The 60948-nt window shown below is 38.9% G+C and overlaps 1 protein-coding gene across 6 annotated transcripts; it reads left to right on the top strand.

Annotated features, from left to right (window-relative positions):
* Nucleotides 1-351: 351 nt before the first annotated feature.
* Nucleotides 352-53538, top strand: Akap11 (A-kinase anchoring protein 11). 6 transcript variants are annotated; one of them, XM_027390083.2, is made up of 13 exons: nucleotides 374-486; nucleotides 10558-10658; nucleotides 13049-13158; nucleotides 16587-16703; nucleotides 23490-23537; nucleotides 25458-25592; nucleotides 26867-27131; nucleotides 27662-32123; nucleotides 34784-34939; nucleotides 40231-40317; nucleotides 41018-41064; nucleotides 46326-46486; nucleotides 49839-53538. In XM_027390083.2, the coding sequence occupies exons 3-13, from the start codon at nucleotides 13099-13101 to the stop codon at nucleotides 49977-49979; spliced, it is 5679 nt and encodes a 1892-aa protein (XP_027245884.1). In that variant the 5' UTR covers nucleotides 374-486; nucleotides 10558-10658; nucleotides 13049-13098; the 3' UTR covers nucleotides 49980-53538. The 6 variants fall into 6 exon arrangements, with proteins under 6 accessions (XP_027245885.1, XP_027245883.1, XP_027245887.1 ...); XM_027390084.2 differs by lacking the exon at nucleotides 10558-10658 and having other exon boundaries at nucleotides 352-486; nucleotides 40234-40317; XM_027390082.2 differs by lacking the exon at nucleotides 10558-10658 and having other exon boundaries at nucleotides 352-486.
* The last annotated feature ends 7410 nt before the right edge of the window (nucleotides 53539-60948 follow it).

Raw genomic sequence — 60948 nt, 5'->3', positions numbered from 1 at the left:
GCCGACGGTCCAAGGCGAGAGAGCTGGGCTAGGGTGCTGGGCAGGACCAAAGGGTTAAGCCGTTTCCAAGGCAACGGACCAGGAAGCGCGCAAGACGTCAGCGGAGAGTTCGTAGGTCAGCTTCGCGTTAAAAGCTCCCACGGGCCGAGGGGCGGTTGGCCAATGGGAAGGGCGCCTCGGCGTCACGTGACAGGCGGCCCGCTGCTTTGCCCTCCGGAGCACGTGGGAAGGCTTTTATTTATTTATTTATTTATTTTAACCTCCCCCCCTCCCTTTCCTTTTGCGCGGGCTCGGCCACGGGGTCGTTCTCGCGAGAGGTGCGATCGCTCTCGCGAGAGTGAGTGGGCGGCGTGGGGAGGCGGCGGCGGTGGCGTCTCGGGCCGGGGCGGGCGAGGGAGGCGCCGCTGCGCTGCGCCTCGCGCCACCGGGCGTTGCGGGCCGTGACGGGCGGGTGACATGCCGGGAGCTGAGAGGCTGCGCCTCCGGGTGAGCGGGCGGGGAGCGGGCAGCCAGCGGGCGGGTCCAGACTGCGGCGGGCTGGCCGGCGGGCGGGCGGGCGAGCGGCGAGCGGGCGGGCGCTGTGGCCCTCCTGCGAGGGGCGCGGGCGGGAGGAGGACGGTGCACTTTGTCCGCAGCACAGCATCCTTCCCTGTCAGCGCCCGAGCCGGGGTCCCCGCGCTGCCCAGAGTTGAGGGGCCGCTGTTTGCATCGCTGTCAGCTCGCCCCCAGGCTGGCCAAGCTACCGGACAGATAGAAAATGTTCTGGCGAGACCACAGTGACAGTAGAGCCTAGAGCCCTGGTATGGCTGGGTGACAGTCGTTCACTCTGCTCACCTTCTTCATTAAACCCATCGGATGGAGGAGGCTTGAGGCGTTTGGTGGTGAGCAACACTGCCGAGACACATCGCCGATGGCCTTGGCGCATACCGGAATTTATATTCGAGGTTCTTGTCATCAGCTTTGTAATTAATTCGGTTGCTTCTGAAAGACGCCCGTTTCCTTTGCGTCTTCCCACCCACCGTGTTAGCAGCGTTATTGATGTCGGTACTCAAATTTGTTATATATCAGAATACTTGAAGCAGAGAGTATTCAGGAAAGATGGGAAGACGGAGTGTTTGTTTATGCGAAGATGATTTCGTTTTAATGTCTGAGCTTTTTTTTTTTGTTTTAATTTTTTTATTTTGTAAATGGCAGCCCAGTGACTGCTACGACTGATGTCATTTCAAATAGTGCCACCTAATCTTTCAAAATACGTGAGCACTTTTCAAGGAATATCCTGGTTATTCATACTCGATGTGTTGTTCTTCAGGAAGAACTGTGAACCATGGGTTGACAGTGATTTCTGCTGTCAGTAACTGACTTAGGAGACATAAAGGGCCGTTAGGGAATTGGGGAAGAAGTGGGTTCTCGCTCGAGCTGTGACTGACGTAGAAGGCAACAGAATTGCTTAGCTGATCAGAAAGGGAATTTGCAGTCTACACCGTGGCCAGACGTTTTTTCTTGATTGTTGCATATACTGCAGTCAAAGCCCCAGAACTGTAGTGAGATATTTTCTAGTCCTTTCTAGCTTCTGCATTCCAGGGCTAAGTCTAGAAGCAGAAGAAATCCTCTGGGAGAAAGGATGGTAGGTTTTATTGTTTTAATTCCATAGATTGAGTATCTGGAAAAGGAACTCCGCAGGTTCAAATCATAATGTAGCAGGTTGTGTAAAGGGAAGTTTCCAGTTATAAGTGGGGAATTTTAGCCACACAGGAAGACAAAGCTTAGGTGAATGGGCACAGGAGATAACATAAAGTTCTCTCCCGTTCATCTTGGCAAAGAGAACAACTATTTGTTGCTAGTCTTTCTGACCTTGTGGCCGGGGTTTCAGACTTTTAGGGCAATGGTTGCTTTGTCTTGTGTTTGATGAAAAGCAATTGGACTCACTTTGGATGGAGTAATTACTTATGTAGACTGTTTTTGTTGTTTTTTTTTTTTCCTTTTTTTTTTCTTTTTGTGAAGTGGCCCCAAGTAGTGAAAAAAAAAAATCCCCCACTTCAAGTGTTGAGCCAGGTTAGGAAACTCTAAGAGCCTAGCTCAAGTGTTAGTTGAGGGTATCCAGACTGGCACTGTTGGCACAGGGGATAGTGCTTTACAACTTTAAAAGCCAATGGGGCAGGTCCATGTATTTTCTTTTTTTCTGCTCATTCTGACAGAAAGAAATTAAAAGAACTTCCTGGAGCTAAGCATTTGGAATGTATGGACTATTGACTGGACGTGACAGGAGGAGGAAACTTAACAATTTTGTATTAGCCATTGCTTACTCTGTGTTTTTTCTTTGACCTTCCTTAATGGCTTGGGGATTATTTGGCTGCAAGAATCAAAAAGCCATTTGAATTAGCTTACTTGAAAAAGGCATTTGTCATACCGTTGGAACATTGCCTCCAAGGCCCAGTTTGTGATTCTAGCTCAGTGACCTGGGGACCAGAAAGTCTTCAGGATGAAACTCAACGAATTTTCTCATAGTTCTCTACTACTAGTTGCATGCCCTATTCAGTTTGTTAAATACTGTCCTCCTCTTGAAACCTCTTGGGTTTTGTGTCTCTGGTTTGCCAGATGTCCTCATCAGACCCACCTTGACTTTGCATGGAGGTTTCTAACAGACTTCAAGTGTCAGTTCTAAATGTCTCCGTATAGAGAGAATGTTGTGGTCAGCTTTCTACTTCTAGTTAAGTTGGTTGTGGGTGAGGTAGTAAGATGGGAATAGGAAATGGATAGTGGGGAGACATAGGTATGCCTGGTAGTTTCTAGGCCTTCAGCTTCTTAGAGTGCTACAGCAAGGTCTTTAAGACAGGGAAGGCCTGTAGACCAGGAGGAAGTGATAGCTACCTTTGGTGTACTGTAGTATCTCAAAGTTTGAGTTCTTCCCTTGAGCGCTGCATTGCACTTATCTTAGCTAGGTAGGGTTGTAGCTGGATTCAGTGGTCCCTTTTCAGGACAGATTCTCCTAGTTTGTAAGGTTGGGCAGGTTACTTTAAAACACTTTGCTTGGTGGGCATAATGATAACTTGAGAACTGTGGATTCCCACGTGTGAAGCAAATGGCAGGTACTTTGCAGAAATCTGATGGCTAGTGTCTGTTGCTGACTGTGCACTGGGCTTCTTGTGTGTTCAGAGATGAGAGTATCATTTTTCTCCTCAGTCTTAGAACATATTGAGAACTATTTCTTAAAAATTCTTCCGTCTGTGTTTTAGATTCCACATAATTGTGGTTCCCCACTTTTTTTCTCTTTTTATCTGCCCCGAACCATTAAATAATTCCTTTAGATTCTTGGTTAGCCTTACCTCCTACTCTCTTGATCAGCTTTAAACTCCAGATATATGGGTGACTTAGCATAACATTTCCAGATTTGACATTAACTAACCCTTTTTTATTAGTTGCGTTTTGGATAGTACCATAGTGATATAAGCATCATCTTCCAGTTATTGCATAATTGGTGACGGTGCTACCTTTCTTCTTTTTTTCTAAGTTGAAAACCTTAACTTTGTGTTTCACACTCTTTCTTTTTAATTATTCCGTATATATTGTATCAATGAATAGCCTCTGTGTGGGCTTACAGGGTTTTTCCTGTGAGCCACGCACCACACCTTTTGCAGATCCATTCACATTTTTTTTGCTTTGGGCAGCCTGGGGCAGAGTCTTATTGTATCAGTGCGTTTCACTAATGTACTATTAGAATCCAGGAGTTGCAGGTGACCCTGATAAAGAGAAATTTGTTCTCCGGGTTAAAATTTTAACATGCTTTTGTTTAGAAACAATCTTGAAGAGTGTTATGCATAATATTAAGAACCCAACTTTATGGTCATGATATTATGATCACATTGACAATAACTCTGAAGGTTTTAGTTTGTGTATTTTCTTTTTGAAATTGTATTTCCATTTGCTGTAGAGGGAGTTTGAAGTCAGTAACGAACAGTCCATACTTAGTATCTGTCAGTGAGGCCTATGCTGATACTTGAAATACTAATGACTGGCTGGGCTCAGGCATACTTTAGAAGAGAGGCCAAACCTGGAATGTGGTTGAAAGACCTGTGACATTTTTCTATTGCTGTTTAAGAAAACAAATGGGGGGTTACTTCAAACAGTTCTTGCCTAGGTGACCCTGCTCTTCATTGGATGATGTCACTTGGTAGCACGAGTTCCTCAATTTCAGGTGCTTGAAATTTTTCTTTATCTTATAGTTTGTTCAGTTCAATAAACAAAGGTTTTGTTTTTGATAAGGCCTTTGAGGAATGTAGAGAGATAACTAAGGCCTGGCCTTGGATTGTGAATGGACTCTTAAGCGCAAGGTTTTCTGCTGTTATAGCTTTACCCACTGTTACTTAGACACTTTGGGAATGGCAGTTGAATGTTGCTAGTACTTAGTATTAACCCAGGGTGTAGACTGTGTGTGCATTTAGTTGCACTACAAAGTACCGTAGTCTCAAGTGCTAAATTAGCTTTGCTCCACCAGGTACCTGTGATGACTTTGGGGGAGTTGGTTTTCACAGCTTGGGTAGATGCTGCTAGCATCCAGTGGACAACAGATCTGCCCTCATGACAGACTGGCATAGCCTAGTACTGGGGATGAGAACCTTATGGAGGCGAGAACACAGTGTATTGTACATGGAAGAATGGGCTGACTTAGGAGTAAATGTAAAAAGCCAGAAACTATCAGAAAGCAAGTGTCTTAGTCATTGTTAGGAACGCTCATTCTTCTTAATATAACTGGCTATTGTTTTGGAAGGCAGTTAGGATAGCTGTGATATTTTTAGATGTAGTAAGTCAAGCAGCAGGTCCGTACACGAGGGAGGAGCCAGCATTTGCATCCGACTTGCTGTACTATTGTCACACTTTACTGTGAGGTTGAGCCTTATCCTCTGCCTCTGCCATGAGAGGATGGCATCGGCCTGTATCCCACTGTTCATTATTAGTGTTAATTCTGTTTTATTAGGTCAGCACAGGCTTCTCACAGTACCGTTTCATATGTAATACAGACATCTGATGACTGACTTCTCACAGTACTGTTTCATATGTAATACAGACATCTGATGACTAACTTCTCACAGTACCGTTTCATATGTAATGTAGACATCTGATGACTTTCACAGTACCGTTTCATATGTAATACAGACATCTGATGACTGACTTCTCACAGTACTGTTTCATATGTAATGGAGACATCTGATGACTGACTTCTCACAGTACCGTTTCATATGTAATACAGACATCTGATGACTGACTTCTCACTGCCTACCCACCACATCTTTTGTTCTCTAGGTTGTGCATTTCACTTTTGTGTCTCATCAATTGCTATTTTTAAAGTTACTATTTTTTAAAGGTGACTACGAACTGAGGAAATATTCTTATGTTGGCGTTGTGTTGCTGTTTGAGGCTTTCATGGTTACTTTGGTAGATCTAGGTTCTATCTGGTATTGTTTTTGTTTGTCTGAAGAATTTTTTTCATAGTTATTCTCATATGATCAGCTGGTGAATCCTCACAGCTCTGATTAGTGAGAAGAAATTTGTCTTAATTTTTGAAAGCTTTTTCTTTTTATCATTTGTGGCTGTTACCACTTTTCCCTCTTTGAGTTGTTAGTGTTGATGATTATTGCTGGCTTCAGGCTGCCGAGGTGTCTGGTCTGCTGTCTTCCTCACTCTCTGCATTAGGGGCTCACCCTTTCCTGATTGGCAGGATTTTCTCTTGTTTCTAACAATTTGGTCGTGTTTCATTTTGGTGGTTTTAAAAAATGTTTTTCTTGTTGATATTTATTGGATTTTCTTGGGTCTGTCACTGTTTTCATTAGATTTGGTGCATTCTGGACCATTTGCCTTCCTTTTTTTGGTTCTGTCCCCAACTGACTTGGGACTCTGTGTCCATATGTACATACATGTATGTATATATAAATAATTAGGTCGGGCTAGTATTTGGGCTAATGTAATATCCATGTATACATCAGGTACATATATATGTATATATATACATATACATATATACATACATATATATATTATGTAATGCTTATTAAGTTCTGATGCTGTGGGAGTCCTGTTTTTTAATCCCTATGTTTTGCCTTGATAGTTTGTATTATATTACCTAGAATTTCTCTTCAGTATTCAATCTGATGTTATCTCTATCTAGCATGTTTTTCATTTTAGCACTTCCCTTATTTTTAATGTTTTTTGGTTTTTCGAGACAGGGTTTCTCTGTATTGCTTTGGAGGCTGTCCTGGAACTCGCTCTGTAGACCTGGCTGACCTCAAACTCAGAGAGATCCACCTGCCTCTGCCTTCCAAGTGCATGCATATACTGAATTAATCATATTCACCCCGTTACCTTATTATGTCCTCCTCCTATTTCTGGCGACACTGCCTTCCACTTTCCAACTAGTCTCTTTCTACTTTGATTTTTTTTTTTTTTTGGTGACCTAGTGAATCTAAGTAGGGTTGCTTAAATAATATAGGTGAGGGGTTATTTCCAGGAGCATAGCACCTCACTAGTGGCTACATCACCAGAGGGAGTCTCTCTCACTCTCTCAGCAACCATTAAGTGTTTAATATTCAAGCATCTGTACTGGCCTGCCCTTGGGGTTCTGACAGGATATGCCCTCAGCTGCAGCCACTAAGAGCACCACCTATGCACATTCACTATGTAGCCTTTTAAAAGGGCCCTGCCCACCTCCCATTTTTCTTTCTTTCTCTCTACTTCTCTGCCTCTCTCTCTCTCTCTCCCCCTCCCTCCCTCCCTCCCTCCCTCCCTCCCTCCCTCCCTCCCCTCCCTCCCTCCCTCCCTGTCCTGTCTCCCCATTCCCATGCACTTTCTCCTAATTAAAAAAACAAAAAACAAAAAACAAAAAAACCTCCACATGAGCTCTGTTGCATAGCGTCTTTCTCATGCACTGCTTTTTAAAATTACAACACTTACTCTCATAGCTACTTTTAACTGTCTATATATCCAGACAGATGCTAATGGGCGCAGTCTTGTATGGGTCTTGTATAGGTGATTACAGCTGCTTCGAGATCAGGAGTGCCATGCCAAGTCATGTAGGGAACACAGCATTCTACCCCATCCCCTCTGTTGATGTTTCCTGAATTAGAGGGATAATATAGGTCTCCTGAGCATTCACTAGCCAGTTATTCTCATCACTGGCTGTGTTTTAGTCTGTATATACCACCGCCCATTGCAAAAAGAACTGGTCTAATCAAAGTTGACAGCAGCCTTGATCCATGGAGCTAGACATAGTAATTTAGAAGATAATTTGGTGGGCACATCATTCAGTAAAGCTACAGCTGTGGTTAGCACACTAGGACCTGTGACCTCACAGCCATGGGGGCCTTTTACCTGTTTAAAGTACCAGATGTGAACTCCCTCTTGTTCTAATTAGAAAGCCATTGATTGTTCCCATAATTTGCCTCTATTGCATCAGTGGACACTTCTTGCCTGGCAGATGAGTAATATAGTAAAATGAGTAAGCCTGTTGATGACAAGCCCCAGCAACCTGCATAGTACTTTCTAGCACTATGAGGGCTACCCAGCAGGGAGGAAGCTTCCACATCAATTCCTGTGATCAGACCATGTGGTGTCTCAGTAACAGGTTCTACTATCTAGTTCTGGTGGACAGCCACAGCATTGCAATTGCCTGTATTGTTTTGGAGGCCTCAGGGACCTCCCTGAATAACAGCCCATTAAGGAGGTATCCCACTCTGTCACTGGACTTTTAATAACCTGTGCAGGCTTCATTCTTTTTTTTGTTTTGTTGTTTTTTTTTTTTTTTTTTTTTAAAGTTAGCCCACCAAGTATTAGGAATGTGTATGGCTTTTCATAATCCTTGGTTTTGGTTGACTCTTCACCTCTTCTCTCTCCCATCTCCTTACCCCCTCCTATCTGCTTATCCTACCCCCTGCAGGGTTCCCCTTGCATTCTTTGAAGTTCTGTTTTTGTCTTTGGTATCTTGTGTTTCTTCCTTTATCATGATCATATTTTCTTCACCCTTGAATGTATGGAGTACAGTGCCTTAGTCAGGATTCTATAGAGGAATAGAACTGATTGAATGTGTTTATGTATATTAAAAGGGGACTTATTTTTTCTCCCAGTTCGGGTCAGACTCTCCTCCTTTGCATGGTCATCATCTTTTACTGTCTCCCAGCGTTGAGTTTTCCATTATTGTCTGCTTGATGTGCACCTTTCCAGAGAGCTGGCTGTAGCTGGGGTACACAGTTAGATTATTTGAACTCCATGGGGTTGCAAGGCTCACACTGAAGTTTTGTTAGTGATGATGCTTGGATTCCCTAGGTGGGAACTATCTGTTTCCTATCTGTTGCCTGATGGGTCACACAATAGGACTTTTTGCTTTTCCCTACCTACTCTGCTTAGTGAGAATGTGAACTATTGCAAATCCTGTTCAGTCTTAAATACTACTACACTGCTCTCTGGTCAATTCCCCAACCTCAGGTGCTCAGTTTGTATTTAGCTAAAAGTTATAGGAAACCCCCCCTCAGACCTCTGCAGCTCTTACTGTCATTGCATTCTTCCTTTAAATATGAATGAGCTCTGTCTCCAAAACTCACTGTGACTGCCAGATTAGACTGGCTTTGCTGTATTGTGTTGTGACCTGGAAGTAGCTGGCAGGCAATGTTTACTCTCTGAGGTATCAGTGACACCCTTGCATTGCTGTTGTCTGCTGTTTGAAAATCAATGTTTCGTATGAACGTTGTACTGTTTTGTTGTAGTTCAATGGAAAGTTAATTTTTAACACTTGGCCATTTGGTTGTTTGTTAAAATATATTTGGAGCATTTAGTACGTATCTCAAATGAGATTTACTGTATTTTATTTGCTTTTATTTGGAAGTCTTGCCTAGACCAGCCTTGACCTCTTAGTCTTGCCTCAGCCCTGAACCTAAGATTACAAGTGTGTACAATCATTAGATTACCTTTTATTTAGCAAGTGTTTGGATCCTGCCATGTTCAAATACAAGTCTGAGTTCACAAATGTATGTTAACAGTGGCACCTGAAAATGGAAGGACAAACCACTTGGAAAGCATAAAGGAGATGTTGAATATTGGGAAAGGAGCAGGGAAAGACAAGAGATGAGTCAAGCTTTCCTTAGAAAGATATTTGAAGATACATGAAGAGTGAGTGCAGGTTAGCTGAGTGAGTCGCCTTAGAGCATGATGTTGATTTGTTGGCTTTTAATGAAATAGAAAGGAGAGTGTTTAGAGAAGCCTTAGTCCATCTCTCTCTCTTTTTTTTGAAGATAGGATTTTTCTGTGTAGTCCTGGCTGTCTTAGAATTCCCTCTGTAGACCAGCATGGCCATGAAGTCAAAGATGCACCTGCCTCTAAGTTAGAGTGCTGAGATTAAAGGCATGTGCTGCCACATCCAGTTTAACCATACTTATTTTTACAGTAACAATACTTGGTTTAGTCTGTTTTGTGTTGCTGTAACAAAATACTTGAGGTGAGCTATTTTCTAGAGAGAATAGATTTATTTAGCTCACAGATTTAGAGGCTCAAAGTCCCAGATTGCGCAGCTCCACCTCTTCAGCCTCCACCTCATGGCTGTAGATGATACCATGGCCCAAGTTTGTGCTATAGGAAGGTGTTGCAAGGTGGGACTGGAAGCCAGACAGCTGGAAGGAGATGCTTTACAACAGCTCAGGGGTGCTTAATCTAGTCCCATGGGAGCCAGACTGCCATGGAGCAACATTAATTTATTTGTGAAGGCTGTGCCTCCAGGGCCTAGAAATCCCCAGAGCCACAACTCTTTAATGTCCTAATATCTCTGTCATACTGATGACCAGATCTCTAGGACACGAGTCTCTGGGGGCAGGCCATATCCAAACCCTGGCAGAGATGCCTAATTGTAAATGTCTAGTAGTGCATTTAAATAAGAGAAATTGAAACCAAAGGATAGGAACTGAACTGAAACTCTAAATTAGGAACTTCATTGTGTAGTTCAAACCACAGGTAAAGTATCTTTGGAAAACTAAAAAGGAAGAAAACCAGTGAGGACAAGGATTAAGGAAAAAAAAATAGTATTAGTAAAGCTGGATCTTCCAAGTGTGTGGCTTTTGAAATAATCTGATTTCTAAGTGGTGATTTGAGAGCTAGTGTAGAGGGTGAGTCATGGGGTGCAATTACTGTTGGGAAGGTGTTTTATGCCTGAGTCCTTTGATTATAAAAAAGGTCAAGTTACAGATGGTGTGCAGTTGAACAGTTCTCAAGCTAGAGATGAGGTAGGAAAACTTGATAAGTTGTGAGGTTTTTTTATGATTAAATAATTCATGTGCATCTAGAAAAACACAAGGTAATTATCCATGATAAACCCACTATCTGTAACCTATTATATGTATGTGTATTTACATTTATTTATACACACAGTTACAGATTTTACGCTGAATGTGATAATGCATACATGCTGGAACTGGCCTTATTTTATTTGATAATTTATTATAAAATCAGATAGATGGCATTTTGTAACATTAAAAAAATCCTTGTTATCAGTTTCTGGCACTGTTTTCAAGATGTTTCCTTTCTTAGGCTTGTGCAACTGCCTTTTAATCTCAAGTCATTTGCAACATTCTGCAAATCTGCTTCTTCACTCAAGTGTGATTATTCAAACTCATCATTTCCCACACTAGGTAATAAGTGAATTTATTTAAATCAGGAAACTTGTGGATTATTTTTAGTTTTTGTTTTTGGTTTACTAACTAGTCTTGCACTATTTTTGTGAATTTTGTGGAAGCATGTATGTAGCATGAATTCTAGTTGTCTAATAATAAAACCCGTAGTCAGATATTGGGGTTAAAGCTGAAGATCAGAGAAGCAAAGCAGCCACTAGAGAGTTCTCACCTCTACAGTACTCAGAGTGAAAGGGCAATCCCGTCCTCGGACTGCATCTCCAGACTGCACTGTCTCCACCAAACCTCAGACTACCATTTGTTCCCATCTCCTCCCGCCTTATATTCCTCTCTAGTACTGGGATTAAAGGCACAAGATACCAAGTGCTGAGATCACCTTTATGTGAGCTCTGTTTCTCTTTTAGACTGGATCAATCTCATGTAACACAGGGTGGCCTTCGATTAAAAGAGATCTGTCTGCCTCTGACTTCAGAGTGCTGGGATTAAAGGTGTGTGCCACCACTGCCTGGTCTTTGGCTAACTAGTATGACTAGCTTTGCACTCTGATCTTCAGGCAAGCTTTATTTGTTAGGTCATAAACAAAATATCACCACAAATATATGCAGGGAGGTTTTGAGACGTGAAGTTGCAGGATCAGAGGTGTGTATATTTGTTCAGCACCCTGGATCTCTGTTCTGTGTTCTTTATAGTTGTTTCTCTGATTGTTTTTATGTCTTTATGAATTTTGTGATTTTTTTCTTCTAGATATGTATGTATGGTTATTTGTGTTAAATCTGTTTTTCTTGATGCACATTGCTTTTGTGCTGTTCCTCAAGAGATTTACTTTATTGTTGATGTTTTTATTTCCTATTTCTTGTCTGAACTCTAGCCACTCTACTTCCAGCTGTTTGCTTTCTGCTTGGCTTGTCTCTCATTACTCTCTATCTTTTCAATTAAGTTTCCTCTTATTTCTTTACTACACTGTGATTCCTTGCTTAGGATTCTTTATTCATCCAGAATATTAAGTGTGTTACATTCATCCAGAATTGAAGCAGGTGTTTAGTGTGAAGCTTGTTATGACATTATTTTATGGGAAGATGTTGTATGTTTGCTCTTGTGCAGTTGTTAACTAGAGTAATCCCCCCTTGCTGTTTTTCTTCGTCCTCCACCTGTCTTTCCATTTCCAAAGTTTGTTTGTTTTCTTCAGAAGAGTGCCAATTCATTCTCTACTGATTCTCTTTTACATTGCACAGTTATTCTTTTGGTAGGTGTTTGACCTAAGCTAAATACAAAACAGCATATCTCTGTGCTCCCTGCCATGATGATGGTGGATTAAGTCTCTGAAACTGTAAGCAGGCACTCAATTAAATGCTTTGTTTTATAAGAGTTGCTGTGGTCATGGTGTCTCTTCACAGCAATAGAAGTGACTAAGAGTGATGGTGTGTGACATGCACTCACACCTCAGTTTTATTTCTGTAGTAAAAGTATAGAAATAGAGTATGAAGTTAGAACTTTCCTAAAATTTAGTCTTTTTAAAAATCTGAGGAAGAGACTAGAATGAAGTTGTGCTGAAGTGAATGACTTAGAAACCTCAAGTAGGCATGCCTTGAAGAGACCAGCTTGATTAACTGAAGATACTGAAACTTAAGTAAGATTTCTTAAATATTTATTGTTTTAAATTTTTGTTTTTGTTATTTAGAATTCAGTTCTCAGCTTCTACCATTTACTATAATCCAACAGTTCCCATGAGGCTTTGGGTCCAATAGGACCATTGTTTTCTCATTCTATATAAATATAGCAGTTGACTGGCTGCTTAATGTTCTTAGTTGGTTGAAGTCCCCAAAAGTTTTTATGAAAACATCATTAAAAAGTTGAGTCTGAGAGCTTTGTGTGTAAGGTGTGTAATCCTACTACTCCTTTTCTGAACTCTAGTCATTAGGCCACTCTGAAACTTCCAGGTTAGAATTTTGCTTTTGTTCATCTGCAATTTTATAGTACATGTACAAATTTTACATTCTCATTTGTGTAGTTTTAAAGCCTTCTGTTGAGGGGGTAATAATGCCTGAGCATTTAGTGTTGCTGCAGGGATAGATGAGTGACTCTGAGCTATGGAAATGGATTCCTTTTGTGACAGTCCAAGTTTATAAATGTTTTCCCAAAAATCTTTGTTGAGATTATACAGTTAAGAAGGACAGTGCAATTGAACATAATAGCAAACTATGATTGTTAGTTTAAAAGGATTTTGTAATACTTTTATATCTTACTGAGGTGCTCATATTCACCTTTTTTTACCCCCCCCAGCATATATATGGTTGCTAAATACATTTTGAGAAATTACTTAGTATAAAATGCTTGCTTGAATCACAAAGATGAGTAAATAAGTTGTTTTCTTTTTAATATGTCTCCTTTAGGTGTTCTGTGAATTTTCTCTTCAGCAATTACATACTGCAGTAATACAGTTATGGCGGCTTTCCAGCCTTTCAGGAACAGTCACATAAAGAATAAAGCATCTGTCCGAAAAGTAAGTCCATAGTATTAGGTTCCTTCAGTGGAAATTCAAAACAATATGTGGGTTCTTATATAGTTTTTAAACGAATCGTAGTATTTAACTTATAACATTGAAATACTGCAAAGTCTATGAAAGTAGTGACATAAAGTCATGATTGTAATGATGTTAGTCTCTGAAGTCTTCTCAGTGCACATTGCCTCCTCCTCATCTCTTCACAGACATTTTCCATCTGGTCTTTTCCTCTTTTTCTTTTCTTTCTTTCTTCTTTTATTTTAGTTAACTATCTTACATACTTTTAGTACTATCTTAAAGGTATATAGGAAATATTAACCACTCATTTATTCAGCATAATGAACTTGAGTGCTTATTGTATGTCAGGACTATGCTAGATGTTGAATAATTTGTGAGCAAATGAGAAATTGCCTTTCTTGTGTGTATGGGGTTGTGGATTGAGCCCAAGGATTTATACTTGCTAGGTAAGTTGCTCTAGCACTGAGTGGTATTCCTCGCTGCCTCCCTTCATATCCTCTTCCTGCCCTTTAGCCTTTTATTTTGATATAAGGTCTCAGTACATTAGCTAGGCTGGCTTTGAAGTAGCTTTATGTGCCTGATAGGCCTTGAGCTTGCCACTGCTCCTGCTTTATCCTCTCAAGTAGCCAGGATTTCAAACCTGTACTAACAGATGTAGTCATTATTTCTTGTCTGAGGGAGAACCTCCTACTCTTAAAACAGTTTAGTTAGTCTGTATCCCGGTTTTGATTTTTGTCTTTGCTACAACTTTGGGTCATCACTAGAGGAAAAGAGAAGAAAGGGGACTAGAGGATGTTGTCTGTTACTTAGTTCCTACACTTTAGCCTCTTTTCATGACACTGTTGACTTTGCCCATGAAGACCATCTTTGCGTTCACTAAGGTGTTTTCCTTGCTTTTCTATTCTTTTTTGATAACTCTTCTCTCTTTTGATAATGCTTATATGGGGAGAAGATAATGCAAGGGTGAATGAGGATGGGTAAAGGCTTTTTCATTACCAGTTGTCAGCTTTATGACTTGTATGATAGTCATTTCCTATGGTGGCAAGTATATTATTTACTTCACTTGTTTATTATTTATTTTTATTCCTCTGGACTCACAGTTTTTTTTTTTTATAAACTCTGTACTTTACCGAGTATTTTCTTTGTAGTGACTTCTGCCTAGAAATGCCATTTGCTCTTAGAATGTCATGAGTTTATATTGATAGTTCAGGCTCATTTATATTTTTCCCTTTTTTTTTTGTTCACAAGTTAGTGTGAAAACCTCCATTCATTAATGAAAACAAAACTATAAATTTTGGCTGTTTTGAAGTCTATTGAATAGTTGGAAAGAAAACTCAAAACAATAAGTTACTCATATATTTTCTGCTTGGATTCACCTTCTGTTAGCATCTTGCTAGATCCACCTCATATTTCTCTTTATAATCGTGTGGAAAATGCCCTTTGGACCTTGTTTTATATGTTAGTGTGATTACCACTCACTCCTAAGAAAACCATTTGTCTGTATAAATTCTCCCAGTTGTCTCAAATATCCTCAGAACTTTTTCTTGTTTCTTACCTAGAGTCTACTCAAGGTTTTTCATATACTGCATTTGAATATTTCAGTTACCACCATTCTAGACCATTCCAGTGGTCTAGATTTTTTCTCATGATACCACATCTTTGGAAACATCTGAGCTAGTTGTTCAATAGAACATCCCAAGTTGGTTTTCTGTGTAATTCTGTTTATCAGGAGTATATCAAAGGCTTTGTTTTTTTTTTTTTTTTTTTTTTTTTTTTTTTTTTTTTCATTGCTCTCTGTCAGATCAGGAGAAGCATATCGTTGATGTTTTTGAGGAAGTGGCTAGGATTGTAGACATCTGATGTCTCCAGTATAAATGCAGAATAACTTTGATTAAATGCTTAGCAAGGAAACTACGTGGCTATAGTTTGAGAATGTGAGTAGCCTGTTTCCCAGAAGTTTTTAACCCAGTAGGTTTAGGATACATTGATAATTCTTTCCAAATCAATAATTATGTTGAGAGTTACAAAAAGGATTTTCTAATGGAATCAGTTTGTCCATATTTGTCAACCTGTAATTGTAGAAGAAAGCTGAATAACTGAATGCAGTAGTTATGATGCATTACCGTTTCTGTTCTTTTTTGATGCCCTGAATATTTCAGAATTAGCGAGTGGGGATTCCTGGCTAATACACTGACTTCTGTGTACTTTTGAAATTGCCCAATTAGTCTGTGAGCACTTCCCTGTAGTCTGGCACAGTTAGATGGTATAGTCTCTTTTGTATGTTCTCTGTCTAGGATCTGGAACCAGGCATTTTTTCAAGGCGCTCTGGTTATTTTAATTGATGATTGGTATTTAGAAACCAAAATCTGGATATGGGATCTGCTCATTGCTTCTTAGGCTGGGGGTCACTGCTTCCAAGTCCCTTCAGTGGAAAAGGTAGTATATGTATGTGTATATATATATATATATGGTTTCATATTGTTAGGTGAGATTGAAATTTAACATAACATACTTTTTTCTCAAATTCTTCAATAGTATTATCTATTAGATTATAGATTTGTGTGGAACAAATTTTGTATAGTTAGCAACTGTTTGTTGACTTCATGTAAAATGTGAGGGGATAAAATGAATGGAATATGGTTTCCATGATTTGGTACAATGGGTAGAAAAGATAAACATGAATATTATATCATAATATGACATACATCAACTAACCTTAATCTGCAAATAGCATAGGAGAAAATTAGACTAAGGGATGGGGGCGATCTTTTTCAGACTTGGCATGGATAGGGTTTCTGTAGGACAGGATTGCAGAGTAAGGCATTCCCATAGACTTGAAGAGCAGATTACATTCCAGCAGAGGTAATGGAGGCAGAGGGAAGGGAGTGTTGCCTTTCCATCTGACTGCAGTGTTCATCATTTCCTCGGTGTCCTCTTCCTTCCTCAGGTTCTTTGCATTTGTGACAACTTCCTTTCCCAGACATGGACTCTTTCCCTTATTTTCATCATACAGCTGTCTTAAGACTGCTGGAAAATCTTATTTTTAGCTACTGTCTGTTTTTCTTTGTCTCTTAAGGAAAGAATCATTGATGCTAATGTGTCATTTTCTGGCTCCTATATCATCTCACTCATTACATGAATTGTGTATGTTCTGCTAGTGACTTGGAAATAAGATATACAATTTGTTCATTTTAGTGTACGGTAAGTATAAATAAATATGGAGCATGAGGCCTGTGTGGTCTTTGGATAGCTTGACTTTTTCTTAGCTGAACTGAGCCCAGCAAATAATATGAAGAAGTGACAAATGAATTAATTGGAGAATGAGTAACTATGTAACTATGAAAAACTCAGTATCTGCAAGCTCTCTCCCATGTCTTGGAATTAAATTGTCTTATTTATTTATTCCTCAGAGCTTCAGTGAAGATGTGTTCCAGTCTGTAAAGTCTTTATTACAGAGTGAGAAGGAGCTATGCAGTGTATCAGGAGGAGAATGTTTAAACCAGGATGAACACGCCCATTTGACTGAGGTTTGACATGTCACTTCTTGAACCCTTTCCTAGTCAAGTACAGTATGTTTTCATGTACTTTGTAGGACTGCAGGATCTTTAAAAAAAAAAAAATCTATACATAATACTAACACAGGTATTGATAGCAGTTGGTTTCTTTGAGGGTGTGACCTGGTAGGTTGACCATGCTCCAATGCAAGCCTCATACCTGAGAGTGTTTAGGCAACACAAATTGGACCTGATTTAAAAGAAAAAAAAGAATGCAAAGTAGGGTGGGTAGGGGGGTAAGGATGAGTCTGGGATAAATTGGGGAGAGTGAGTATGATCAAAATACATTGTGTTAAATTCTTAAATAATTAATAAAATGTTATTTTAAAAGAAGTGCATGTTTTAAATTGTAGCTACCATCATTGGCTGACTGTTATCAGCACAAGTTTTACTGGCCTCTCATTGGACAGGTAGAGCCAATTCAGCCAATTCAGTGGCTGCTACTTTAATACTGTTTCTTTTATCCTAAAACATAACAAATACACTTATTTCCTGTAGTCATTTTTTTAAGTTCCTTCTTGACTGTTTTAGGGCTTGGATTTAAAAGTATGAAGTGTTAAGTTTGTCTTTGGAATTAAGATACTTACCACTTGGGAATGGGATATTGATGTACATACATATATACATACTTACATACATATATATCTTCCTCACCTGTTTCTCTGCAATAGCCAGCATTTTCATCTTTGTTTGAATTTATTGTTATTAAAAGGAGTGATATTCCATGGGGAAGGGCCTAGGCCTGGCCCAGGATGATGTGGTAGACTTTGGGGAGCCCCTTTTGAGGGCCTTACCCCGCCTGGGGAGTGGAGAGGGGATGGCTAGGGGCAGGTGTTGCAGGGGAGGGGGGGAGAGGGAGAAGGGATTGACATCTGAAGCAAGCTTGTTCCTAATTTGAACTAATAAAATAAAATATAAAAAAAAGAGGGTTGGGGAATAAAAATAATCAGAATATATTATATATTCCTATGAAATTGTCAAAGAATAAATTTATGTGTGTGAAAAAATTAAGAAATAAGGTATTGGGAGCCAAGGGTAGCTTAAGGTTTGATCATTTGCCGAGCATGTGCAAAGCCTAGGTTTAGTACCCAAGCTCAAAAAAAGTGATAAAAATGGTTCTCATACTTAAAACTGCCCCCCTTTGTTGTTGTTGTTGATGTTATTTTTTGTTTTATTTTGTTTTTTTTCAAGACAGGATTTCACTGTGTAATAGTCTTGGAGCTCTCTTTGTAGACCAGGCTGGCCTTGAACTCACAGGGATCCCTATTGCTGGGATTCAAGGCTTGTGGCACCACCGCCCAGCTGAAGTGAGGCTTCATAAGCTTTGTTTTCTTACTTGGAGATGGGAGGCTCCTATACTGAGGGCTCTTTACTCGATGTGCCCTAGAAAGACGAGTGAACCTGTTAGGTGAGGAGAGTTCTGCCACCTGACTCTTCCCCCCTTGTGGGACAGCTACTTGTGGCACTTGATTTATCTTCTTTGCCTCCCTCTTTCACTTTGTCTTAGTAGGGCAGAGCCACTCTTAATTCACTCAGTTGTTGCTGTGTGTGATTCTAAGCTTTGTAGCCCATATTCCCTGGTTGTTTACATGGCCACGTTTCCCGCCTGTTGCTTCATGAGGTCTTCCTTGTCACACAGAAGTAGCAGACTTTTGGTATCTCCAGGACTTAATGACAGATTTTTTTTTTCTCTTTTGTGTTTGGCAAAGAAACTTGAAAGAACAGAAGAGATTTCTGTCCCTTTCTGTTCCACTTTAGGGTATGGATAGCTCAAATATCTGAGTAACATACATACATACATACATACATACATACATACATACATACATACATACATTTGCCTCTTCCCAGTGTACTGGTTCATTTTAAGACAGGTATTTCTGAGTATCAAATACTGTTGGAGCTTGGCAGTGACTGACTTAAAATTTTGTTGTTGTTGTTTAACTTTTCTTTCTTTCTTTCTTTCTTTCTTTCTTTCTTTCTTTCTTTTTTTTTTTTTTTTTTGGTTTTGTCGAGACAGGGTTTCTCTGTAGCTTTGGAGCCTATCCTGGAACTCACTCTGTAGACCAGGCTGGCCTTGAACTCACAAAGATCCGCCTGCCTCTGCCTCCCGAGTGTCGGGATTAAAAGCGTGTGCCACCACTGCCTGGCTCTGTTTAAGTTTTCTTACAGGAATATATTGTATATCATATCTGTTCCCCTATACTCTAGTATTTCCCTTTTTACATCCTTCTCTACTGTTAATCTCTGTTCCTCTAGACAATTTTACTTCTTTTATTTAATACATAAGTGCATGGTTATATGATTGTATGAAATCTAGGAACATAAATATCTGTTTGAAAAAAGGAAAGAAATAAGTGCCCATGTTTTAGGGAGGGAAGCTATAGTGCCTGGAAATGTTATAAAAGACAGGCTTCTACAGGTTAACAGTTTGCCAGATACCTAGAGGGTACCTAACACTCTACTGGATTAGTAGCCATAATTAATTAGAGTTAAGTGCCAGGGTAATTTTAGATTCTGAGCAGCTTCTGTTCTGTGTCATCAGAAAGAAATTAGGGTATTCAGTGTAGTCTTACATTTTAAGTATCCCACTTCTCCTCAGTGTGTTAATTGTTGTTATTTAAATATTTTGTATTTCTAGACACAGCACTAACTTGGTAGATAATTCACTATTTTTTCCTAAAGGGAAAGGTGCTAGTATGATGACAAATACATAAATATAAGTTTAAAAAATAAATTTTCAGTCTGTATTCTTTATGGAGACATTAGAGTGCTGAAATTTTTAAAAAGAAAGTGTTGTTTACCCTGTGAGTTAGAAAGAAGGGTAGAGGATGGAAGTGAGGAAGAAATACGGTCACATGAAACTCCCCAGTTAATCACTGCTAACTAATTTGGTTCATTGCTTTTCAATATTATTTTTCATGCATATGTTTTTAAGAATAAGGAAGAAGTTATGTGTGTCTTATGTGTTTTTTTTATAATTTGTTCTTTTTACTTAACAGTATATTTTCTCATGCCATTGGAGAGTCCATAGAAATTCCATTTCTATGAACTTATGTAGGGAGTAGTAGTACGGGGTTGAAGGGAATGTTGGTAGAACCACACCCAGTGAGAAAGGAACCTGAGAGATCTACACAAGGAAGGTTTGTTTGAGAAGGCTGCTGGAGTAGGAACTTGCAGAATAAAGAGGATCCAGACCTAGAAGTGTCCAAGGAAGAGAGCCATATCAAGGGGGTACACTACAAGAGCCTTAAGCAGTCATGTACAGGGCACATGCTAGACCTAGAAAGGGGGACCATGAGTTGAATGAAAATGAAGGCAGGCTGAAGGCATCCACTAACAACCCTGGGAAGCATGGGCAGATGGCACGACAGTGGATGAGTACAGTGATAGTGGAGTAAAAGGGCATGGCAGTGGGGATGGGGGTGAGTAGGGATGCTGAGCTATGCTTCAAGGGTGCACTTGGTGAGTTTGCTAGAGGGAAAGGAAGGTGAGTGGTAGATGAGGTTCAAGAGCTATAATGTGTTAGAAACTGGCGGGATTTTCTTTGAACTGCCAGATCTCATATAATGACACAGAAACTTCTTTTAATTATGAAAGCTTGACTTTAGCTTAGGCTTGTTCCCAGCTAGCTCTTATAACTTAATTTAACCCATTTATGTTAATCTATGTTCTGCCATATGGCTTGTTAACTTCTGCTCAGTGCCTTGTGCCCCACTTTCTTCTCCATGTCTGGCTGGTGAATTCCTTGCCTCTCAGATTCTTCCCTCAAGTTCTTCTCTCTCTCCTCAACTTCTCCCAGAAGTTCCACCTATCCTCTCCTACTTAGCTATTGACTGTTCAGCTCTTTGTTAAACCAGTCAGAAGGTGTGTTGGCAGAGACACATCTTCACAGTATATAAATCACTTTCTATTGTAACTTAAATTCCTTTTTGACCTTAAAACATTTTCTTAGAAGAACAACTTAAACTCTTATATCTCTCAGCCTTTATAAATTTTACATTTATTATGTAAGTTTCTTTTCTGAATTTGGTAACAAAGATGGTGTAACTATCTAGTCTTCAACCCAAAAAGGATAAAATATTACCTAAGTAAACAGGAAGTACAGAACAAAACAACTTCCAAAATTAATGACAGAACAGCTGGCTGCCTGGACAGTCACCGAAGATTTCTCTACAATGTTGGGACACCCATCTTCAGCCTACAGGCCTAGATTATCTTACAAACTGTTCTGTGAAGCAAGAATTTTGAAGGACTGGCCTACCTTGTTTTGGCAGTGTTTGGCAGTTGGCATCCTTTGATTCCTCCTTTTCCCCTTTGGACAATATACTGTCAGCAGTCAAGGCAAGAGCAGTTTTTTGTGTCCAGTAGATAGCTTTTCCACAGAGAAAACAAACTCCTTATGGGGGTTCTTCAATGCACATCATCTTTTTTTTGAAGTAAATTGGTGCTGCCAGGAGCAGGCCTGTCTCACTGTTATGAAAAGGCTTATGTTATTGAAACATCTTAAATGCCATATTCTGTAGATGTCTGAAGTGTTTGAAGACCACCTATCTATCTGAAATGTATCTGTTTAACCCTGAAAACATACTAACATGAGTATAAGTTTGATTGTTATAGATGACTAACTACTAACCTGCATTTTTAATTATTCTAAACAATTTGTAATGATAGCTTTCAAGGACTAGAACTTTACATTACATTGTTAAATAAGCTGTATAGGTATAACACCTTAAAGGAGAAGAAACATACAGTATGTTATTAACAAAAATAATCTTGAATTTATATCAATACACAAAAATACATTAAACAAGAGTAGAAACATAAACAGTATAACAAAAATAATCTTTAATATGTATCAGAATACAAAAATAAATATCAATGTAAAATATTTAAGACTAGTAGTTGCTTTTATAGTTTAAAAGTAGATCCAATAATCTACCATTTTTGCTATCATTCCTGTATGTCCCCTTTTACTTACATAAGAAAGAAGGATAGAGAAAAAGAAAGGAATCCCTTAGTCTAAACTCCTTTGTTTAGCTTCTTCTCTGACCATGACCATAACAACCTGCAGTTAACCCCCTAAACAATTTCAAAATCCTGGCTGGAGTAGTCTGTGAGGCTGGACCATCTCAGCTAGCAGCTTTGATGTTGTTCTGGATGCAGATTTTTGAGGAAACTGCAACAGAGGCATTCTGAGAGGGTGGCTCACCCAGAATATTTGTCTTCATTGATGTCTGGACTTTTTTTTTCTGAAAACACAAACTGTTAATGGTAACGTGCATATTTGCATTAACACAAGTATGGAATGTACAGTGTGCACAAGTCAGCTAAAGATGATTTTCTGTTCTGTTTGAGGTAAAAGGCATGTGTCATCTTTATAAGTCTCTTTGGACTGCATAACCAAACTAACATCAGTCTCCATCTGTGACATAAGAAAGGATGTCATGAGTAGACTAGCCAACAAGATTTATTATGTCACCTCCAGTCTCAGAGTTGTTCCTGTATTGAGAGATCAGCTTATACAAATCAGCTTACTGTTTTGTAGTTTTTTCTTGGTTTCTTCCTTAATGTCTGCAGCCAAGATTTTCAGGTTTTCTCTGGTCAAATCTGATCCTCATTAATTTTGAAGGAATCCATAGGTTTTTGTTTCCTGTGGAAACAAAATCATAACCTCTCCAAAACAACACATTTCCTGACTTCCATTCTGAAGTTACAACATCCTTAAAATATATAAGCTGGACCAGGCGTTGGTGGCGCACATCTTTAATCCCAGCACTCGGGAGGCAGAGGCAGGTGGATCTCTGTGAGTTCAAGGCCAGCCTGGTCTACAAAGCAAGTTCCAGGATAGAGCCTCCAAAACAGTACAGCGAAACCCTGACTCGAAAAAACAAAACAAAAACAAAAAACCAAAAAAACCCCAACAAAAATATAAGCTGGTTTAATTCAGCAGTGTCCATTATCTAATGTCTCTGAGCAGCTGTTTTTTGCTTATTAGTATTTAAAAATTTTAAAATAAAGCACTATATAGAATCCAGATGTTCTGTGTTATAATATTTCCCATCCTTATATAGCTTATTCTTCTTATATTACTTTATTTTCTCTTTAAGGACTTCATTGTTTTTAAACTATTTTTTCTATGACTATCTATACCCATTTTCTTTTCTTTATTCAGTTTCTAGGCACATTTTTAAAGTTTTTTTGTTTGTTTGATTTGATTTTGGTTCTTGGCTGCAGCTGCTGTTTGCCTTTCCATGAGAGTCTAACCTCATGCTGTAGGCAGCATCCTGGAGCTGCATTTACCTGCTCCCATTCTGGAACTTGCTGAGATGGTACTGTGGCAGGCATTTCTATCCAGTCTCCTGCCAGGTAGCACACCAGCTGCTCTGTGCTTAAATATATGTGCCCCACATTGTGGCAAATATTGTTTTTATGCTAAGTTCTGTTACCAATAAAGACTCAGGAGTCAGATATTGTGGTGAAAACCTGATAGATCAAAAAAGTGAAGGAGTGACCAGCTGACACCACCCCCCACGCTTTTTTTTTTTTTTTTTTTTTTTTTTTGAGGGTAAAGTTGGGTGAGTTTGCTAGAGGGAAAGGTGGATGGGGGAGATGAGGTTCAAGAGCTACAGTGTGGTGAAAAGCTTGGTCATTGGAGACACTGCCTGCTCAATATACTCAGCATGCTTACTGCGCTTAGTCAACACTCTGAGAGAAGACTTTAAAAAGTAAACTCATGGAGATCTCTCTTTTATTCAGGTTACATTTCTGGGCTTTAATGAAGATACAGATGCTGCTCATATACAGGTGTGGTCAATTTATTGAATTTGCAAAGTCTTTGGGACACTAAAAAGTTTTGGAGACTGAAAATTTACTTTAATGTTCAAAATTTACAATAATTTTAAAGTTAAAACATGAAATTTGAAGCTAGACTTGGTGGTGTGTGTCTTTATTTCCATAACTCAGAAGGCAAAGGCAGCCTGATCTTGAGTTCAGGACCAGCCTAGTGCCAGGTTGGTCTATATAGTGTGTTCCAGGCCAGCCACGGTACATAGTAAGTCTCTCCCCTTCACCCTGCACCCTATCTCCCCAAAACAAAAATGACATTTGAGATCAATGTTTTAATTGTGACCTGTACATTTTCACTTTCAATATTTTTACTAAGGATTCTTTTGTTGTTGATTTTGAGACACATCCTTGATCTGGCCTTGAACTTGTAGAAATCTTCCTGCTTCAACCTCCCACATGCTGGGATAAGTGTGTGTGTGTGTGTGTGTGTGTGTGTGTGTGTGTGTGTGTGTGTGTGTGTGTGTGTGTGTGTGTGTGTGTGTGTGTGTGTGTGTTTTCGAGACAGGGTTTCTCTGTGGCTTTGGAGTCTGTCCTGGAACTAGTTCTTGTAGATGTAGATTAGGCTGGTCTCAAACTCACAGAGATCCACCTGTCTCTGCCTACCGAGTGCTGGGATTAAAGACTGAGCCACCACCGCCCAGTGAAATACGTGCTGTTATGCCTGGCTTTTTGTTGATAATTCTTGCTATGTAAAGGAGCTTTAGGTTTGACTACCAAAATCATTTTTCTTGTAAGCTTTAAGCTACAGTCTTGTTTCTGTCCATTATATATTGCATATAACATTTGTATATTTTGATGGTTTTCATAATTTGACTTTAGCAGTAAAATTTCTTGTATTTTTATTTAAGTAGAATTAAATATAACAGATCAAATTTGTAAAGTCTCAGTTTTTACACATTTATAAGTTTGTGCAAAAGTTTCTAGCCTGTTTTATCTAGACATTTATAGAGTGATTGGTATTTGAGGTTAGGGGCAAGGAAGGAAAGCTACAATTGTACAGGTCACTGTAAATATAGTTTTTCCCTGTGCTGCTGTTAGAAAACTGCTGACATTAGTTATTTCTGGTGATTATGCCTGAAAACACTAGTCTGTCTTGATTTTCTTAGCTGGAAGGAAATAACTTGGGCAAAAGAAACAGAGAGGGCACACTGTCCAAAACGACATACAAATATATAACTGGATGTGCAAGGCTGATGTAGGAGTGTCACTGTGAGTTAGAGTCCAGCTAGGGCTGCACAGTGCCAGACCAGCCTGAGCTGCAGAGTGTGACGACTGTCTCAAAGTCAGAACAAAGCCCACAGATTTCTAAAGTGTTGTGATGCCCTCAGGAGCTTCAGAAAAGACCACATTTCTAAAGCCTCTATTCTCTGCAGGGCAAGGACTTGAGTGATTCTGGAACTGGAAAAAGTAGTTATTAAAAAAAAGAGAGAGGAAGCAAAGCTGGCTAGGAAGCTAGCTTTCCTTTAACCTTCATAAACTTTCATAAAAATGGAGTAGTGTTTTACAGAGTTCTCAAGCTCTGAAGAAGGGGTTTCAGCAGCATGAGAAACTCCATAGTCAAACCAGAGGCTTTCTGGATGACAGTTGCTAAAAACAATTCTATGCTAATGGTCATGGATGTCTGAGTGCCCTCTTCAAATTATTAGGGTAGCTCAGCAGCAGCAATATGCTTGAAAGGCTATGAAGCAGTACTAAATAATCTTAGATTGCTTTATTTTTGAGTTTTAAAAATGACTACCTGTAGATAAACTGTATGTGTGAGCTGTTAAGAAGCAGACAGTTTAATGTTTTTTTTTGATATGGACAACATTATGGATACCTTGACAATGGTACTCTGTAGTGTTTCTCATTGTTGTCACTGTTATTATTTAAAATTAGGATCTAGCTGCAGTTTCACTGGAACTTCCAGACCTTCTGAATTCGCTCCATTTCTGCAGTCTAAGTGAAAATGAAATCATTTGTATGAAGGATATGAGTAAATCATCAGATGTAAGCAGTAGTCCTCTAAATCAGGTAACTGATGGATCATTTCTAATCAAGTTTTTCAGGGTAGGATTTTACTATATTTGCTTAGTAATAGTAAACTTTTAAGTGATTGAAGTTTCCCTTGTTATTTTAATTCAGTCTCAAGAAAATGGTATTGATAAAAAGTCTCAACAAAGCAATGCCAGCCTTGAGGCATAGAATAATTTTGATCATGGCTTATAAACCAAATTCCTGCCTGTGAAGTTCTGTTAGTAGTATGCAAACACATACTAATTTTTTTAGTGAAATGTTACTGTTCAGATTTCTTTGTATAGCCCAAGTGATGGCTCCTGCTTTATGACTACCCCATATTTACATGTGTTTCTGCTGGGTGTTCTAGCAAAAGGACTTCCAACTAGCTTTCTGGTTAAAGATTTTCTATGTAGAGTGGACAATGACGTTGTTTTCCTAAGACAGTCTTTTGTTATTAGCATTTTTGATTACGAAAGAAAATGTTTTGCATTTTAGGAAGTATAACACTTAAAATTGTATGAATAGGTTTACAATTTGAAAAACTTATTCCAGCTATAAAATGGTGTTTTGAGGTCTTGTGATTAGAATTATACCTGTTTCTTAGATCATGTTGTTCACTCAGTTATACTTGCTTTATTTTCTGGGACGTGAAGGGTGATTATCTGTTATATTTGGTTTCTCCTTTTTAAAAACAAATCACTTATCAATTTTTGCATTTAAAAATACAGTGTGCATAGGGAAAACTAATGGCTTGTGTTCTTAATCAAAGCTATCAGCATGATTGTAAGTTTTAATACCTGAGAAATAAATGTTAAAAGATAAGAATAGTTCTTTTTTGGTAGGAGGGAAGGTAACATGCTGGGAGCTATAGGAAAATGGAATAACAAGTAAATTACATCCTGGATCCTGTTCTCAAGCATTCACAATGTAGTGGGTGAGTTTGGTAAATGATTAATACACATTACAAACATCATTACAAACATATACAGTAATATAGAAAAAATTGCACAAGAGATAGTAGTGAGAATTTGAATACATGGGAGAAAAAAAGATTGGTAAGGGAAAAAATTAAAATGAGATTTAAATAAAAATAAATATATTTCTTTAGATAACTTTAGGAAAATTAAATACTTAAAATCATTAAACATTACAGAATGAAGGACCCTTCCAGGATGCATACATTTCTTGCAAACCCCCCTACCCTGGGCTTATTTCTAGGCTTCACTTCCAGGTAATGTTTTATGTTTAAACTTTAAAACTGATTTTTTTCATCTTTCATCTCTCCCAAGAGTCATCATTCTGGAATGCTTTGTGTCATGAGAGTGTCTCCTACATTACCAGGACTCAGAATTGATTTTATCTTTAGTCTCCTAAGTAAATATGCTGCTGGTATAAGACATACCTTGGACACACAATTGCATCAGAAGCACCACCTTGAGACCACTGATGAAGATGATGATGATACGAACCAGTCTGTGTCTTCCATAGAGGATGACTTTGTCACTGCTTTTGAGCAGTTAGAGGAGGAGGAGAGTACAAAGCTATATAATGATGGTGTGTGCCTTTTACTAGACTTTTTCCTAGAAATAGATTGAAGTTGAAAGTTCAATTTTTGAAGTTTTAAAGGAGACTTAACAATTGAAATTTATTTTGAAATTTGATTCAGTTTTAATAATTTTTATTACATAGGAATTAATTTTCCTGTGATATTTAGTTTCATTATTAACTACTTTTTAATTTGTTGTTTCTCTTCTTAGGTAATGTTGTTCAAGGCTTATTTATTTGATAACCTAGTATCTGGAACTTTGCTGTGTTCAAATGTCAAAACAGCTGGCAGTAACTACTATTTTTTCAAAAATAAATGGCAATGTGCTGAGCATTCCATAGGTCATGTATCTGAAGACAGGGTAAAATGGGATTGTTTTATTAAAAGGTGCATTTGCTCCTGAATATTACTGGGTATGAAATTTTTGTTAAATACTATAGATTAGGAAACATTTGTGATGTAAGTATTTTATGTTTAATATCAATTTTTTAAAACAAGTTTTGTAGACTAATGGAAGATTTTTATACTTTTCCCTTAGAAATAAATATTGCTACACTAAGGAACCGCTGTGATGCTGCCTCTCAGACTACTTCTGGTCTCCATTTAGAAACCCATGATTTTAAAGTACTGGTCAGTTATGGACCACAGAAGTCATTGGCTAAGCCTTCATCTTCAGTACATGCTCTGGGACGCAAAGAAGCATCTTCTGTGAAAACATCAGTTACAACATCAGTTTCAGAACCCTGGACCCAAAGGAGTCTCTACAGGTCACCCAGTGCTTCAGATAAAGGCAGGGACACACAGGAGATACTCTTTCCTTCTTCTCCTGCCCACTCCTCAGAGTCTGAGTGCTCAAGCCCAAGTCCTGTAATTTTTTTGGATGAAGAGGGATACCAAAAAAGTTTAAAAGCAAAACTTGAACTGCCTGAAATCCCTGTGACAAAAGATGATATAGAGGATTCAGACTCAGAAGTGAGTGAGTTTTTTGATAGCTTTGATCAGTTTGATGAACTAGAGCAAACTTTAGAGACTTCTTGTCCATTTATGAAAGATCCTGATATAGAGAAGTCATTGCAGAAGATTGGGCACAAACATGAAAAATCTTGTATGAATCCTCAGAAATTCAAGTTTGAGCGTCCAGCTCTTCCAGCTAATGTTAGAAAGCCAACTCCACGAAAACCCGAGTCTCCATATGGACACCTGTGTGATGCTCCAGATTCCCCTCGTCCAGTGATGGCATCAGAAGACAGTGGCTTGTTTAGCCCTATTCGAGCCTCTGCTTTTAGTCCTCCTGGAAGCTGTACTCCTGCTGAATGTTTTTGCCAAACAGATATTGGTAGAGATAGGAGCTATGAAAACCAGGATCCTATTTATTGCACTTATGAAGATTATGCAAATAATCTTTCACATGAAGTACTAGGCTCAGTTCTTCATACTCAGTGTGTAAATGCAATGTCTGATACTAATAGTATTAAAAGGGGAGAAGATTATCCTGTCGCTTTTAAGCACGGGAACTCTGATCAAAAAAGTAAATATAAAAACAAATCTTCAGTGATTACAGACAGCGTTCAGAAGTTTGCAGCAGATCTTGTAGGAAGAAGTTTTGGCAATGCATTTAAAGACTTACAGAAAGGAGTTTCCTCATGTACCAATGCATTGTGCCACTTTGCTGTCAAATTGACATCATCTGTTTTTCAGATGGCATTTAACGAACTTAGAAGGCAGTGTGCATTTTCACTGAAAGAACGAGCCATTGGTAGCCTGGCAAGTCTTTTGGTTAGTGAAGCCTTATCAAATGCCTTGAAAGATTTGCAGTACGTGAAAAAGCAGATGTTTACAAACACAGTTGCTAGGTTTGCCGCGGACCTTGCAGAAGAGCTTGTTTTTGAAGGCATCATGGAAGTGTGTCAGTTTTCATGTCCTCCAACACCTGCATCAAAGTGTCCATCATTTGACTTTGAAGACAAAGTCGTGAAGTCATATGCCAAAGATTTGTCTGAATCTGTAATACAAGAAGCATTCATAGAGCTGTCACAGACTGATGTGACCTTCACAACAAAGGCAGCAGTTAATGTTTCAATGGGTAATGTTAATTATGCGAGTGCAGAAAGTGGAGTGCTGCCTACACAGACCTTCACATTTTCCTCATCCTTCAGCAGTCAAGCAATTATGACAAAGCCAGTGCAGGAACATAAGAAGGAATATACAGTGCAGCAGGCCTTGTTTTGTACTTCTGGAATTGTCACTTCCATACCAGTACCTTTGGCAGGTAGTGCTCTTCTCCCGTATCATATTTCATCTACTTTGTATCAGTCTAGGTCTCATCCATCATCTGAGCATAGTAAAGCAAATGATGGTTCTACCCAAGAGCACATCACCACAGAAAGCAGTGAAGAGGAAGTGGATTGTCTCAGAGACATTGTTCTACCATCAGAACTCAATCCATGTAACCAGAATGACTTCAAACCTACCAACGGTGATACTGACATACAGAGTCCTTCAAAAATAACTAGTGGCTCTATGATTATTAGCAACTTTTCGGCAGCAATGGTACATTCAATAGTCAGTGAAACCTTAGAGTCCATGACAACCTTCAAAACTACAAAAACTGTTGATGCACATTCAGATTATTTAACTAAAACAAAGGAAAAAGTCTGTCCTCCTTCCATTTGTGACCAAGTAGCACCACAACAGAGCAAAGCTAGCAGTAAGGACATGTTTGCTGAGCAGTTATCTAAGTCAATTATTAAACATTCCCTGGATAAAAGCAAATCAATGCTTCCAAATATAGATAACAAAACAGTTAGTACGGAACTTGTGCCTATTCTTGGGGAAGAATCTCAGTTGATCTTGGAGGAATCTCCCAAATTTCTTGGCTTTACAGATCACTTACCTCACTGTTCACTCTTGGCCGGAAAGCATTGTGTTCCAGAATGTAAAGATTCTGTGGGGTTTGGATTTTCTTTAGAGTCACTGCCACCTTGCTCAATGATGTCAAGTCAGAAATCTGACTTGAAGGAACTTGTGAAGGATAAACCAGTGAAAAGGCATAATTTGAATAATACTACACTTGAACCCTTGTCTTTTGGGCTGGAAAGCTCTTTCCGTCACTCACATGCTTTATCATCTGCAGTGCTCACCTGTGTAGATGGTTTGCATGTAGAAGACAAACAGAAAATCAGAGACAGAAATGTAATACCTGATACTCCTCCATCAACTCCTTTAGTACCATCCCAGACTAGTTCTGAATGGGACATAAAAAAGTTAACCAAAAAGCTCAAGGGGGAGTTAGCCAAAGAATTTGCACCTGCAACACCACCTTCTACACCTCACAACTCCTCTGCTGGCAGTTTGTCTGAGAATGAACAAAATCCTATAGAAAAAGAAGAGTTCATGTTGAAGCTTATGCGATCTCTTTCAGAAGAAGTTGACAGCAGTGAAGGTGAAGAGCACCCAGAAATGGATGTGAAGTCAGAGTGCTCAGGAAAGAAAGTACACTTTGCAGAAGCATTAGCTACCCACATCATTTCTCTTGCAACTGAAATGGCAGCCTCCCAGTTAGATCATGAAATCACTCAAGAATCCAAGGCTCAGAATCCTCACTTGAATGTGCAGAGTCAAAGAAGTGTGTTGTCTGCTTCTTTAAATCATTCTGATGCAAACATGCAGACATGCAGTTTTGCAAGTGTTTTGGCAGCTGATGTCATTGCAGAGGCCGAGAAAATTGCAAACGCTAGAAGTTGTATGCTTTTCAGGCAGGAGAAGAGCAATTGTCATGTTGATGTTGACCGTGATAGAGCAGAAGAGAAGCTGGATATGGAGGATGTTGCGTATCCAAGAGAAATAGACCCGTTTGTTCTTTCATTACCAAGTTGTGTGCCAGGTCTGACATACAGGTATCCCAGTTGTGAAAGTGTGACTGATGAGTATGCAGGTCATGTTATCCAAGTGCTGAAACAGGAAGGTGGCAATGGTGAACTACTCATGGACCAGTATGCCAGTAGACTGGCCTATCGATCTGTCAAGTCTGGAGTGCAAGAAGCAGCTAAGACAGTAAAAAGGAAGTGCAGTTCAAAAATGTTCCCTTTGCACAGCTCTGATGTGAAAATAAGCAAGGAACTGTTGACCTCAAATAAAGAGCATTGTCAGGAAGTAGATAAAAGACAAAGAAGAAGAAATGGCAGCCATCTTTGTAACTACCAACCTTGTGAAAGGACACGGGATCCATGTGGAAATGAACTCTCTGAACTGCACAGCTTTTCAGCCTCTCTTGCTAGCATCATAACAAGAGATGTTAAGAAACAGCTGACAGCACCTACAGTTGACTTGCCACAGCCCTCAACAGATTCTTGTCTTCGTGAAAAATCTGGATGTATTGACAAGGGTGAGGGTATTATTGAACCAGAATTTTCAAAGTCTCATCAGCCTTTACAAAACCATGGATTCTGCCAGAATACAGGCACCTTAAGTGGACATAGTCGTGGAGAGAATGCTCAAGCTTTAGAACAGTATGCTAGTAAAGTAGTGGATGACACTTTAGAGCTAAGTTTAGGACCTACAGTTTTCCACATTCCAGAGACCACAGCATCAGCAGATAGAATCACTTATGCCGAAAAATTGTCACCACTCATGAATGGAACTTGTAGATACTGTGACCTTAAGGAACGCCATGGTTGTGCCAGAAGTCCCTCCCAGCCCCCTTTAAAACAGAGTGTATGTGCTAGTGCTAAGCCAGGTTCACATCCAAAACTTGGTAGTATCCACCAGAAATCGAGAATTTTTCATCTTGATGTGCCTCAAATTCATGTTAATCTTGATAAAAGGGCAGTGCTTGCAGAGAAAATAGTTGCTGAAGCTATTGAAAAAGCAGAGAGAGAGCTGAGCAATACCAGTCTGGCAGCCGATAGTGGAATTGGACAAGATGGCATTAGCTTTGCTGAGAGCCTTACCACAGAAATCATGACATCAGCTGTGACAAATGCTGAGCATGTTGTTAGCAGGTACGTTTCAAATTCTCTTTGGGATCTTGTGAAATGAAAATGAAAAGTTAACTTTTTTTGTGTGTATGGCTTCATATCCTGTGCATGGTTTTCACATGAAATATTTGTTTCCCAATCCCTTTTGAGGGACATTATCATCCATTTACAGGGCTGGAAGATGAGAGTTAGAGAACAGTGACCTCAATTTCACAGAACTAAGACACAGGTAAAATTAAAGAAACTGGTGAACTTTATTCACAGATTTTAAACTAGTAATATTGACTACTCTGAGATTAAAGTCTGTTCTGTGGTTGAAGCAGCTTTGTATATGTAGTCTTGGACTATTTTTATTCTTTCTCCCCTATGATAACATCTTCAGAGGAGCCTAGGTGGAAGTTCCTAAGCCCACAGTCTAGGACCTAGCAAATAACTTTGCTATTCATTCTTCAGAATATTCATTTTCTTCTTTAGACCTGGTCGATAATAAGCCTTGAGTTCTTCCTGTAAGTTTGTGGTTTATCCAGGCTGATTTTTTCACAGACTCTTCCTTTGTACTTCTGTTCCTGTGTCTCTTATAGCATTTGTGCCAGTCTTCCCTAAGTACAGTTCAAAGTCCATGCAGTTATATGGAGTTCTGCTTCACATTTTGTAAAGTTAACATGATTTAAGGTTGAAGAATGATTGACTCAAATAGATTATTTGCTAAGATATTAACTGAATGGTTTCACTAATGTCGCTTTTCTCATAAATGTATGATTAATGCAAGTAATCATACTAGTAGAATATATAGTAGAATGTAACAAACCCATAATGCTCACCCGGGTGCTATATGAATATCAAATAGGAAAGCATACTGTAGAGGAGTTTTAGAACATAATATATCTAGACTTTATTTTCAATTACTGTGAGCCCAGTTACCTAGCAATCATTACAAACCCTCCTTTTAACCCCCTCCTGTGGACCATTTTCTTTAAAAAAAAAAAAAAAAAGAAAGAAAAAGAATTGGTAGGTAAATGTTAAATAAAAATAAAGTTGTGGCATAGGATGACTATGTTTGGAATATCGAGTTTAACTGAGTTGTTATGTCTTAAATAAAAAGTGAGAATTGCCTAAAAAGTGGGGAGGGCAGGGGCAGCTCAGGGCTGATTTTAGGTTTTAGGGATATAAAAGAAATGGAAACAGGCAAAAAAAAAAAAAAATGTGTGTTCTCCAAGAGCTTAATATTATAGTAGAATAAGACAAACAGCAGATACATGAGCTGAACAGGACAACAGGGGACATGCTAATGTGGACACACAAAAGCCTATGAGACCTCAGCCCTACACAGACAACTGCGTGAACTCTGGGAGTGGGGGACACAGGCTTCCTAGGGAAGAGCACACCAAGTGCTTGTCCAGTACTAAATGTCATCCCTGAAATATACAGCAATAGTATGTAAGCCTAAGCAGGCTGAATTTCTGTATTTAGGAATATATATGTCTTTCCATATACATATGTATGTGACAACAATAAATGAAAAAAATGGTCATGAATTTTAAAGAGAACAAGGGGGGTTATATGGGAGGGGTTAGAGGGAGAAAAGGGGAAGAGGAGAGTGATGTAATTATAATTTAAAAGAAATAATTTTAAAAAAGGGAGTATTGTTAGCAGAGGTGAGCAAGAACTGTTGGGGCTGGCTTGCATTTTTGAATTGGATAGCAGAGAAACAAAACTAATGGAGTAACACTTAAGCCAAGAACCAAAAGTGAAGATAGAATAAATGATTGGGAATCTGGAGGTGCTGGGATCCAGGCAGAGGGGTGGGAATGCATGTGTGTGACACAGAGAGCTTGTGTTGCTGTTGAGTGACTTGGGGAGTGTAGGTGAGAAAGTGGGCAATATGAGGGGCCTATACATCATGATTGCTTTGAAGCCAAAGGAAGGCTTTGATCCAAAAACTGATAGTTTTTTCTCTTCATGCTTAGAGCATCACTGTTTAGAAATATGTTGAAATAGTGTACATGTATGTATATGTATGTACATGTATACTTATACATACATACAGATGGGCCAAGTAGTATAGTTGCTTTAAATGAGCTTTATTTTTTGACTGTGTCATAAAGATATAAATGTCCCTTCATTAAAAAATAATAAAAGAATTGGGCTGGAGGGATGGCTTGGCTGTTAAAGGCAAGGCTCACAACCAAAGAAATACAAGAATTATTTTTTTTTTAAGGATAAGCCTGGGCTCTCTTAGAACTATGTAGACCAGGCTGGCCTTGAACTCACAGAGATCCGTTGTCTCTACTTCCCAAGTGCTGGGATTAAAGGCCTGTGCCATCATTTCCTGCTAAGAAAGATGTTTCTGATTCATGTTTGAAGAGATTTGTCTAGTTTGAATGTAGGTTTGGTTGACACCACTAGAATTTCAAACTGCCAGAAGGAGGCTCCTTCAGATGCAAATAAAGGTGCTATATTTTTACAGGGCCACTGATGTGTAGACCTTGTAGGAAGGCATGCTTTCTTTAGATAGAGTGTAGATAAACAATACATAAGGACATCTCCACGTAGCAGATGTGGTTCTTGCTGTGCTGTTCTTCAGTCTCATTATTTGCAGATACAGTGAAGTGTTCATGGGATCATTTTATTTCCTGTGATGCTTCAATTATTTTTAAAATTACCACCATGTGCTATTTTCTTAGTCCAAAAGAAATAGAAGATTTTCAGTCAACTGAATCACTTGGCAGCCAGCAGCTGAATCTGAGTGTTGGTGAGGACAGTACTGGTAGCTGGTCCAACTTAAGTTTTGAGGATGACCATCAAGATGAAAGCAGCAGTTTTCATCATCTCAGTGAAAGGTAACTCTGATTTTATAATTAATTATGTTATAAAGGATTTCATTTATATTATTATTATTATTATTATTATTATTATTATTACATTATTATTTGAAATGCTCAACCTGGCAATCTGCTCATACTTCTAACATTATTTTTATTATTCCAGTGTGCCTTTTTGTTTGAATTTATTTTAATTCTTTTTGAGGGGATGGTTCGTCTGGTGTAGCTCAGGCTGGTCTTGAAGTTAAGTTTCTCCCTCAGCCTCTTGGGCTCAATTATAGGCTTGAGGCTTGTATTGCTGTGCCTGGCTTCTAGATGGTTTTGTCATGTATTAAGTACATTGGGAGCAGAGCTGATGTTCTTTGGGTGTGCTGAAAGCTGACTTGAAAAAATATTGTAGATACTGAATTTATTTGCATCTTAAGGTGCTTTAGGAGTATAATTTATCACTTTAAAGAGCATACCTTCTTTCATTAGTGAGTGAGAAAAAGGACAGGTAGGTAGCCGTAAAGGCATCAAAATAGCCCCATAGTTTTCTTGATGTAAGCTAAAATAAATAGTATCTTTAGGGGTGGGAAGAAAGGGTCTTTAGATTTGTTCTGCTAGGAACAAAACAGTGATTCTTTATGTAGCTTCTTAGATCGAAAATACAAAAATTGAATCTGTGGTAAAATAAGAGTTTTATATACCAGAAGACATTTACTTCATATGTAAATTTTCTTGGCTAACTTTGTTTATAACAGTCATCTTTGAAATACTTTATTATGATGTAATTGTTTCTTATAGTCTCACCTCTGCCTAAAGGCATTCCTTCTTAGCTTAAGAATTCCTATAAAGTTTTTACCCACATTAACTGAAGCAGTAATTGCAGCAGTAAGTAACATCCTTAGTTGAATCCTAGGGAGGAGAGGCTCTCAGCATGCTTCTACACGAGGTGTGAGTGGAAAGGACCCTGTGAGGTTCCTGTTGATAGAAACCCTTGAATATGCTTGCTGGGAAGGGAAGGAAGACAGCTTGAAGTTGGAGGAGAGGTTAGGGTGGCAGAAGGAAAGGCGGTAACTGCTGGCCTGTTAGAGCACACCACACCAGCTTAGCCTAAAACTTAGGGTTTGTTTTCAAGGTGGATACACAGTTGTTTTTGTTTTTTTTTGTTTTTGTTTTGTTTTTTTACTTTTTCTTAGTTATTGTATTTCTTACGCAATGGGAATCATCAATATTTACAATGTAGGTACAAGTAGTAGTTTTTAAGATGGGTACAGTAGAGCAAGGTTGATCTGCCCTGTCTGGAATGCTATATTAACATTTAAATTCCTTCTCTTCTTTAAGAAGAACAAACTTCTGAGACCTCAGCAGAGCTCGACACTGCTGTCTGGGAAATCTCCACATCAGTTAAACTGGGGAGAAGCCAATGGCCTTAGGAGGATTTGTAAAGAGCTGAGTAACTTAGAGAGTTAACTGATTTGATATGAGGGGAAGCATTTACTGGGCTCTAACCATCATTCTGCCTGTAGCATTAGTTTATGTGTAGTATGGATGACTCAGAAACAAGGCTGAAATGACAGCCTCATTACTAATTTATACCTAGTATGAGCAAAAGCATTTAGGTGCAGAAATTAATTATGTGAACTCAGAAAGGGAGCACATCTGGCCTGAGAGTATTTGGTAAGAAAAAGATTCGTGTTTCACTTGTCCACTGTCAGTATGAATTAGTGATGCTACATAGTGTTAAAATTTGGACAAGAAAGCAGCTCCTGGGTCTCATCCTGGGTTGATAGTGTGCTTGTTGAATACAGGTTTCCAGAGCCCTGCCTCCAGAAATTGCCTCATAGGGCCAGGCAGGGTCCTGGAAGGCTGTGTCCTTGATAAGCACTGCAGTGATTTCAGCACAGTACAGGTTACATACCTTTCCTTCCTGTTCATTCAGGTACAGAGATCAAGGTGGGCAGTGAATACCTTGAACTTTCACTCCAAATAGGAAGTTTAGTAAAGATCAACAATTTTAAAAATTAGACTTTAACAAAGGTTAAAGAAGTATGTGCAATTAGCTTGTATATGTGAATTTCTTGTGCCTTTTGAATTGCTTGTGACTTTTTTTTTTTTTTAAGAAGTTATATATTAGAGGCAAATGTGTTGTTTTATGTCTGTAACCCTTTGGAGGCTGAGGGAGGAGGATTATAAGTTCATGGCTAGTCTGGGTATGGTGATAATATAATTATTGTACTTATTTTCTTATGTTAGTTGTAGTCTTTTTTGTATTAGACAAAAAAGGGGGATTGTGGTGATATATTATTTATGATTTAGTAAAAATTGCCTGGGGATCAAAGTGCAAAGCTAGCCATAGCCGTAGAGCCAGGTAGTGGTGATACACACCTTTAATCCCAGCAGCCATACTAGCTAGCCATAGAGGAGAAGTGGTGGTGGTGGCACACACCTTTAATCCCAGGATGCAGGAGACAGAGGCAGATGGATCTCTGTGAGTCCAAGGCCACCCAGGGCTATGCAAGAGTGAATCAGTCTAAAAAGAGTGACAGCTCACGTCTTTAATCCCAGCACTAGAGAGATATAAAAGGAAGAAGCAAAGGGTCTCATGTGAGATTCAGTCTCCAGACAGGGAACATTGCACTCTGGGGATTTGTGGAGACAAGATCACCCATTTCAGTGTGAGGTAGAGGTAAGAGCTACTGGCTTGGCTGCTTTGCTTTTCTGATATTCAGCACCTTTATTAGATTATAAATAATGTATCACCACATCTAGGCAATTTAGCAAGACCCTGTCTCAAACAAAATCCAGTTTAGAGTTGTGAGATTATAGCTCAGTGGTAGAGCACTTGCCTACATTTGCAATGTTTAGGTTCAGTTCCCAACATATCACACATACAAAATTTATGTTTAGATGAGAGAAGAGGCCATTGGACAGTTCTTGAGGTAATTTTTGTATCAGAATATGTAATAGTCATGAATGGAGTCAAAGCTATAATAAAGAATCTCAGTATTTTAACTACCACTGCCTTGAGAGTATACCTGCTCTAGAAACAAGCTATGAAAAGAGAAAAGAAAAAAAAGTGTCAGCAGCACAGTGGTTCAGGAATAGCATAGGAAGTCCACTAAGGCTTTACTTAATATTTTCACATTGGCTCAAGGTAAGGTGATAGCTCATGCTTTCTGGTTTGCTTGTGTGGCTCTAGTAAAATCAATCATTCAACAGTAACCCCTTCCATTGGAAGTGTTTTGCTTAGATGAAATGTCTGTTAGCTAGAGGGTGTAGGGGATGCTGTAGCCACGCCTGCTTAGGCGTGGTCAAGGGACATTCAGGTGGTGGGTTTCTGCTTTCGGTTTCGCTTTCGGCTTGCTGTACAGACTGCTGCCCGCCGGCTGGCTAGGTCGCTCTGTAAGTAAGGCTTTTCCCTATTAAAATCCCTTGTATTTTTACCTGGCTCCATAATGGTAATTTCCCACATTAAGAGGGAGGTGGTATTCTATAGATATCTGACTTCAAATATGAACCACTTTGAAAAAACAGGAGCAAGATGAAGCTAGAGAGATTTTGCATTTATTCTTTCTGTTACTTAGCTGTTACTTCTCATATTTATCTAATACTTAAATGATGGATTTTTATTGCTAACTAGATTGAAAAATTATTGCTAATAGAATATGGGTAAGAATTTTAATTTTGGCTGGGTGGTGGTGGCACTTGCCTTTAATCCCAGCACTCGGGAGGCAGAAGCAGGTAGATCTCTGTGAGTTCGAGACCAGCCTGGTCTACAAGAGCTAGTTCCAGGACAGCCTCCAAAGCCACATAGAAACCCTGTCTCAGAAAAAACAACAACAACAACAACAAAAAAAACCCAATATCCTTTTAATTTTGTGTTTTTCTTTGTTTAGAAAATCATTTTCTTAAAGCAGATAGGGTTTGAAATCATTAATCTCTCCCTTTTTTGTTTATAGTTGTCTGTCCTATGCTACTGTGTTTTCTGTGCTTTAGTTTGGCTAATGACAGACTGATGGTAAAACTTTGGTTGTCTTTATGGTTTTGTAATAGAATTGTATTTGTTTGAATATATGTTGAAAAGATGGCTTAGTTTTACTTTTATTCCTTAATGCATTGTGATTTGTAAAAGTTTGGTACTGTTAAAGTGAAAATGGGTAAGTCATTACTTGAGAATGCTTAGAAACTTCTTAGAATTTTAGGTAATCATGACTTTGATTACCTTGACAACATTTACTGATGTACAAGAAGTCAGTTCATGTTAAAGAATTAAAATTTAAGTTTGTATAGATGATAACTTATGATTGACTAGCTGAGAATGGGAAGTAAAGCTGCTTATCACTGCGAACTAATGTGCTTACTAATTATCTTAATAATTAGGAATGATTAGAATTTTTAAGCTGCATCTTGAAAATTTTAATCAGAAAAGGACTATAATTTTGTTTTTGAAAATGGTTACTTTTTCCCCCTCCAAACAATGCTTTGCTGTAGTTGTAGATTCAGTTGCTTCCTTCTTCTTTTGTCTAGGGAATAGAAGAAGTTAGAGCTGTGTGTGGCCCTGCTTATAGCTTTCTTCTCAAGAAAATGTGTGCTGTTTGCCATCTGCTTATTGTGTATAGTGTAAGAAATAAAGATAATTGGCATATCAATGTAATAAGATCTTTAAAATCAGAAGGCAAGCAATGTTTGAGACAGTCTCCCTCACACCTTAATCATTGTTTTGTACTACTTGGGAATCCCAGAAGATCTCTGTTAAGGTCCCCTTTCCTTTTTAAATTTTATCCAAACTGAGGATTAGGAAAGTGTATTGCCTTTTTTGCTCTTGTTTTTTTTTTTTTTTTTTTTATAAATTACCTGCTAAGATTTGCCATATTAATTTTATCATGCCGTCATTTGTCATTCTAAAAATTCTGTTGCCTTAATCTGCAAAAACAAATGTAAATTTAGAATAATTCTGTGATGTTTTGAGACAATGCAAAGAATCACTAAACCAGCGCGATGATGGCACAGGTGTTTAATCCCAGCACTCTAAAAGTAGAGGCAGGTGGATCTCTGTGAGTTCAAGGCCAGCCTGGTCTACAGAGCAAATTACAGGACAGGCTACACAGAGAAACACTTGTTTCTGGGGTGTGGGGTCTGGGGAATCCCTAGTCTGCAGCCCTGTCAATTATCTATCCTTTATGGAATAGCAGTGACAGTCTCTTGTCTCCTTTGTGGATGCTCTACTCCACTGTGACGGCTTTAGGACAGAAGCTGTCCCAAGGAAACACAGGTAGTCTTCACTATTCGTTTTCTAGTTCAGCTCTGTTCTTTTCTCCCTCCAGCAGTAATGGTAACAGCAGTAGCTGGAGCAGTCTTGGTTTAGAAGGAGATTTGTATGAGGACAATTTATCCTTTCCAACATCAGACAGGTTGGTCCAGTTTAGACACTTAAAAACTGATGAGTCTTTCTTTCACCACTAATGCATGATGTCATGTTCTTAAGAGAGCCAATATGTATCAACCTGCTTTTCTCCTGAATTTTGACATGATTCTGCTCAATACATTTACATACAATGAAAATTTCAACTGGCTAAAATATGACTGACATCTAATTGCAAAATGTATGACTGTTTGCATGAATTGCTCTGCTTGCTATTTTTCATTCTATCAATGATTTCATTAAAAAGAGCTTGCTTCCTACAGGATTTCTGTTGTTTTCTTTTTTGTTTTATTTTCCTGTATAGTTTAATTTCATATATAATAAGAGAAAAATTGTTTTAAACATATTAAATGGCATTAGTAGAAGCAGTACTACTTCATTATTCATGACATTCTATGATATTCAAATAGCATATTACTTAAAACCAAATTAGAATATTTCACCTTCATTTGAAGTAGCTTGGCTTTAAATGTCATGATAAGGAAGGGCTTCTGTAGGCACTGTGTGCAATCCCGATTTTAACATGAAATAATGTGAGAAGCAAAGCTTCCTTTGTCATTTTCTCCTTTCTAAATGTCACATGTCATATTGTAACATTTCATTCCTTAATACTATTCTGAGAAGTGATTTTAATCCATTACTAATTAATCTTTTTTTTTTTAACTACCTGTGTTGTTTTCTTTGAAAAGTGATGAACCAGACGATAGAGATGACGATCAAGAGGATGGTGCGGAAGGTTAGTCACAGTTTGTTTCTCTAAACCTTTGTTTGTGTAAGTCTTATGGTTTGTATTTATGCCGAGTATAGATAGGTTTTCGATTGTTGCCATCAAACACCACAAATCACCCTAGGATATGTTTTCTTTTCAAACTTAAGTCTAAAATCCTTATTCGCCTTACAAAAATAATTTATAATTATAGCATATTATTTATGACTCTGTAATTAGTTGTACATTACTTTTCCTGTAGCTGTGACACAGTGCTTGCAGAAAGGGAAAGAGTTTCAGGCAGGGAAGCATGTCAGTGGGAAATGTGGCCGGAGGAGGGGCAGGCAGGCAGGAAACCAGCAGGAACAGAAGGTTATTCTACTTGGAGGTCCACCCTTAGTTACTTGCCTCTGTCACTTCTGTACCTTACCATTTAGTATTTCTGTCAAACTTAGATGAGCTGAAAAGTAAACACAGAAAGGCGCTTTAAATGCCACTGCCCTCCTCCCTCTTCTATTTCTGATCCTGTACTCACACATACACATGTGAAGGAAATAGTCCTTCCTTTAGTGAACACTGGCTATCATTGGCTACGGAGTTTTGAACATGGTTTACCATCTTAATTCATATATTGAAATATCCAAGTGAGCCTAGAGACTTCATTCACGCCAAACCTGTTTTCATTGTATTTAGATAGTTTTTGAATGTCCTCCTCGTATCTTTTTTAAAGTGTGAAAATGATAATACTTTCTATAAAACAGCACATTTGAATTAAAAATACTGTTTAATATAATTATTTTTGAACTAGTGAATTTTTGGTTTTTTTTCCTTTTTTAAATTTAAATTAGAAACAAGCTTGTTTTACATGTCAATCCCAGTTCCCTCTCCCTCCCATCATCCTCTGCCCCTCACTGACTCCCATCCCATCCCCTTTTTGCTCCCCAGAAAGGGTGAGGCCTTCCATGGGGGATTCCTCAAAGTCTGTCATATCATTTGGGGCAGGGCCTAGACCCTCCCCAGTGTGTCTAGGCTGAGAGAGTATCTCTCTATGTGGAGTGGGCACCTAAAGTCCATTCGTGTACTAGGGATAAATACTGTTCCCCTACCAGAAGCCCCATAGATTGCTCAGGCCTCCTAACTGACATCCTTGTTCAGGGGGTCTGGAACAGTCCTATGCTGGTTTCTCAGCTATCAGTCTAGGGTCCATGAGCAACCCCTTGTTCAGGTCAGCTGTTTCTGTGGGTTTCTCCAGCCTGGTCTTGACCCCTTTGCTCATCACTCCCTGCTCTCTGCAACTGGATTCCAGAGTTAGCTCAGTGTTTAGCCGTGGGTGTCTGCTTCTGCTTTCATCAGCTACTGGATGAAGGCTCTAGGATATAAATCAATCTCATTATTGGAGAAGGTTATATAAGGTAACTTCTGAACTATTGCTTAGATTGTTAGTTAGGGTCAATCTTGTAGATCTCTGGACATTTCTCTAGTGCCAGATTTCTCTTTAAATCTATAATGGCTCCCTCTATTATGGTATCTCTTTTCTTGCACTCCTCTGTTCTTCCCCTGACTAAATCTTCCTGCTCTCTCATGTCCTCCTCTTCTCTCCTTCTCTTTCTCCTAACTCCCTCTCCCCTCCCCCATGCTCCCAATTAGCTCAGGAGATCTTGTCCCTTTCCCTTTCTCTGGGGACCATGTATGTCTCTCTTAGGGTCCTCCTTGTTTCCTAGCTTCTCTGGTGGTGTGGATTGTAGGCTGGTAATCCTTTGCTCTATGTCTAAAATCCATATATGAATGAGTGCATACCATGTTTGTCTTTTTGTGATTGAGTTACCACACTGAGGATGGTTTCTTCTATTTGAAAGCATCTTCAACACATGGTGCTGGCACAACTGGATGCTGGCATGTAGAAGACTGCAGATTGATCCATATCTATTGTCATGCACAAATGGATCCAAATGGATCAAAGACTTCAACATGAATCCAGCCACACTGAACCTCTTAGAAGAGAAAGTGAGAAGTACCCTTGAATGAATTGGTACTGGAGATTGCTTCCTGAACATAACACCAGTAGTACAGACACTGAAATTGACAATAAATGGGACCTCCTGAAACTGAGAAGCTTCTGTAAGGCAAAGGACACAGTCAACAAGATAAAATGGCAGCCCACAGAATGGGAAAAGATATTCACCAATCCCACATCTGACAGAGGGCTGATTTCCAAAAGAAAAAAACAAACAAAGAACTCAAGATGTTAGTCACCAAAACACCAAATAATCCAGTTAAAAAGTGGGGTACAGAACTAAATAGACAATTCTCAATAGAGGAATCTGAAATGGCTGAAAGACACATAAGAAAGTGTTCAACATCATTAGCCATCAGGGAAATGCAAATCAAAACAACTCTGAGATACCATCTTCTGTTAGAATGGCTAAAATCAAAAACACCTATGACAGATTATGCTGGAGAGGATGTGGAGAAAGAGGAACACTCCTCCACTGCTGGTGGGAGTGCCAACTTGTACAGCCACTTTGGAAATCAGTATGGCCACTCCTCAAGAAAATGAGAATCAGTCTACCACAAGATCCAGCAATTCTACTCCTAGGCATATACCCAAAAGAAGCACATTCATACAACAAGACATCTGTTCAACGATGTTCATAGCAGCACTATTTGTAATAGAAACTGGAAGCAGCCCAGATGTCCCTCATCCAGAGAATGGATAGAGAAAATGTGGTACATTTACACAGTGGAGTACAACTCAGAGGGAAAAAACAATGGAATTTTGAAATTTTGTTGTTTCTTTAGAAATAGGAAACCTGAGGGTTAGGGATGGCTTAGTGTTTTCTATGTTGGGAGTAAAACTGTACCCTCACACCAAAAATGTAGGCACACTGAGACACTGACAAAATGTTAAAGAGAATTTCTTGAGATATAGGATACAACCCCTGAGTTTTCAGCCAGTTTATCCACAGTATTCTTGTTCAGGGAAGTTACATAATAGTTGTTAAGCTGAAACTCTCAGTTTCAAAATTACTGCTATGTAAAAAATTTTATATTACATTTATTTGTTTTGTGTGAGTGCATGTGCATGTGTGTGCATACCTGTGAACACATGCCCCTATTCAGGCATCTCACATGGAGTCTGTTCTCTCCTTCTACCATGTGGAACCTACTATTCAAACTCAGGTTGTCAGGCTTGGCAGCAAGTGCCTTCAGCTGTGCCATCCCACTAACCCAGAGTATTCTATGTAAATACTTCTAAAGGTCTGTCTTTATTTTATGCAAATGGATGTTTTGTCTACATCTATCTGTGTAGTATGTCAGAAGGGAGCATCAGGTTCCCCTGGAACTGGAGTTACAGTTAAGAGCTACCCACGTGAGTACTGAATGTCAAACGACTTTTCTGCAAGAGCAGCCAGTGCTCTTAACTACTAAGTCATCTTTCCAGCCCTTATTATAATTTTTAGAGTTAGTGATGCCCCAGGCACTGGTGGTACATGCCTTTAATCCCTGCACTCAGGAGGCAAGGCAGGCAGATCTCAGTGAGATCGAGGCCAGCCTGGGTTCCAGCGTAGCCTCCAAAGCTACAGAGAAACACTGTGTCAGAAATCAAAATAAATAAATGAATTAGTGCTTTTTCTAGGTAATGTTTGGTTTACTTTTGCTCATTAATGTGTTGGTCTTTAAAAGTCATATATTTCTCCCTAGTAACTCTCATGAATACCATTATTTCAAAGGCTATCCATGTATACATGCATGCCGTGTTTTTACTTAGATACTATTATTAGTTATTACCTAGTTATTACTTAACTACCTTTGCTGAAGAATGATTAAGAAAAGAGATATAAGTTAATATAAATAAAATAATTCATTAAAAGAATTTATCAGTAGGCATGAGAATTTTTTCTATTAATATGTAGAAACCAGGAAGTTAATTATATACAGTTGTGCCATTCCTGAGCTCTTGACATGATAGGCATCTCTCATATACAATGTTACAGCAAACTTTTAAATTTGTTCCATAAATTAGAAGATAGATTGGTTTAGATTTACAGAAAGCCTCAAAAATGAGGCAGTTTCTACAATAACAGGTATCTGTTTTTTAAGCCTCCCTTTTTTTCTTTCTATTTGTTTTGGTTAGGAGGTATTAGCCCTAATCTCTGTTAAAGTTTCTCATCAGGCCAGGCAACCAGCAGGTCCTAAGTGAGGAAATCCTAGCAGTGTGGAGAAACTTAAATGGCTTAGCTTCCAACTCCAGAAATATTGCAGGGCTTTCTAAGGGCCTTAGACACTATGTCTTGTTCCAAAGTATATCAGACCTCTTTTAAAGTAAATAGATATACAAGCCATTTCCTAAATTAATTTTTGATGTTTAGCATACAAAGTGATGGATGGATTTCATGTTTTCTGGATGTATATCATTATACTTTCCTCTTACTCATTCCTGTCTCTCATTGTTCCTCATTCTCCTGTGCTGCTCTCTGGCTGGTCCTTCCCCATCACATAGTCTTCCCATTTGCTCATGTCACTTGACTCCCATTACCCTTGCTTCCCTTACCCTTAAGATTTTTTTCCTTTTCTCTCAGGTGTCTTCCATCTACTTTCATGGCCCCCACAAACATACATGTGTATGTGTATATGTACATATATACACATAAGTAATTTTCAATGTTGATTCTGCATATGAAAGAAAACATACAGTAGACCTACTTTTGATTGAGACTAACTGGCACAAAAGGAGAGAAAAGAAAAATACATGAGAATACCAAGGATCAAAATTTTCACATTAAAAATAAAGGGCCAACACAAATTCTAAAAATGATTAGTAGTGGTCTGGAGTTCCTTATATACTGTAACAGAAAGATGTCCATCAACAACAAAGAAATCCATCAATATTTCTGTCGTTAGTACATACTGGCTTGGGGACTGTTAGCACACCCTAACTTCTTGTACTCAGTCATCCTTAAGCAGGAGTATTGAACATGATGTTGGTTCACAGGCTCCATCAGCCAGCTTGGATATCTCCTTTGTGTTGAAAGCATCATTCTCATTAACAAGAAAATAAACTTGAGAGCACTGCCTTTTTGTATTACATTTAAATTCACTTCAGACAGTACTTTACAATTGTTTCATTAGTAAATAGTCAACGTTATTTCTTTGAGTTAGCATTATTTTGTCCTTAGGAAATGCTTTATTTAGTATTAAGGAAAGCATTCGCTGGAATCTTTTAATTGAAACCAGAGTTTTGAAACTTGAGTTGATGAAATTCACTTCATATTGTTTAAATTTACTGTTAGATTTGCGACAAAATGGGAAGACGCTGCTAATTGTGAACATTGACCTGGAGCCGGGAGCAGTAGATCCTCAGCTAAGGGTTCTTCTTCAGTGGCTCGTGGCCTCTGAGGCTGAAGTTGAAGAACTTTATTTCCAGGACTCTTCGAAGAAGGAGTTTATATTAGTAAGTACCTCCCCTCTAGTGCAGTTGTGAGGAAATATTAACACTGTGATAATCTTACCTCATTGTTGGTTTAGCACAATGCTTGCTGATTGCACAAATTAATATATAGGCTGTGGAGTCTCACAGATGGTGTTCAGATGTCCAGAAGGTGTAACCTTGGACAGATGAGTCAGTGAATGCCTTAGTTTTCTTAGTTGCCTTGTGGGATTAGAGAATATAGGATTTACCTTGCAGGTTTGTGAGGATTAATTATAATACTGTAAAAAGAAAGTGCTTGATCTAATGCTCTAACCCTAAATTTAGATGTCAGTAATAAACAGCTAATGGATTCTTAAGAAAAGAACCAGCTAGTCTCTTTACAGTTGTACCCAATTAATGAGGTCTTTCTCATCCTTATGCAAATGGATGCTGGTATAATGAAAAACTAATAAAAACTTAGATAAGGTACTTTTCTTGAGTGTTTTTTAGTATGTGTCAAGCATACTGTTAATAGGGATTTTTCAGCTTATAGTTTTAAGAGTGTTCTTCCCTTGGTTTTCCTTACGAAAATTTATATTAATCTTACCATAGAATGTAGAACAGTCAGTAAATAACCAATGTAGATCTAGCAATAAAGACAGAAAAGGAAAACCCACGTTGCTCTTTTTTACTGGTTCAGAATTTATGACGATATTGTTGAAGGATGTGAACATTCTGACATTGACTTTTACTTAGACTGGGGTTTATTAGCTTGAGGCTTCTGTTTGTAGGAGAGAAAATAGTCTTGGAAGAGATGCTCAAGAAATGAATTATCAAATGGAAATGTGGGTTAGGGAATTGTTAGAACTGAGGCCTAAGGTAAGCCTTGGCCGGGGTTGACAGATGGCTGTCAGAGGAGACCTTACCATCATGTAAAGTAACCCGGGGATCTTTGCCTGACTGAGTCAAGTGCAATGGTCAGTTGTGGATGGCAAGGTTTTATTATGCTTGTGGCTTATTTTAACAATATGGCTGATTTTAAATAATGACCCTCAGAGACCGTGTCTAACTAGGACAGGGCCACTATTTTATATATAGATAGATATTACATTTATATATATTATATAACAGGACTTCTGAGGATATATGAAACATTTAAGAGGCAAGTTCAGATTATGTTTGGTGGTAATGAGAATAATAGAAATACTTTATGTCTTTGTGGGTCATACATTTAATTTTGATATTTTCACTATTAATTAAGTAGAACAAACAGTATTACCTTAAGGATGAATGGAAGATGACATACGATTATATGTCTAGAAGATATAAACATAGTTATATATGTGGTAAAAGAAAAGCTAGATTAAAGACTTACACTGAAAGACACTGTCAACAAAGTGAGAAGACAATGCATATAAGAAGGAAATATTTGCAGTTGTGTATCTGGTAAAGTTCTTAGTCCTAGCACATAGTCTAACTTAAAAAAAGGACTAAGAGTTATTACTTCATGTCTTAGGTAGGATTTCTATTGCTGTAATGTTTCAGCACCATTACCAAAAGTAAGTTGGGGAGGAAAGGGTTTATTTGGGCTATACTTCTATATTGCTGTTCACTGTTGAAGAAAGTCAGGGCAGGAACTCAAGCAGGGCAGGAACCTGGAGGCAGGAGCTTATGCAGAAGCCAGGGAGGGGTGCTACTTACTAGTTTGCAGCTCATGGCTTGCTTCTCCTGGCTTGCTCAGCCTGCTTTCTTATAGAACCCAGGTCCACCATAGGCTGTGCTCTCCCCCGTTGATGACTTATTGAAAAAAAAAAAAAAAATGGAGGCATTTCTCAACTGAGTCTCCTTCTCTGATGGCTCTAGTTTCTGTCAAGTTGACACAAAGCCAGCCAGTACACTGCATTTCTTTGGAAAATAAAAGCATGAAAGGGTGTTCAACCTTACTAGCCATCAGGAAAATGCAATTTAAAAACTACTGCACTTTTACACCCAGCAGGGTGACTATCAATTGTGGGTTATACTAGTTGTGGTAAGATGTAGAGACACTGTATCCTTCATACAGTTCTTAGTGAGAATCTAAAATGATGAAGCTGTTGTGGCTTCATCATGAAGATGTTGTGGCATCTGACAGATCCCCAAAATGTCAAGTACAGTATTAGCATGTTATTCAGCATGCCAGTGATCGGTGGTGTGCACTTGGGGGACATGATAAACATATGTCTACACAAAAACCCTGCGCAGAAATGTCCATGGCTATAATCCCAGCACTCTGGAGGAAGAGGCAGGAGGATTACTGTATGTTTGAGGCCACCCTGGACTAAATAGGGAGTTCTGGGAAAGTTAGGGATACATAGTAAAACCCTGTCTCAAACAAACCAGAACAAAACAAAAAGAGTTACCTACCTGTCCATCAGCTAGTGAATAGAAGAGGAACTTTGTTAGTAAAAGTAGTAAGGCAGTAAGCTGAGCTTCACATGGTAAACCCTCAAGATCATTACACTAAGCAGAAGACCATGCACAGAGTTCACAATTCTCCTGCTATTAAATGCCCAAAGTAGGCAGATCTTTAAGGCACAAAGTACATGAGTGCTTTATCTGAAGGTGTTTGGGAAGATGAAGAGTTGCTTCTGATGTAAAGGGCTTCCTTCTGGTGTGAGGAGAGAGCTTTCCAGTATTGATTGTATGGTGGTTGTCTTCAGTTCATTGATATATCAAAGAAACCCATTGCGAATGAATTTATCTCAAAGCAGTTTAAAGAAAAGGACATCTGCAGTAAAATAGTTTTTCAGAACTTATTTTACAGATCTTTTCTAACTTAAGAATTCTTACAGAGTTGAGTTGACAGAAAAACACGTAAGGCCATGTTCTGTTTTGCTGTGGTAGAGTTTGTTTAAACCCCTATTTACTTTTTTGCTTGCTTTTTTGTTGAAGCATTACATTTCTTAACTTAGAAAGCCATGTTTCCGTTGAGGCCAGAAAATTTTTCGGAATACAAACCACACTATATGTTGTGGAAAGAAAATTCACATCCTTTTATTAAGCTTGACAATGTCGTTATTATTTCATGTTCCTAATTGAGGGTGTGGCAGATGTATTTAGTTAGGTGAAGGATTTCCTGTAGACGGTTTGGCTCTGCACTCCCACACAGACCGTCCACTGCCAGGGTTTGTTTTCTGTTCCTACAGTCTTGAAGTGTCATTCTGTGGCAGGCAAGAAAGGAAAATGTTTAATTTGGGTACAGGGGTGGTGATTGAGGGGAGATCTTATAACTCGGAACAAGTATTTCATTGTCAACAGCAAGGTTCTGTTTTGTCTGGAGATAAAAATGAAAACTCATTGTTAAACATGTTTTTCTCTTGATGCATGTTAATGTGTGTTAATCTTTTTTTCTTAGCTTTCAAAACAATTAAAAGAGAAAGGATGGAGAGTGGGAGATGTCCTTCAGGCTGTCTTTAAATACTACGAAGTGCTGGAAAAAACTTCAAGTGAGGGAAGATGCAAGTCGTTGTTCGATTGGCTTTTGGAAAATGCCTAGAACAAACTCCAGACCAGTATATTTTATTGTTTGTTTTAGGAAGTAAAGAAACCGATGACTTATGTTTAGGATAAAACTCAAATACAGAATATTAACATTTTAATTGAATTGAGAGGAAAGTAAGAAGCCTTTTAAATGCTTTCTGTCATCACACTGTATATAGTTCATACTTTTGTAATCTTTCAAAATATTCTCTTTACTTATTCTTCTATACATGTGTTTGTGTTATGATGCTAAGAAATGTCTGTGAAGGAGAATCTAACCCTGACGCTGGGGGCATTGTCTGACAGCATTTGTTTGGATCCACATAGTGCTGCTGCAAACAGGGCTGAGGCGGCTGGCCTGGCCCAAGTGATGATTTTGTTCCTTTGAAAACAAGTGGCATCTGATGATAAGTCATCTGACATCAAGAAAGAAAATGGAGGATGATATTTTGTTGTTTGTTTATTTCTGGATAAGTTTGTAATTTTTACTGTTTATTCAAATCAGTTTAATTTCCATAGTTCAGCTATGGGTACTTCTAGGTTTCCCCAGACATTTAATTTGTTAGCATACTCATTAGTGATTTAGGATTCTGTGAACACCTAAATGAGTAAGTGAGTTTCCCTAGCCTTCCATCAAGTGATGCTACTTGCTAATGCTGCCAGTCATTCTGGAATGAGAAGGAGAAGTGGGTAGGGGAGAGGTGTGAGAGAGCACGTGTGCAAGAATAAACTTTAACCTTCACACTAGTTTATTATCCTCTTTTACTTTAGTGTTTTCTTAGGTAGAAACCCACCATTAACATTAAATAAAATGTCTAAATATTGTGCAGTAAGAATTTTGTCTTTTTGACTTATTCCACAAATGAAAATTCAGGTTGTAAAACACATTGGAAATTTAAAAATTAATGTGGAAATACACTCAAAGGAGCCTAATAATGATTTTCAGTGTTTGGTTTTTGAAGACGAAACAAAACTTCCCACTTCCCCAGGGGTAACTTTCTTTTAGCGCAGTAGGTGCCCCTCCCCCAGTGAACTGGGCCTGACTGTGCGGTAATGCTTCCTCACATCATCTTTGGCCTCCACATTCCTTACTGTGTGGTTTTAGAAATTGCAAGTTGATGTGAGACGATCCAGGAGGTTCTGTCTCAGTTGTGTCTATGATGTGTGTGCCAGTGTTGCACACATTTCTTCCACTAATGGATTCTGGAATCAAGGGTAAATCATTTTGTGTGTGTGTGAGACTGTTGATTTTGCTCTGTTATCGCCCCTCCCCCCATACCCCCCTGCCCCTCCCCCAAGCTCTGACTTTTCTAGAAGCTGCAATGAGTAGAAGACATAGTGCCTACCAGGGCACTTACATTAATTTGAATTAGTAATTATGGTGGAGAAATATATTTTATAGAGAAAGCCTCACCTTTACTTTAAGTCCAGAAACAATTTAAGTATTTTGAAACTACATTATAAACTCTACTTTTTCTCAGTTTAACATAGAGACACAGAGCCAGCCATAAATACACATTTTTCTAAAATTTTCTCAAGTATTTTTCAGAGTGGGGAAATGCAGGGAATGAAATGCAGGCGTGCTTTGGTGCAGTTGTGAACTTATAACTCTACTTGTACAAGGAGCTATCACACTGTACTTACGTATTGGTTAGATTAACAGCAAAACTGAGCTGAAATTACTTTGAAGTGGAAATGTTGGTTTTATAAAATGGAAACTGCTTAGGCTTATTTATGTTAATAATATATCCATTTGAGGCAAGCTTCCCCTTATGTTCCTATTTCTTTGTCATTTTGATGAAGCTTCACTGTGCCCAGTGTTCTTTATTTAAGTGCTACCTAGTGACAACAGTCAGAGGTGTTGGCCTGAGTTGTAACGGTAATAGTAGGACTCACACTTGTGTCAGCTCTGTGCAGGAACACAGGAACATTAGAAGTATTGGCGGGGTGAGCATAAGCGTGGGTCATTTCCCTGTAGAAGGTGTTTGCATGTAGAGCCGTGCCATGGGCCATGTGCAGTGTAAAGCAAGCTGTTTTGAAGCATTCTGTGGTTTTCCCAGACTCGCTCCATCTGTTTGTGTGTTCAGTCTTTGGAGCATCTCTGTTGAGGTAGCTTCGCCGTATAGATCTCGACATATTTATATTGGAACATTGTATACTGCCATTATGTACATGCTGCTCCTAATATATTTTACTGGAAACTGTGAGAACTGTGATGTGCAGTGAGCTGGTTCTTGGTTTGCCAATTTTAAAGGCATATTGTGATGGACAGAAAGAAAGTGAGAGACCTCTGCCGAGGAGCTTCTGGACTGATCTCACACCGAAAATAGCACATTTGTTTTATGTCCATCTTTTCCTAAGTTGAGTTTAAATGACATTTGTATTTTATGTGTTATTAATGTTGATTTTGGAAATTATTTCCTGATTCACTCAAGAGGAATGTCACCAAAAGACCACGGGAGAAATGGCAATAGAGATGGGCTGGCTCCTTGTGTTGTAAAGCTAAGGTTACAGTAGCCTTCAGTGAATACATAGAGTGTCTTTGTACTTTGAGAAACGCTTTGTTTATCTCTGAAGATACTTAATGTGAATTAGTTGAGTTCATACTACTATACTTGTGCTTAGCAAAGGGTTTCTCTTGCTGGTGGGAGTTCTGTGTATTAAATGCACTGTGTAGAGAGTAAAGATAACTGATGGCTGGCAGCTTTGACAGTGGTGGAGCCTGTTCTCCAGAGTGGATTCCAGAGCCATGCGGCTGCCTGCTATTTCTCCACAACTACTGTCACCAGTTTCTAATCAGTGTATTATTTTGTAATTTTTCAGAGAAATCTTTACACAGAGTTTAAATATGCAGAGTCCACACATGGGTAGGGCAAATGCTTTCCATTTAAAGTCCTGTCTGCCTGTCACCAGCACACAAGAAGTAGAGAGTGTCTGTGGGAATTAGAAGGGCTGTACTCAAGTGCAGTGTGCTTTTCTCATTTGCAGCACAAGCCCTGTAGGCGTCCCTTGTTTACTGTGTGCCTGCTCTTCACAAGCAGGCGCGGTGCTGGTCACTCTTGCCACTTTATTTATTTATTTTGACCATCTGTACATTCCTTTCATGTAGTTAGAACTGTCATTCTACAAGTTCTTATTTCAATTTGTTGTACCATTTGAATACTATTTAATGCCAGGTTTATATGTTGCTGGATTCTTGCTGCCTTTGGTTACTTGTGCTGTGTTCAAAGTAATCTGCATTCTTGTTCAGTTACTGAATATATAGTAGAAGCAACTTTGAATAATGGTGGCCATTTATTTGGGTTTGCTCAATTAGTGCATTATGGTCTTATAATGTGTAATAGTAACTTCTCTTTTTGCTCTTGAGTAATTTAATGTTCATTTATCAAAATAGGAGCTTCAAGATGCACTTGAGTTTTGTTTTAGCAGTGGCTCAAAAATGTTTCAGAAATTACTTTTGTAATAATTTGCAATTAATTGTTCTTTTCTCTATACTCTTGTTCAAGCTTGTGATCTTTCCTCTCCCAGCTAAGAATTATTCAATAAATTAAAAAAATGTCAATCCATGGTTTTCATTCTGTAGCATCCTGTTCATTCTGTGTTGAACTAAAACAAAGGCATTCAAGACTGTTAGAAGACTTAAAAGGAGCTAAATGCTTATGTTATGGTTTTGTTTGTTTTGTATTTTGAAGCAGGGTTTCTCTGTGTAGCCTTGGCTGTCTTGGAGCTCCCTCTGTAGACCAGGCTGGCCTCAAACTCAGAAATCTGCCTGCCTCTGCCTCCCAAGGGCTGGGAATAAAGGCATGGGCCACCTTGCCCAGCTTAAGTTACGGTTTTTGAGGACAAGTGAAGTTAGAAATATTTTAGTTGAACATTGGATTCTGTCCATTTCAGAGATGCCTTTAAAGGTACGATAGGGACTTACAAGCATGGCTGCTTGTTTTGGATTTAATGCAAAGTTGAAGGATGTTGCCTTAAATATGATCATGATTCTAAAATGCTTTTGATCTGGTTTGAGCATTCTTTGGTAATATACAGAGACATTACACATCAGGTATGTGAGAATATACATGTGAAAGTTAGCTCCTGGTTTTAGGTATTAGCATGCATTGTTAACAGTAATAGTGAAACTCCACACTTACATCAATTTGCAACAGGAAAATGGAGAAAAGTAGTGCTGGCAGATGTGACGGTATGAGCTAAATTTATAGTGGGGTTTTACTATTTTAGAGACACTGGGTGTCTCTTTCAGCCTTTCTTCATTATCAGTACCAAGCATACCTCAGGTGAGAGTTAGTACCATCTATGAACCAATACACTATTGCCGTCTAAAGCCCATGATTTGTTGAAGTTTACTCTTAGTATTACACATCTTATGAGTTTTGATATGCACAAAATTCATCATTATAGAATCATACAAGTACATTCATAGTCTGGTTAGCATTTGATACCCAGAAATTAGAGAGCTCATTAATCCTTCAAAATGCTTGGAAATAATAGCAGACATGTAAACCTTGGATGTTAAGTACATTATGGTCATAAAGAAGACAGATGCTGACACAAACTAAGGAAGATTCCATAAAGAATGGTCCCAAAGAATAAGACATGCACAAGGACTTTTTAAGTGAGTTAAGTCAGGAAGTCATTTGTTATTCTTAATGGGTACAGAATTGAGAATGAGGCACAGGGTTTGAAGCATCCACACAATTTTCTGAGTATGAAAGATGGAGAGCTCGTGTATGCAGGAATGAGTTCCACATGATGCCCTGTGCTTTGAAAAGGATGAGAGGGACAAGCAGTCTTAAAAGCTGCTCACAACATTGTGCAAAGCAGTGAAGAGGAGATGTGACATCAGTTTTCTCTGTCCTTTGTAGTTTTGAAATTGTCACACACTTATTTTACTCTTGTTCTATAGACCAAGGATGAAAATTTGCAGATTGAAATGAGTGATAAACACTTGAGAGGGAATTCAAGACCCAGTGAGATGACTCTGCAGGGTGAAATTTTTTTGGAACAAAGCCTGAAGACTTGAATTCAATCCCCAGGACCCATGTAAAGCTTGAAAAGAGAACTGATCCACACAATTGTCCAAGTACACAAGTGTGTACATACACATACACTTTTAAACTAACACTAATAAAACTCTTAATTAAAAATAAAACTGAAAATGGACTTAAGCCCCAAGTTTGACTTTAGCCCATCACTGTGTACCACCTCCCCTTAAAAGAAACACCATAATGGATTTCTTTTACGGTAAGGGATTGAAATTGGCCTTTAAAATTTTTTTGTTTTTTTTTTTGTTTTTTGTTTTGGTATGGAGACACACATGCCACAGCATTCATGTTGAAATCAAAGGACCATTTGTGGGGGTTGGTTCTGTTCTACCTTGTAGGTTCTGGGAATCAAGCTCAGGTCATCAGGCTTGGCTGCAAGTACCTGTGTCCACTGATCTGCTTGCTGGGCCAGGGCTGGACTTTATATACAGAGTTCTGCTGATAATGTTTGCTTGATAGAAGGTCTTTTAAAAGTAAGTACTAACACTAACAGAGATGTTGTATTTAAGTATGCTGTGATTATCAGCTTCCTAATTTGAGTGCTCAGGAGCAACTATATAATAATCTGTAGGAGATGAATGCCCCTAGAGCAAGTTCTCATTGCTTCTGGAGAGTCATAGTCTTCTCTCTGTGTCTTGCTCCTGTTTCTTGGTACCTGTGCATGCAGGAGTTTTGTTTTGAGATAGGAACTCCCTTGGGTAACCCAGGCTGGTCTCTTAAGGGAGGGTCACTTGTGAGTTCCAGGCTAGCCTAGACTGCAGAACAAGATCTTATCTTAAGCCTAAACAACTTAAGTTTAGAAGACTGTACATACAGGACAAGGATAAAATTAGGGTTAGGCAGGAAGAAAAAATTCCACAAGTTTCTGTTTAATTATTAGCAGTGAATAAAGTCAGGGAAAACCTACCCCAGAGTTCATGAGCTTGCTCCCATATGAGCCTGTCCCTCAACTGACCCTGGGTGTTTTAGTTCAAGGAGTTCCTTTAACATTTTCTGTCAAGTCTCCATGCCTATCAAAGGGAAAAAATATCTTGAAGATCCCATCTTTACCCCAGACTTGTTATTTCTAAAAGCTGTAAAGTTCAAACCATAAAAGATAGGAAAACAATAAGGTTTAGTTTTGAGGGAAAAAAATTGTAAAACCATGAGTGAAAGTGATGAAATTAGAACCAGCTCACAGACCAGTGTTAGAATGTAAAGTAGTTGTCATTTTTAAGACCCAGAGGATCCAGGTGGTGATGGCAAATGCCTTAATCCCAGCACAGAGGCCGGGACAGGCAGATAGGTCTGAGTTTGAGGCCAGCCTGGTCTACAGAGCAAGTTCCAGGACAGCCAAAGTTACACAGAAACCCTGTCTCAAAAACAGCAAGAAAGACAAGAGGAAAATTTAAATATGAATAGAAAGCTACTTCACATCTACTAAGATGACTAAGACAACAGCAGATAATACCAAGTGTTGCCAAGGATATAAAGAAACTGGGGCCAATAGACACTGCTGCTGTTGATAGGAATTACCTCTGTGTACCCTAGCAGCCTCTTTCCTGTGGATATGCCCATGAGAAGTGAAAATGTCTCCACAAAAACTTGTAAATAAACATGGCATTATTCTTAGCTGCAGAGTACAAGCAACCCTAATGACAATCAGTGAATGCATAAAGAAATTGTGGTTTATCTGTACAATGTCATTTAACCTTTAAAAAGTGAAGTAGAGGTATGGGGAACAGTATGATTAAGCCTTGAAAACAGTATGTTAATTATAAGAAGACAGGAAATCAATTATTGTATGATTCCATATACATACTTATAATATACACGCATATGTATATATCATGTATACAATAAACAAATTACAGATTAGTGTTTGCTAGATGCTGGAGGAAGAAGGCAGTGAGGAATGACTTTATCATTACAAGGTTTCATTGAGAATGATTAAACAGTTCTAGAATTAGATCTGATGATGTTAACCTAATTCTTTGAATATACCAAAAAACCAATTGTGTATTTTAACAGTGAATTTTATAACATAGGACTTGCCCAACAAATCTTACATGGAACAAGAAAAATAGTTTTTAAAAGCAAAGTGTATTTTAAATGTAAGCTAAAATAATTGAGACTCAGTATAGTGAGAGATCTAACTATGTACCTGTGGCGCTGACCACACCCGTCTGGGCGTGGTCACAGGTGCCAACCTGAGCATGTGGGATTTGGTCTGGAGTCCGTAACAGGGTTGCTCTTTCTTGCTTCTGGTCGGGTCACAGGGAACAGCCTGGGAGGATCCTTGGAGCTGGAACCTGTGGTGGTCACCCACCTCTTGTGTAAGAGCATTCTCCCGGAATAAACTTCACTTAACCTGTACTGAGTCTGAGTCAACATCTGGTGTGGCGTAGGCTCTCGCCATAGACTCTCCCATCGCCTGCTGGGCGATCCTGATCCCGAACCAACGACCCGCTTTTCATCCACCTGTTCACTGGGACCCCCATATAACACTGGCTACAATTCAGTAAGGTTTCTTCCGGTCAGCGTAAACGTCTCCCTGAACCAGAAGGATTGACTGCTGATCGTCCAGCAACCTTCTGGTGTTCTTGGAAGTGGGGGAGCCCCCAGCCACAGTCATTAAGTCTATGGCTGATCCCTCTCGCTGATGAGCACCTCTGGTACATTTCCCATGGGTGAGGTCTAGCCCGAGCTTGCTGAGCGGAATTCATTTTGGCTTCAAACCTTCGGTAGTTTCTTTAGGACTTATGCGTCCTATAGACTGGCAAATCTTGTCGGGCATTTGCTCTTGGCTGTGCTCTCTGGCTGACAAGCTCCAAGAGTGATATCTGCCATTTTTGCTTCACCCATGGGAAATAAAACAACAAAAGACATAAGCCCATCCACTCCACTGGGATGTCTTCTAGAAAATTTAAAATCCCTTCACTTAATGCTGTTTGTTAAGGCACCCATACTCACCTCTGTACTAAGAAATGGCCTAGATAACCCCTAGACAATAAGTCACATTGGTCACCTAATGCTCTCTCTCTCTCTCTCTCTCTCTCTCTCTCTCTCTCTCTCTCTCTCTCTCTCTCCTCTTCCCTCCCCTCCCCTCCTCCCCCCTCCCCTCCTCTCTCTTCTCCTCTCCTCTCCTCTCCTCTCTCCTCTCTCTCTGCTTTCAGTTGGCCAACACCTAAACCCCCTCTTTTTCCTTCCATCAATAAACTCCATGTGGGTTTGTTGACTCGTGGTTCATGTTTTATTGCACCACTACTGCAGGAAATGAACAATATTTTGGTGCTGTGACTGGGATTGGGTGTGGTCAGCGCCACAGGTGCATAGTTAGATCTCTGACTACAACTCAGCATTTGGAGTTGACAGTAGATTTGATTTAGCTGAGAGAATTAATGAACTGGAAAAATTATGCAGAATATTTTTCAGACAGTCATTGATAGGATGGATATACAAAAGGGGGTGATTTAAAAGTGTTAAGGGAGAAGGGTCTAAAATGTCTAGTAGGTTCAGAAAAAAAGAGAAAAATAATCCCTAAGTAATAGGAAAAATTGCTCAAAAAAATCCCAGAAACAACCATTCATAGATTTAATCTAAATATCTTAAAACCTGTATTTTTCAAGGGATGCAGGCAGGCAGGCATATATTTTTACTTTTCTGGGCCATTCAATAAGCAAGCTAAAATTTCTAGGGTGACTCACAAAAGAATAGAAGTTGTATTAAAAATTGGTAGAGGAAAATATAAATGAAGTAAAAAAGAGAAAAAGAATCCAGATGTGTCAGTGTAAATCCTCAAAGCTAGACAAAGTCCTGAAAATGAGAGACTGTTGGGTGCTCGGTCCTAAGTGAGTCATCTGTGTTAACCCCTGCTCCCTCCCAAGGCTTGGGGAACAGTGTGAGAGGGAGCAGAAAGAATAAGCCAGAGGATGAGGAGGCATCCCCCAAAATACAGCCTTCTCGACGTGGTACAGCAGCTGTGACTGCCTTCACAAGATCAAGTGAGTCAATTCCAGCATTGATGTGGGAAGGGCTCTAGAGGTCTCACCCCAAACTGATGAGCTATTGGCAGTTTGTGGCTGATAGAGTGGGTGACTCCATTTTCTCTGGGACTGTTTCGTTTGCCCATCTTGATGTAGCTAGCAATGATTGTACTCGGAAGATAATAAAAAAATCAAGGTGGCATGAAAGTGGGAGGGGCAGGGTTGTGGAACTAGGGCAATGCTGGGGTGTTGGGGTGAATGTGATCAAGATACAGTTTGTATTTTTGTATGAAACTGTCAAAGAATAAAATTTAAGGATATAAAGAAACAACCTACCTATCCCTCAAATGTAATCAAAGATGGTAGGTCTGTAGTAATATTTTTCTTTGGGCCACCAGCCCACAAAAAATGACAGAGACTTCTTATTAATTATGTAAGGTTGGCATATAGCTTAGGTTTGTTCCAAACTAGCTCTTATAACTTAAATTAACCAATTTATATTAATCTACATTCTATCACATGAAGTTATCTCTCTTCCATCTTGGACCTCCTGTTTCCATTCCGCATCTCCTGGCTTCTCCTGCCCCTTGATTCCAATTCCTCCTTCTCTTTACCCAGAAATCCTTCCTCTACCTTCTGCCTTGCTATTGGCCATTGAGATATTTATCAAACCAATCACATTAATGTATCTTTACATAGTGTACAAATACCCCACAACATAGATCAAAATCTCAAATTCCTTGTTCCTCACAGTCGTTCCTGGGAATCTTCCTCAATGAGCTCCCTCTACAACATCTGGGTCTTTTCAGGGCAATCCAGTTTATGAAAGAGTATAAATTAGGCAGACCACTTTGCAAGATAATTGGACATGACCTAGTTAACTTGGACTATGAGACACAATTTTGTAACATGTAAACTTCAGAGAAAACTGATTATGCATATATACCAGTGGGCATAAAAAATTGTAGCAGAGCAGTTATCAACAGGGAAACAAAATATTTATCAACAGAGGCAGAAATTGTGATATACAGTTGTCCTCCATTGCAGAGAGGTCTCCATTGGAGGAGTTAACCAACCAGGGATCCATGACACTTGTAGAAAAGTGGCATTTGTATCTTTACTACACATGCATACTTCTGTTTTCCTAAACAATGCAGTTGAATAATTATGTAAAGGATATTATAAGCAATCTAGAAGAGATTTAAAGCATATAGGAGGATGTGCATAGGTTATATGCAAATGTGACACTTATAAAAAGGATTTATGCATCCCGTGATGGTGGTGCCCACATGGCAACTGGAACCAATCACAGCTGTGAAGGGATGACTGTATTCAGCATATGGAATTTAAAATAGCAGAACACGTGATGCAGCTGTATGTATCAATCTGGAAGCTCCATAAAAACATAGCAGCAAAAAATTGACAAGAAGCTACACAAAGCATTTAGATAAGGTTCGAACCAGATAAAACCACGCATACGGTAAGTAGAGAAACACATAACTTGATAGCCATATATGTACATATATGTACACATTGATATATTACTGTAAAAATGTTGGAGGATATTAATTCAGAATTCAGGGTAACTTCTTGCAAAGGGAAGGGAAGGGAAGGGAAGGGAAGGGAAGGGAAGGGAAGGGAAGAGAAGGGATGGGAAGGGAAGGGAAGGGAAGGGAAGGGAAGGGAAGGGAAGGGAAGGGAGAGATGTACAAATTGTGTCTCTGAATACTCATTTTTCTTCAAATTATATAAAATCTTTATATAATATTTTAAATGAGTTTTTATTACTTTTGGAGAACTTCATACGTACACTGTATTTTGATCATACCCAAAGCACAAAAAAAAATCACCAAGTCCAATTTGTGCCATCCATAAATGCATGGGTGTGAGGGCATCCAGTGGTGCGTGGTTCAAGAAAATGTACTTTTTCTTAGTAGCTATCATCAGTCAGTAGCTCCTCAGCAAG

Source organism: Cricetulus griseus (assembly GCF_003668045.3).
Source record: "Cricetulus griseus strain 17A/GY chromosome 1 unlocalized genomic scaffold, alternate assembly CriGri-PICRH-1.0 chr1_1, whole genome shotgun sequence".
Lineage (NCBI taxonomy): Eukaryota > Metazoa > Chordata > Mammalia > Rodentia > Cricetidae > Cricetulus > Cricetulus griseus.
This window is presented reverse-complemented; position numbering and strand designations above follow the sequence as displayed.

Bases quoted from the DNA above. Each gene is read 5' to 3' on its own strand.
- Akap11 (XM_027390082.2), top strand. From the start codon at position 13,099: ATGGCGGCTTTCCAGCCTTTCAGGAACAGTCACATAAAGAATAAAGCA. The intron at 13,159-16,586 runs GTAAGTCCATAG...TTTATTCCTCAG, and splicing joins ATAAAGCATCTGTCCGAAAA to AGCTTCAGTGAAGATGTGTT. The intron at 40,318-41,017 runs GTTGGTCCAGTT...TTCTTTGAAAAG, and splicing joins TCCTTTCCAACATCAGACAG to TGATGAACCAGACGATAGAG.